Source organism: Sander lucioperca, chromosome 21, assembly GCF_008315115.2.
Source record: "Sander lucioperca isolate FBNREF2018 chromosome 21, SLUC_FBN_1.2, whole genome shotgun sequence".
Classification (NCBI taxonomy): Eukaryota; Metazoa; Chordata; class Actinopteri; order Perciformes; family Percidae; genus Sander; species Sander lucioperca.
The window spans coordinates 28,388,038-28,457,129 of record NC_050193.1 but is presented as its reverse complement, the minus strand read 5'-3'; the positions used below and the strand labels follow the sequence as shown (position 1 = coordinate 28,457,129).

The 69,092-nt window shown below is 42.1% G+C and overlaps 7 protein-coding genes across 15 annotated transcripts in view; 5 read left to right on the top strand and 2 right to left on the bottom strand.

Moving 5' to 3' along the window:
- The window catches only part of LOC116065473 (bone gamma-carboxyglutamate (gla) protein), a 4,139-nt gene extending 88 nt beyond the window's left edge, over nucleotides 1-4,051 (top strand). Inside the window, exons 2-5 of the mRNA XM_035996639.1 lie at nucleotides 3-78; nucleotides 695-739; nucleotides 2,389-2,473; nucleotides 3,679-4,051. Of these exons, the coding sequence (XP_035852532.1) occupies nucleotides 21-78; nucleotides 695-739; nucleotides 2,389-2,473; nucleotides 3,679-3,781 (291 nt within the window). The 5' untranslated portion in view covers nucleotides 3-20 and the 3' untranslated portion in view covers nucleotides 3,782-4,051. The remainder of the gene's footprint in view (nucleotides 1-2; nucleotides 79-694; nucleotides 740-2,388; nucleotides 2,474-3,678) is intronic.
- Nucleotides 4,052-10,026: 5,975 nt separating this feature from the next.
- On the bottom strand, nucleotides 10,027-28,511 carry LOC116065458 (THAP domain-containing protein 1-like). Of its 4 annotated transcripts, XR_004896178.1 has the most exons (5): nucleotides 28,334-28,511; nucleotides 26,315-26,447; nucleotides 20,848-21,016; nucleotides 20,462-20,463; nucleotides 10,027-10,037 (listed from the first exon to the last, which is right to left on the bottom strand). XR_004896178.1 is itself a non-coding variant. In XM_031321003.2 (4 exons), the coding sequence occupies exons 1-4, from the start codon at nucleotides 28,396-28,398 to the stop codon at nucleotides 16,613-16,615; spliced, it is 546 nt and encodes a 181-aa protein (XP_031176863.1). In that variant the 5' UTR covers nucleotides 28,399-28,511; the 3' UTR covers nucleotides 16,496-16,612. The 4 variants fall into 4 exon arrangements, 2 of the variants coding, with proteins under 2 accessions (XP_031176863.1, XP_031176862.1); XM_031321003.2 differs by lacking the exons at nucleotides 10,027-10,037; nucleotides 20,462-20,463 and adding an exon at nucleotides 16,496-16,641 and having other exon boundaries at nucleotides 20,698-21,016; XM_031321002.2 differs by lacking the exon at nucleotides 10,027-10,037 and adding an exon at nucleotides 19,618-19,838 and having other exon boundaries at nucleotides 19,936-21,016.
- On the top strand, nucleotides 11,124-14,366 carry LOC116065464 (pleckstrin homology domain-containing family F member 2-like). The gene is made up of 2 exons (XM_031321012.2): nucleotides 11,124-11,516; nucleotides 13,397-14,366. Exons 1-2 carry the CDS (start codon nucleotides 11,273-11,275, stop codon nucleotides 14,011-14,013), a joined length of 861 nt encoding a protein of 286 aa, XP_031176872.1. The 5' UTR covers nucleotides 11,124-11,272; the 3' UTR covers nucleotides 14,014-14,366.
- Nucleotides 28,512-34,278: 5,767 nt separating the features above from the next.
- Nucleotides 34,279-37,491, bottom strand: LOC116065457 (THAP domain-containing protein 5-like). Of its 2 annotated transcripts, none has more exons than XM_031320999.2 (3): nucleotides 37,109-37,491; nucleotides 35,748-35,895; nucleotides 34,279-35,622 (listed from the first exon to the last, which is right to left on the bottom strand). In XM_031320999.2, the coding sequence occupies exons 1-3, from the start codon at nucleotides 37,171-37,173 to the stop codon at nucleotides 34,435-34,437; spliced, it is 1,401 nt and encodes a 466-aa protein (XP_031176859.1). In that variant the 5' UTR covers nucleotides 37,174-37,491; the 3' UTR covers nucleotides 34,279-34,434. The 2 variants fall into 2 exon arrangements, with proteins under 2 accessions (XP_031176859.1, XP_031176860.1); XM_031321000.2 differs by having other exon boundaries at nucleotides 35,763-35,895; nucleotides 37,109-37,488.
- A 5-nt stretch (nucleotides 37,492-37,496) lies between these two features.
- Nucleotides 37,497-48,821, top strand: LOC116065445 (WW domain-binding protein 11). Its single transcript, XM_031320971.2, has 12 exons — nucleotides 37,497-37,704; nucleotides 38,537-38,623; nucleotides 39,305-39,336; nucleotides 39,449-39,542; nucleotides 42,600-42,796; nucleotides 43,158-43,291; nucleotides 44,007-44,173; nucleotides 44,301-44,537; nucleotides 44,947-45,072; nucleotides 45,178-45,459; nucleotides 45,607-45,792; nucleotides 47,596-48,821. Exons 2-12 carry the CDS (start codon nucleotides 38,560-38,562, stop codon nucleotides 48,276-48,278), a joined length of 2,202 nt encoding a protein of 733 aa, XP_031176831.1. The 5' UTR covers nucleotides 37,497-37,704; nucleotides 38,537-38,559; the 3' UTR covers nucleotides 48,279-48,821.
- Nucleotides 48,822-49,285: 464 nt separating this feature from the next.
- ddx47 (DEAD (Asp-Glu-Ala-Asp) box polypeptide 47) lies at nucleotides 49,286-59,598 on the top strand. Its single transcript, XM_031320989.2, has 12 exons — nucleotides 49,286-49,498; nucleotides 49,707-49,800; nucleotides 51,923-52,111; nucleotides 52,223-52,294; nucleotides 52,518-52,636; nucleotides 54,068-54,139; nucleotides 54,356-54,472; nucleotides 54,605-54,751; nucleotides 57,320-57,457; nucleotides 57,556-57,626; nucleotides 57,818-57,947; nucleotides 59,305-59,598. The coding sequence occupies exons 1-12, from the start codon at nucleotides 49,301-49,303 to the stop codon at nucleotides 59,494-59,496; spliced, it is 1,539 nt and encodes a 512-aa protein (XP_031176849.1). The 5' UTR covers nucleotides 49,286-49,300; the 3' UTR covers nucleotides 59,497-59,598.
- Nucleotides 59,599-61,702: 2,104 nt separating this feature from the next.
- Nucleotides 61,703-69,092, top strand: part of LOC116065439 (myosin-10) — a 91,920-nt gene continuing 84,530 nt past the window's right edge. For 2 of the 5 annotated variants that reach the window (XM_031320957.2, XM_031320954.2), the window contains exons 1-2: nucleotides 61,703-62,059; nucleotides 64,684-65,061. In XM_031320957.2, coding sequence (XP_031176817.1) covers nucleotides 64,717-65,061 — 345 coding nt within the window. In that variant the 5' untranslated portion in view covers nucleotides 61,703-62,059; nucleotides 64,684-64,716. Of the gene's footprint in view, nucleotides 62,060-62,144; nucleotides 62,244-64,683; nucleotides 65,062-69,092 lie in introns of those variants that run through there. The other 3 variants (XM_035996510.1, XM_031320955.2, XM_031320960.2) reach the window with 3 other exon arrangements.

Genomic DNA, 69,092 nt, shown 5'->3' with positions numbered 1-69,092 from the left:
AAGAAAAAAGAAGCTGAAAGATGAAGACTTTGGCCGTCCTGGTTCTCTGCTCCCTGGCTGTCGTCTGTCTGACTTCAGGTAGGAGCTGCACAACAGTATATGTTAGAAAAACTCTATTATAGTATGTTATTATATTATTTCAAGTATGCATTGCTCTGCAAAGAAAAGTTTAAAAACTGCTATTACTACTAAAGTTCTAGCCAACTGATTTGATGTTTTTTTACTGGCTTAAGTAAAGACAGATAGTTGCATTAAAAGAACTGAAAGAGTCACACTTCGTGTATTGAAAATAATGAACTAAATATTAGTTTGGAGCCATTTCATTGGCAATCAGCGTGTGACGCTGGGGGTGGAAAAGTTTATTTAAATGTGGCCTAATTGGTTCAGCTGTGTTGCGCACAGCAAGGTCACAGTTTTTTTTGACCGTGGTTACGTGTATGATAACGTGGTAAGATTAAAAGGATTATTATTTAGTTTTATAATTTTTCTGTTTACTTAAAATAAACGGATTTCCATATCCAACTTTAAGTTTGAACTCTTGGACAAGTAATTCATTGGCAATTGTTTGTTCAAAAACACGCATCTACACCGATGCCACACGTTAATTACCGAGCAAACAAAGGAACAACAGTGCGCCAACAGTATTATTTATATTTTTTCATTTCATTTTTTCATTCAAATTCATGTTTGACAGATGCCTCCACTGGCTCCCAGCCTGCTGACAACCCTGCTCAGGAGGGTAAGATCATGATTCAGCAATATTGTTTTTGACTGTATGATCATTATTACATTTCTATATACACTGTAAAAGAAAAAAAAAAAGAAGTAATTTTACGGAATTATTCCGTTTTATTTTACAGATTTTTCCTGTATTTTTTTTTTTTTTAAAACATGAAAATATCCAAAACATTACAAACATTGACCGTGAATTTGTATGTCTATGGTAAAAGAACATGAAAAACCTGTAACTGTGGAGGGGGGGGGGATCTAGTTTCAGTTTTCAGATTAAAAGACATACAAAATATTTATTTTTATTTAATAGATTGTTAGAACTGTTGAATTCAAGATTAATTAATACTGTAAATACATTTCTTTAATTAGATCAAATTAGTGAGGAAATTATTTTAACAGACGTAAAAAGTTTTCATGCAAAATTCAAGCTACAACCTGTATTTTAATTATGGACAGTTTATGTACAGTATTTTTTTACAAGAAAGCTATTTTCCAGTAGTTTTTAGAGTTGTTTTTGTTTTTACAGTGTAATATGTTGGAGTCAGTTTGACTCAAAGATGAATACTGAACTAGATGATTCCCACAGTCTGGCTTGAATGCATCTGAGGTTTCCAGAAAAAAAAAAACTATCATAATAAACACATTATTAGTTTAACATTTAGTTTAATACTAGTCGGATATCTTCAATAAATGTAGAATAAAGATAAAGACAGTTTAAAGTTATAGTGCGTAGTTTCTGTCTCCCCCCCATGAGGAATTCTAAGTAATGACAACAAAACTGTCGGCGCGTCCACATGATACAAGCCTTCCGTGATCGCACACCGCCCCCACCCCTCCTCCACACAGTTGCTAGTAGTCAAGGAGGACACGGAGGATTAAAAAACATGATGGACTCTTCAGAAGAGGTTATTATCTTCACTTGAGCTTCTGTGCGGGAAAGTCACCGGACGCCACAATCTTCTGAACATAATCACACTGAGAAATACAGAGAGAGTTGTGTGGAGCTGATAGTGGGTGGCAGTAGCTCAGTCCGTAGGGAGTTGGTTTGGGAACCGGAGTCCCAGTACGGACCAAAGTACAGAGTGTGGATTGGTAGCTGGAGAGATGCCAGTTCACCTCCTGGGCACTGCCAGGTGCTCTTGAGCAAGGCACAGTACCCCCCCAACCGCTCAGGGTGCTGGTCCAGCACTGGCAGCCCACTCACTCTGACATCTCTCCATTTGTGCATGAATAGGTCCTGAGAATGTGTGTGTATTTCAGGCCTGTGTGTAGTGATTTAAAAAAAAAAAAACGGAGTGTAAATTGTAATTTCCCCACTGGGGATCAATAAACAGTATAAATTAAATTAAATTAAAATTAAATTAGTCTTAATTAGCTTTGTAGCAACTCATTTTGCAGCGGCTTGAATGTAATGACGTTTATCAATGTCAAAAAGTTACGCACTAAAGCGTTAAACATATATTTCACTGCATGGATTCTAATTTACTTGCAGCCAGCCTCTGGATGTTTATTTTTTCAACACAAAACAGTTCTTGGTTTCTGCTGAGTTTCTATTAATGAGTTGGATCTTGCGCATGCATTTGATTTCGGTTGATCAATAGACATCTTGTGTATTTATGCTTTCATTTAAAAAGTGATGGTAACGATGATGTGCAGGTTTGTTTGTGGAGAGGGAGCAGGCCTCCACTGTGGTGAGGCAGAAGAGAGCTGCTGGAGAGTTAACCCTGACCCAGCTGGAGAGGTATTACATGTCACCTAATAGAACTATAATAACATGTACATGTACAGTATGCATGTTTATATCTAACGCAGTCCACTGATGTCCTAGTAGTAGGGATGTACCGATGCATTGTGAATCGGTTAAAAATGGAAATAAATGTGTAAAGATTCCAACCGGTTGACATAAAAAATGCATCGCGATGCAACTTTTAAGCATCCTAGGGCGTAATCTACTTTAGATTTCACTTGTTTGACTTCAGATGTCACTACATGATCTTAGTTTATTTATTTGAAGAGATTTTTTTCTATTAATTTAGTTATATTGATGTAGGATTTGTTTTAAAACTCTTATCATTCATTTTGTATTTAATTTTTGTTATGATAAAACACAATTTCAGTGTCACTTTTGAGACTCTCTCTCTCTCACTCTCTTTGTCACTCACTCTCTATGTTTGTCTCTCTCACTCTCTCTCTCACTTTCTCTCTACCTCTCTCTCTCTCACTCTCTCTCTCTTTGTCACTCACTCTATGTTTGTCTCTCTCTCTCACTCTCTCTCTCTCACTTTCTCTCTCCCTCTCTCTCTCTTTGTCATTCACTCTCTCTGTCTCTCTTTCTCTCTCTCTCTCTCTCTCTCTCCCTCTCTCTCTCTCTCTCTCTCTTTCTCACTCACTCACTCTCTCTCTCCCTCTCTCTCTCTCTTTCTCACGCTCTCTCTCTTTGTCACTCACTCACTCTCTCTCTCTCTCTCTCTTTGTCACGCTCTCTCTCTTTCTCTCACTTTCTCTCTCTCTCTCTCTCTCTCTCTCGCTCTCTCTCTCTCTCTCTCTTTCTCTCTCTCTCTCTCCCTCTCTCTCTCTCTCTTTCTCTCTCTCTCTCTCGCTCAATTTTTTCAATTTTTCAATTTACATTGCTTTATTGGCATGAGAAACATTGCTTATATTGCCAAAGCAGATAACACACATACTATAAATGAAAGGGAATTAACAATACCTGGCACAACATAACCTATAACATGAACACCAACTTAAACATAAAGTGATAAAGGCACGAGGAGTACAGTGGTACAGCCAAATCATTACACAACTTAGCACATTTTACAACTTTTCTCACAATCTAACTCTAACATATGTACATATTTACAGGAAGCTATTGATCTAGGTGGGTGTTTAGGTGTTACGAGTGGTGGTTTACTCCTGTGTGGTGTGTGTGTCTCTCTCTCTCCTCAGCCTGAGAGAAGTGTGTGAGACCAGCGAGCCTTGCGACGAAATGATGGACACGCAGGGAATCATCGCCGCCTACACCCACCACTACGGACCCATTCCCTATTAGAAGCCAAACCGCGACGACGGATTTTCTTTGCAGTTAAGCCACACACAAAATAAGCACGAGAAAACTTTTCCAAAAAAGTGTTTCAAAGTTTTGACAAACATTAAAAAGTGAGAGATGTGGGGTTACAGATGGAAGCAGATGTGTGAGAGGAATAATATGTGAATGTATTTTCCCATCCTGCATACAGACCTACACAATTCTCTCTATAATTCTATAATTGCTGTTTGCCTGTAGAGTAGTGCGATGAAATTAAAATACACATAAATCAAACTCTGCTGTGTGTGCTCTTTTATAACCTGTGACTCTGGATACATTATCATAACATTCACTTACTAATGCAACTGCTTTGACAAGTTGTGGTCACTAGATGTCCCTGTTGTTGAACAGAAGAATTAAATATAAAAGGTTTAGCTCAGAGATCTTCAACAGGGGGGGTCCTCAGAGTTACTGCAAGGGGGGGGGGCACTAAATTATTGTTTGATATTTGTTTTCTTTCAATACTTCAAATGTCTGAAACCATGCATCAGTATGAATCAAACACATTATAAGCAAAGATAATAAATAAATAAAAATAAAAAAAGTTGAGCGCCTGGGTAGCTCACCTGGTAGAGCGCGCGCCCATATGCAGAGGCTCAGTCCTTGCCACAGCAGCTGCAGTTTGGGTTCTGACCTGCGACCCTTTGCTGCATGTCGTTCCCCCTCTCTCTTCCCTTTCATTTCTAACCTGTCCTATCCAATAAAGGCCTAAAAATGCCACAACAAAATCTTTGAAAAATAAATAAATAATGTATTGCCAGAAAAAATAAAAAAATAACACACTAGCCCAACTGGAGCTCTTGTATTCTCCCAATGGCTCCACATAGAAGGCAGATACTGAAAGTGGCTGCTACGTTTGGCTTATTCATTGCCTTTAAATATGCAGCCCAACAACGAGCCCCCGCAGCACATTTTGTGTTGATTTATTTCTTGCCTGACACACTGCTTCTTGTGAAGTGTATATCTGTTTTGTTGCAGCTATCAGCGGTGCAGCGAGGCTCTGTGCCATCTTGGCCTCGATGTTTCCAGCTGGAGTTTCCAGTCTGACAAGTCTATCATGGACTCAATCACAGATGATGAAACTACTTTGCTATAGCCTACATTCCAGTCTCCATATCTGTCATTTTTGTTTTGTTTCTCTGCACAAGTGCAATAAGGAAATAACAGAGATAACCGGGAAAGAAAGAAGTCAACAGAAAACAAACAAACAAATGAAACCAATGAGACTACAAGATATATCATAACAATGTCTGCATATGTGTCAGCCTAGGTATTAGTGGCTGTGTGAGATAATATGAATATAAGCCATACAAATACATTTATATAATCAATATAAATCCATCCTAATATTGTGTTGATGTTCATATAACTGTTTATTGAGTTTTGTCCGAATATTTGGACTAATTGTATGTTGATGTTTGGCACCATTGTTAGTTTAACTTTCATGGCAATAAAGCCCCTTTAAATTGATTTGAGTAGTGGACAGATTTCAGCTATCTCAACCTTTTACACATTTTTTCTTCTCCTTTCTCGTGTTTTCTTCACAATTTACATATGATGTCAGTTATTCAGAATTCGAGAAGATTGACACCACTGTCATGTCTTTACAGCATGAATGTAAAGCTACAGCCAGCAGCCGGTTAGCTTAGCACAAATACTGGAAACAGCCAGGCTAGCCTGTTTTTACAGTATTTGAGCTAAGCTAAGCTAACTGGCTGCTGGCCTATTGCCATCATATATACAGATGACGGTGGTTTCATTCTTCTCCTCCAACTCTCAGCTAGAAAGTAATTAAGGGTATTTCCTAGCCTGACGCCGTCATACTCAGATTCTAGTCAGAATCTGAGTCTGATGCTGCTCCATTGGGCTGTGATTATGGAGCGTGTTTCAACCGAACCAGGAAAGAAAATGCCTCTGCACTCTATTGGATAGACCTACAACCAATCAGAGCAATGGAGACAGACGTCACAGAAGCTGAAAGTCAAAGGCAGGCTTCGAAAGAGAAAAGGCAGAGAAGAGGCGTTTCCGTGTCGTGCGGACGGGTGTGGCAGTGTGTATACATACGTGATCGCGGTTCTCTGTTCCTCTTTTAAAATGAACGCGCTCGATATCTTCTATAACAGACGCGATGGCAGCCATCTTTGTTGTAAACGAATTCAACCCAAGCGCTCTTTGGTGACGTGGTTGATTACATTACTGTTGATCATCTGTCCATCATTGTATAAAGCCTGCCCTGACAATTTGATTGGTCCAAACAGCTCTGGTGTGACAATAGTCCAGACCAAACTTCCCGACCTCAAATGTTGTGGGCGGGGCTAATTTCGGCTTGCATCCAGGCTTGGTATTTGCCAAAACATCAAACTATTCATTTAACCTTCTTGACATTGATTCTAGAGATGGTTTTGAGAAATATGCTTTATTTTATATCCTAAGCAATGATTTTTCATATATCGAACAATGAACTGACTAGCCAAGCTTTAGTTTGTCTACCACAGCGCCGTGGAGATAGGTCTGGCTTCACCGCAGATACATTCTGTGTTTACATTGGAATAGCATCACTTTTGGCAAAGAGCATGCTGTCTGTACCTGGCTTGTTACACACACAGGGAAGCACAGCAGCACACAAACATGCAATAGATTCAAAATAAAAAATATTAAGCAGCAAATCCTCCATCATAATAGCAATGCGCCAAAGTACAAACGCGCCTGGCTTTTAAAGGGAATGGGAGATGATCTCTGATTGGTTTATTGCATGTTACGCCCAAAACACACCTCTGATTAATGAAGACACTAAGTCCAACCCTTTAGAACCATGCGCCCGGCGCACGGACCCTTTTTTCCATCGTTAAACTAGCAAAAGTGGATTCGTACACGCCCTAAACGCACCTGCGCTAGGCGCTCTACGCTGTGTGCTTAGATCGTTAAAATAGGGCTCATTGTGCGTAGTTTCTGTCTCCCCCATGAGGGATTCTAAGTAATGACAACAAAACTGTTGTCCTGTCCACATTAGAGTGTGGATAGGGCCGCATTTTTCTGTCCGAGCCAGGCCCACGTCCGACAGAACAGTGACTGAGCCCAGCCCGAGACCGACAGGTATTAAGATATTTATGTCCGAGCCCGACTCATACTAATAACACATGTACGTTTGTATGGGCGGATCTACAGGGGGGCAAGGGGGGGCAAGGGGGAGCAGCCTTGCCCCCCAAGTTGCCCCCCTAACTTTGGTGTTAAAAAAACTGTGCTTGTAAAAATATTTTAATCGTAGATCATCTGCTTTCTGTGTCAGAGGAAGAGGCGTGGCTCAGGCATATTATTAAAGGTGCAGTAAGTAAGACTTATAAAACTAACTTTCTGTCATATTTGCTGAAACTGAAGCAGGTCATTTAAAAAGAAATCTGGCTCCTCTGGCATCACCTACAACCTGTAGTGCAATTTACAAAAATCCACCACTCCCTGTTCAGATGCACCAATCAGGGCCAGGGGGGGGGGAGTCTAACTGCGTGTCAATCACTGCTCATGCACACGCATTCATTCTCCCATTTGGGGGGAGGGGCTTAGGAGAACGTTTTGGGCTTTAGCAGAAAGGGGGGAGGGACTGAGAAGTTGTTGATGTTCACATTCTTTGGCTAAGTCCTGGATCTTCCAAGCTGTGTTTGAAAGGCTCTGTGACACTAAATAAACCTGTTTGGTCTTAAAGTCTAAAGCTACATGAGACTCGTAGTAAACCTGCAAAATGTCCCTGAAAAAAATGCTCCTGTGTTGTTAATTTAATTATTTTCTTTGGATGACCAACATATACCTCCAGACAAAAACCTATATTTAGTATATTATATTTAACATATAAAATAATTTGAGCCAACTTATATTTTGGGGGTTTAGGATGCAAATGAGCGTTTGTCCCCTGATTTATACATCAAACTATATTACACATGACTGTAGTGCAACTTAACATTTAAACAAAAATAGACAACTTAACCAAATTGCCTCAACAGCAACCAGCTAGGATTAACTAAAGAAAACCACAAACAAGGTCCTGGTTTTATACTCACGGCAAACGAGCCCCCAACTTGTTACGACCGGCTCACAGGCCACAACAAAAGAGGGAGATGCACAGCAATGTAAGAATAATAAAGTGACATTTATTAAATAATGATGCAAACAAGAGAACGATGAGGTGTGATTGTCAGTATCAGTGATGATGAATGAAGGTGTATGGATGTAATGGAGAATGTGAGGTGCATGTTGTCAGTAGTTAACAAAGGGAAAACTCAAACAGAGAGAAAACATGTTGGTGCGCAGTCGGGAGAATGCGGCCGCCTGGTCTCGGGGCGGGCGGGGTTAAATAGTCTGGGAGGACCAGCCAGGTGATCACAGTCATCTCATTATCTCCTCCGCTACACCTGCAAGTTAACAAGACACACCACAGTACACATGTACGACAGGCCTTGGGCCGTCACACCAACAGACATCATTTTTATGCATTTATTTTAAAAGATTATTTGTGTAGCTAGTGTTTGTGTGTATGCAGTAGTTATTATATAGTTGTGAGGAATAGTTTCAGTTTTCTCACATCGCCACAGGACTTTTTTGGGGGGTGGCGGCAAGAAGCTTGCGCATAGGTGAGGATTAAGGTGAGGGTGTGGGTGCGCAGACCTTATTACCACCCCCTTCACTCCTACCAGATGGACCTCCAGTGGCATGAGGGAACCCACGACGACCTTCGTCTGGCAGGAGCTGCAGGGGGCTGCCGGTGGTCCGGTCAGTTGGACTCCGCCTGTGCCTGTCCCCAGGTGCAGGTTTGTCTTTGGGGTTTGCTCCCCTAGCCACTGTACCCTCCCGAGTTAACCCACGTGGCTGTGGGGTTGCCTTCTTCCACCTTCCCAGCTGTTGTGGTGGTTCTCACGCCACCATCTTCTGCCTGCGCCACCGTTGGGGTCTTCACTATTTACCCATAGCTGGGACAGTGGTTGACGGGCATCAGGGCGTTTCCACTCACCGATGAGCCTACATGCCACGTCTCTGGGGCCCACTGCTGCTCCGAGATCCTGTACAACTTAGCCTGGAGCCACAAGGGACCAGTTACCATGTGTGCCACGGAGAGGCGTGTATGAGATCTTGGCAGTGGAGAGGCTATGGACCGGCTGAGGAGGCTTACACACTCGGCTCCTCTTTTCACCCCTGAGAACAACGGGCTATCCGGTGGCAGTAGCTGAAAGCAGAGAGTGGCAAGCAGAAGCAGCACGCACTAACTACAGGCACTACTAACTCTAACTAACACTACTGCACTGACGCATCACACGCCCTGCATGCAAACGCGTGCACACACACGCACACACACACACACACACACACACACACACACACACACACACACACACACACACACACACACACACAGACCCACGCACACACACACACACACACACACAGACCCACGCACACACACACACACACAGACACACACACACAGACCCCCCCCACACACACACACACACAGACCCACACACAGACCCACACACACACAGACAGAAAGACCCGCACACAGACAGACAGACAGACAGACCCACCCACACACAGACAGACAGACCCACACACAGACAGACAGACAGACAGACCCATACAGACAGACAGACAGACCCACACACACACACACACACACACACACACACACACACACACACACACACACACACACACACAGACAGACAGACAGACACTATACAAGTACAAATGCATTTTTGTTTCCTCAGCCAGGCAGAAGCTTTTTGTACCACTTCTTCTTCTTTGGCTTTGTCATGATCTGGCTCTGAAGATCTACCAGCTGGGACCTCATGGTGCTCTCGGTCCTCTCCCACTGCTGCTCTTTTTCCTGCTGAGTCAGCTTCATGCTTTCTGTGGCCTGAAGGAGGGATGCATTGTCCTCCTTCCACTGGTTGAGATTACTCTCCAACTGCTGCTCAGTCTTCTTCAGAGCAGCTAGGAGGCAGTCACTCACAAAGCTTTGCTCGTCATTCTGATCCACGTAGGAGGCTCTTGATTTCTCGCTCTCCTCCAGCAGGGAGGTTTTCTCCTGCTGCCATAGGACACGCTCACTCTCCAGCTGATGTTCACACTTTTTCTCAAGAGCAGCCATGAGGTTCTTGTTGCCTTTGTCCTGCATCTCCAGCAGGGCTCTATGGGAAGCCTGGGATCTTTCCAGTATCTCCTTTGCCTCCTCGTCCTGTTTTCGGAGAGCTTCCTCCATCTTGCTCAATTTATCCTTTAGCTCCTGAGCTTGAGCCCTCTCAATCTCCAGATAGCTCTCCAACATCACGTTGGTGGTCTTACCTACCGCGAGCATCTGTCTCTCTTTACGAAGCTCGATCTTCTGAGTCTCCACATTAATTTTAATCTCTTTCTCTCCCTTCATCTGCTCCAATTCGACTTTCAGGTCTTCAGTAATGAAGTACTGCAGGTCGAGATCTTTCTGGGCTTTTCGCAGCCTGTTGCTGAATTTTCCCAGCTGGGATTTCAGATACTCTGTTTCCCTGGGTGGGGAGTGGACACGTTCAGCCAGAGCCTCATCCAGCTGGGCTCTATGGGAAGCCTGGGATCTTTCCAGTATCTCCTTTGCCTCCTCTGCCTCCTCTGCCTGTTTTTGGAGAGCTTCCTCCATCTTGCTCAATGTATTCTTCAGCTCCTGAGCTTGAGCCCTCTCAATCTCCAGATAGCTCTCCAACATCACGTTGGTGGTCTTACCTAGCGCGAGCATCTGTCTCTCTTTACGAAGCTCGATCTTCTGAGTCTCCCCCCACCCCCTCCCCTCCACGCAGTTGCTAGTAGCCAAGGAGGACACGGAGGATTTAAAAAAAAATGACGTTCTTCACTTGAGTTTCTGTGCGGGAAAGTCGCCGGACGCCACAATCCTCTGAACATAGTCATACTGAGAAACACAGAGAGAGATGTGTGGAGCTGATAGTCTTAATTAACTTTGTAGCAACTCAGTTGGCAACGACTTGAATGTAACGGACGTTCATTAATATCAAAAAGTTACGCACTAAAGCTTTAAAAGCACCATTTCTGTGAGTGTGTTAACTGGCTCCCAACATGGAACAATCTAACATCTAATGTATCAACAATCCACTCAACTAACTTTCTGCACTCAAAGCAAAGTCTGTGAGGCCAAGGACATTTTGAACCTCATAATTAAATACAAAATGAGGGGGAAACTGCAAAAAGGTCAACTTTAAAAAAAAGAAGAAAAAAAAAGAACGCCCTCCCCTTCCACTAGGCTGGCTACGGGCCTATAAATAGAATTCTAAATAATATGCTTCAACATGCTGCCCCAAACCTCTCTAACGTGTTTGTCTTCAATCTCACCTCGGGGACTCCCACTGCGTCATCAGGAAACAAGCCTTTATAAGAGGCCTGCCGCCGTTGCGACCCGAGTGCTGCGACAGGTACTAGGTCACCAGCATGGACAAGTTAACGTTTGAGAGGGAGAACCGTGAGCGTATCCAGGCCGTGGAGAATTCGTTTGTTCCAGCAGGGACGCCCCTATCCATTCCGGGTCGGGTTTTGATGGGAGAGGGCCGTCTGATGAAGCAGGGGCGTCGGAAGCCCGAGCCTAAGGATTTCTTCCTCTTCAGCGACGTGCTGGTGTACGGAAGCGTCTTCCTCAACGGCCGCTGGCACAGAAAGCAGAGAGTCGTCCCTCTAGGTGAGAAACTCGTCTGCCTCACTTGATCCTTAGGATCTGGGAATCAGTGTTGGAATGTAACGAAGTACAAATACTTTGTTATTGTAGCCTACTTAAGTAGAATTTTCACGTATCTGTATTTTACTTCTTTATATATATTTCTGGAAATTTTCACTTTTACTCCACAAAATGTCACTTGAAAGAAATGTTTTTGTACGTTGGAGTGAACAATTCTTTCTGTTTCTGTTTTTCTCTTTATTGATGTCATACATTGAATTTTATGTTTAAGAAGGTGTGGTAACACGAAATATTAAAGGGAACCCACGATAACGTTCATAATCAAAGTATTATAACTTTTAGCCTATTCTGATAGTTACGTAGGCTACATGTAATATCATAAAATTACCTTTGATACTTAATTACCGTAGCCTAAATATCAGATACTTTTACTCAAGTAATGCTCCAAAAGGTGACTTCAACTCCTACCAAAGTCATTTTCTCTCAAGTATTGCTTTCAATTACTTTATACAAGACTTACTCCACTAATTTCCCCTAAGTATCTTCGTTACTCGTCACTTGCAAGAGATGTTTTTGTACGTTGGAGTGAACAAAAAAATTATATTCTGTTTGTTTTTTTCTCTTTATTATTATATTATATTATTATATATGTCATACATTGAATTTGATGTTTAAGGTGTGGTAACACTAAATATTAAAGGGAACCCACGATAAAGTTAACAATCAAAATTTTTTTTTTTTTTACTTTTACTTCTGTTAAGTACATGTAATAAAATTACTTTTGATACTTAAGTAGGCCTACAGTAGCCTAAATATCAGATACTTTTACTCAAGTAATGCTCCAAAAGGTGACGTCAACTCCTACCAAAGTCATTTTCTGGTAAGATACTTAGGTACTTTTACTCAAGTATTGCTTTCAATTACTTTATACAAGACTGCTGGGAAAGACTGAGCCCATGACTGATTAATTTCATCGCTGCAACTTTGCATGATTGTGAACAGAGTTCAAAATGATTTTTTTTCATCCACCAGCCAAATGGCTAGTAAATGTTCACATTTGACCAGCCACTCAATAGAGTAGGCTACCATTGGTGAGTGAAGCAAATCTTTGCATATTTTACCAGCATTTGGCTGGTAGATGGTGCTAATTTTGAACCCTGTTTGTGAATTATTGTAATAAGGTAAGAATGTGAATGCTAATGTCTGTAAAATTACGTGATCTGATGTTTTGTATTCCACTTGCATTTCATATTTACTGTTTTACCTACCAGCAGGACTACAGGCGGAAAATAGTAATTGTAATACAACCTGGTGCAATGCATCTTTTCTTGTTTTTATACAAGGTTAATGTTTAATTGTGCACTGCCCCTGTATCCAGTCAGACAGAAAATGTCCAATAAAGAGAAGGATCATGATCAAACTAAAATGTGTATCTATAGCTCTATACAAGCTATATAGAGACAAAGTATTTGTTATTGCTTTGGTGTTACCTTTTTACGACTTTGCATTCATGTACAGAAGTTTCAAGATATCTGCTACAGCATTACAATGGAGGTAAATGGAATTTCATATTCATATACCACTTAAACTATGTTCAACTGAGCAAACAGTTCTGTAGATTATTTTGAGTTTGTTCAATGTCATTTTTAATGCCTCAAACACTTCAAAAGGAAATTGCGTTCACCTTCATTTTATCGATGCAGCTGAAGAAGTTGGGATTTGTTGATTGTTGTTCATTTAACTGCATTCAACTCTAATGTGTGCTTATAATCTGGTTGTGCAGAAATGGCAAGTTCACGGGTAGGAAAGCACATAAAATTGACAAGCATTTTGACTATACCATATCGTTTATTGTTAATATGCCATTTTCACTGTCATTTCAGAGGACATCGAGTTAGAAGACATGGAGGATGGTGAGGGAATGAAAAACCAATGGCTGATGCGTACACCACGCAAGTCCTTTTATGTGTCCGCCCCTTCAGTCGAGGAGAAGCGGGCCTGGATGGAGCACATCCAAGACTGCCAGTCAAACCTGATGCAGGGCGGCAGCAGCCAACCTGGTTCCACCTTTGCTGTTACCTGGATCCCAGACAAGGCCGCCTATAAATGCATGCGTTGCTTAAACAAGTTCACTAGGACCAAGCGTCGACATCACTGCCGAAAATGTGGCTTTTTGGTCTGCAAAGCATGCTCCAAGCATCGAGCCGTGATAAACCATATTCACCCCACAAAGAGGCTGAGGGTCTGTGGCCTCTGCTACATTAGGAATGAGGAAGATAAGCAGTCTCACGTGAGGGGAGACGGCACTGAAAAGATTAGCTCAGAGGAGGACAATGAGGCAGCATCCAGCGATGAGGAGGAGGAAGAGGAGACGAAGCCAAGCTACACTTCTAGCAGCTGGCTGGACGGGATGGGAACCTATGTTTACCCGAGGCCAATGCATGAGCGGGCCCCAGTGAAACATAACCACAACAACACTGCCACAGTCTCTCAGACGTAGTCTCACAGTGCCAGACCTATCTCCACAGTAATGGAGAGTAGTCTGGCTGCACTGCCTATCTATTCTCAGATAGGGGGGGAGCGGGGTGCTTGTTTTTATTACTTTTTAACCAATCACAATCCCTGATAGCAAGAGAGGAGGGACATCCGGCGTGTGAAAGACGCACCCGATGTCAGCGCTGCAGTGGTAAAATCTTAAAACTCAGTGACATTATGACAGATTGTCTTAAGATGTGAGATGGTGTCAGACTGTAGTCTTTTCAAAGTATTGTCAGAGTCTTCTAGTGTATGATAGGCATTACTCACTAGCGACTTTATTTCTAAAAAGCAATTAGCAACAAATGATGTGACATATATTATATTGTATATTTCAATTTTCAATTTCAATTTTATTTGTAGTATCAAATCATAACAAGAGTTATCTCAAGACACTTTACAGATACAGTAAGTCTAGACCACACTATAATTTACAAAGACCCAACAATTTCCCACGAGCTAGCATTTGGTGCAACAGTGGCGAGGAAAAACTGCCGGTTTGGACACAGACACTAATACAGATATAGAGAAATACGATTCATAATAATTATAGGAGTTGGAGTGATGAACAGTGGCACTTACATTTATTATATTGTAATTCATTCCCATGCATGCAGTTCAGAGTAATCAAAGTCCACGGCTCTTCTGCCAGAAGCACAGGGTCTCTCTCACTCCTCTTGCAGTGTGAGCAACAGGCAGTCGGCCAACACAGCCACTAAACCTGCTAGCTACTTTCATTGGAAAAGAGTTGGCAACGCTGGACTACTCAGATGTAACTGATGTTTACCATCATTTAGCATCATTAAGCATTGTATTTAACAATGAATTGAGTATTGCCTTAAACAGTAGTTTAAAAGTTATCCTTAAAAATGTAACTGTGTATTGCCACCATGCACTTTTTACACTGAAAACTTCAAGTCAAAAAGCACCTTTATCTTCTCTGAATGTTATTGTTATTTGATGTCAGGGGATGTTGAGAACAGTTTATTTAGGGCCTTGGTACAATCGCTGTTGGCATATAAAAAAGCATTTGTTCATATGCGCTCTTTCATTTTGCTTTGAAACGATTTAAAAACAATAAAGCTCAAAACAGCTAAATGATTTGTGTCTGTTGTGTTGATTTGAGCAGTGAGAGTCATGTTGGGACGTTATTTTTTCTTCTTTTCAAAAGTCTTATTTTATTTTATGTCACTCTTCATGAGAGTGGTATCAATAGCATCCCATACCCTTTGCAGCTAGCAAGCTCAACAACTGCCATCACAGTTAGCTCCTGTTAGCTAGAGCAACAGCTATATGTCAAAGTCATTCTAAATCAACTGTGTAGCTGCTGCTGTAAATATACACTGTACACAGAAATAGAAACTAATATATGTGGTTGTTCAAGCTAACAAGAGCTAGCTATTAATGCTAACAAAGAGTCACTTCGATGCCGAGTAATATAATCTCACAAGCCGGCCTAGCTAGCTAGGTAGCATAAGTAGCCTTGTTAAGCTACGGCTAAATAGCTAGGTAAAGTTTAGTTACTATGTCTGTGTTTATTTACAGGTTGATTCAGAACAATGTTGGTGTTGATGTTGCTCTAGCTAACAGTAGTGGCTAAAGTCTTGTAGCAGTTTAGCTTAGTGGAAGAGACACAGGGGTCACAGTCGACAACATAACTGTCATGAAAAGTGACATAATGAAATAAAATGTGTCATTATGAAACATGGCATTATGGGAAAAAAACTAGCATCAAATGTGTTTTTGGGGAAGATGATATAAGAAAATAAAAACAGACTTGAAATAAAAGGTCTACAATTAAACAAAATTGATATCCAATCAAATTAAATTATAAAAATGAATGATGAAATAACATTTTGAGTTATGTAACCTTATGTAATTATGTAATTACACATCAGAGGCTTCTACATGCCAGTGCAAAGTTTATTAAAGACTTGAACCAGTGACCCTCCGGTTCCCAACCCAAGTCCCTCCGGACTGAGCTACTGCCACCCCAAATAAGATCATCACAATAAGATCATTTGTCAAACAACTACGGCAGAAATGTTGGCTTTTTCCATGGTGTATTTCCTCATGCTACTACTTGTAATGTTTACAGATCTGTGAGGGTGAATTTCTTATGTGGCAAACCTGTGTGATTTTGTGAGGTGGAGAGCTATTAAGTGTTTTCTGTTGGATTTGTCAGTAATAGAGAGGGGAGTGTGGTAGTTTCCTGTAAAAAAAGACGCTCGTTGAATGTTTTTAAACCAAACTGAGATTGCCTGAAGTCATGAAAGTGCATATCTGGCAAACATACCACATGGATGACATTTTATAGGAGGTATTATTTTACTTCAGAAACAATGCCAAATTCTGTCTCATCTTGGTGAGTCATTTCTTTGAAGGTAATGTCAAACAAGTTTGACTTCTCACACGGAACAAGGAAATTTGGCTTATTTTCTTGCAGGTGTTGTTTTTTGGAGTATGCCATGATAACATACTATCAACAGTAACAGTAAGCTGCTCACAATCAAGTCTTTGTCTCAGGTCTATGTACTGGCAACGTGTCACAATGCGGAAGCTTCTCAAAAGTTTCCACTGTTCTGCTTCATACCTGAAAAACAGACAGATTTGAGAAGTACAACTTTAAAGCATCACAACTGCAACACATCTTCACAATAATCTATCAAAAAGGGGGAGTAATAAGAAATATAAATAGGGAAAAAATATGTAGATTGAGTTTATGTCTACATACTTAATCCCTTTATTTGGTAAAAATAAAGTATGATGCTGGGCGCCTGGGTAGCTCACCTGGTAGAGCAGGCGCCCATATATAGAGGTTTCCTCCACGACGCAGCGGCTGCGGGTTTGACTCCGACCTGCGGCCCTTTGCTACATATCATTCCCTTTCTCTCTCCCCTTTCATGTCTTCATCTGTTCTATGAAAATAAAGGCCTAAAATGTCCCCCCAAAAATTATAACAAAACAAAAGTTGCAAAGTATGTTGCAAATAGGTAATATCACCTAAATCACCTCTGACTGCTGGTGCTGGAGATGGTCACTGGAGGGTAAAAACACATCTGTGTTTGCCTCTAGTGTTCATTGGAAAATGTAAAGGTTTGACAGTCAACGTAGTGACATCTGTTAAGTAAAAATAAAAATAGCATTACTAGTGATTAGTAAACATTATTATGATTTGTTTGTTAGCAGTTAAATAACTATTTACTTAAAAAAGGTAGGATTGGGAAGATCCAGGACTTGGCCAAAAATTTTAACATCAACAACTTCTCAGTCCCTCCCCCCTTTCTGCTAAAGCCCAAAACGGTCTCCTAAGCCCCTCCCCCAGGGTTTGAATTATGATTTCATCTTTGTGGGGGTCTCTTTAAAAAATAAAAATAAATAAAGTAGTCTATGTGCAGCGCGATAAGGATTGAACATTTTAATTTTAAAAAAGCTTATTGTGTAGGTAGCCAATGGGCCTGTTTCACTTGATGCAAAGGTTTGTTTTTGTGATTAAAATACATTTTAAATATTACCCTAACATCCGTCTTCCTGCGTGCGAAAATGTGTTTATGTAGCTGTGAAACACGTGCATATTAGGCTACATGTACATGTCATTAGTATGAGAAAAAAAATAAGATTTTAACTGTGTCGGGCTCGTAATGCCTGTCGGACTCGGGCCGGGCTCGGACAGAAAAATGCGTCGCGATCCGCACTCTAGTTCTAACGTCATCAGTGTAGTTGAAGCTGAATACTATGAATCCACTAAATGGAAATATGATTGTAATTATGTGTGACAGTCAGTGGTGGAAGAATAGATTAATTTTCTCATCCCATAAAGGAACATTTGATCCTTCGGTTGTGCAAAAGAAAAGAAAAGAAAAATTGATTATAAATCACAAATTTGGGGAGGTACTGAACAGGAAGGTCGAGAAAAACTCTAATCTGTAAAGTAACTAAAGCTGTCAGACCAATGTAGTTAAGTAAAAAAATACAATATTTGTGAGATGAACTGGAGTAGAAATATAAAGCTACATAAAATCAAAATACTCTTACCTTGAATTTGTACTTAAGTATAGCACTTGAGTAGAGATATTCTACTTTGTATCATAGCTTATTTGATTTGATAGAGAAAGAAGATTAGTACTTCATTTGCTCATGACAATATTTTCAAAGTTAACTTAAAACTAAATAAATACTACCATACTAGTGCTATGTGCGTTTTTCAGCGAGTGCCTGTTCGGAACGGGCCGACTCCTTGGTTCCCAGTCTTATTTTCTTTTCTGCACTGCTGAAATGATAGTTTTATAACCACGACATCTGACAAAATCACCAAACACATCAGTTAAAGACAACATAAGACATTTTATCGCACCATATTTATCTGAACACTTTCACATTATTTGTGAAACTGTGAAAGCTGTAATGAGTTTCCAGTCTGGCCTTCAACATTCGAACGAAATGGATCTTTGCATCACAATCCAGAGAAAATTGAAAATCCCCCAAAAAATAGTCTCACTAAACAAAACAAACGCTTGACTCAACAGATGAAAAAGAAAAAAAAGTCAACCACATTCAAGGGAACAGTGAAACACGTCAACAACTGGATGAAAAACAGATTTATTTGACCCTTTACAACAGTCTACCATTGTTTCAAAGAACTGTATTCAGACTTTGTTTTCCTGTGGGTTTTCCTAAAGAACTAAAAAACCAAGCATCATTGGATACTAAATATAAACACTGTACAAGAGAATGATCTGATATACCAACTGGGTTTATCGAACAACCTTTGAAAACTCATCAAATCTGGCCATGGATAAAGAATTATCTTTGGTGTGAACCCACACGTGTAGTGATGTCGACTTTGAACAAAGTGTCTCTAAACGTCACACAACTCGTACGCCTCGACTAGCCTTTTTATATGTCACAACGTTGAGTAGGGTCGGGCATCGTTTGGATTTTAACAATTTTGATTCCAATTCCGATTCTTCCTTTCGATTCCGGTTCTTATCGATTCTCGATTCCGATTCTTTGAGGGGTGGAGTTGAAACTGGTCACATGCCTATTGTTTGCAGTTCTACAGGGCTTTTTCAACGTAAAATAAAGCCACACTAGAGCGCTGCTTACTGTGCTCCAAGGCTGCAACACAACAAGCGCCTGGCTGCTTCGGAAACCAAAACTTGGGCATGTTAAATTGGGAAGCGATGATCGGATTTGGAATCGTAATTTTTTAAACGATTCCAAATAGGAATCGGTTCTCGATGCCCAATCCTAACGTTGAGCATATACAGTATGTCAACATAAAGCTGCTTCTGAACAATAAACAAATTAACAAACGCAAAAAAAAAAAAAAAAAAAGATCCATCGTCTGCAACTTGTGCTCTAAACTTCTGCATTAAACGGAAAATCTGCTGATGAGTGGAAGTCGGCTGCCCAATGCTTTCTGTGTTCGTCAGGAAAATTGTGACAGACATTACAACGGTTTCAACTCTGGGAAATAAATTCCTCTTCAACCAAAACTCATTCCCTTTAAATGTGACAGAGGAAGGACATGGTTCTTCTTTGACACCTTTGTTAGCCTGCACACGGCTAGCTTTACTTTATGGACCTTCCCTCTTAACTGATCACTTTGAAATCAGTGTCCAAACAGTGTCTCCCTCATAGTCTCAAACAGACTCTGCTACTGTTGTTGCTGTTAGTCTGACTGTTCCTTTACCCCAGCCTGATCTCTGTGCGCTTCGTGCTGACAGTCCAACGATCCCCATCATGTTGTTGTTCATTTTGTTCATCTAGGTCACTTTAAGTCCTGTTTCCCCTCCCCCCTGTGTGTTCTGTGTGCCGCAATGTGTCTATGAAGGCGGTAGAGTGGAAGTTGGCATGGGGGAAGGTGGCAGAATGAACGGCATCAGAGGGGAAGGTGGCACGGGGAAAGCGATTTCGATCAGGTCAGTAGGAAGCAGTTGCTGCTTAAGTGAATGCTTTGCTTCTTTCGGGAGTGCTTTTGCCTTCCTGCGTTTACCTCCATTATTTATGGACTGCTGCAATAGCGCAGCCATCTGCTTTTCAGCGTCATCCAACTTTGTCTGAAGAGCCTTTGTCTCCTCTTTCAAGGACAAGAGTTTTGATTTCATTCTCCTTGTCTGCTGACACTTCATCTTAAACTTTTTGCGGGCTACGACGAGCTTCTCGTGTAGTACCCTTACTTGATGTTTGAGTTTTGCGGGGGACTCGGAGAGCGCTAAACAAAGGTGATCATGTTCTGCATTTGCTTTACGTGCGAGTGTTGTGGGAGACTCAGAAACAGCTATAACAGGCTGATTGTGTGCCGCGTTTGCTTGACTTGTGAGCGATGTGGGAGACTCAGGAACAGCTAAAACAAGCTGACCATGTAATGCATTCGCTTGACTTGTGAGTGTTGTATGGGACTCCGAAACAGCTAAAACTAGCTGGCCACGTAATACATTTGCTTGACTTGTGAGTGTCGGGGGAGACTCAGAAACGGCTACAGCGGGCTGATCGTTTCCGGCATTTGCTTTATGTCCGAGTGTTGTGGGAGGCTCAGAAACGATGTAGGTGTGCTCAGAGCTCGCAGAGACTTCCTTCCTTCCTTGGCCGAAGTATACATGATCATGCATAACGGTTTTTAAATCTGCGCTTGTGGTATACTCACTCATGTCATCAGTGACGACCTCACCGACTGTGATCCTAATAATGTCGCCATATTCAACGACATTGGTGTCCTCAGCACTCTCTAGCTTCACAACGACATTGGTGTCCTCAGCACTCTCTTGCTTCACGACGACATTGGTGTCCTCAGTACTCTCTTGCTTCACAACAACATTGTAATGATCAGCAGTAGAAACCAAAGGGCCGTGTACCCCCCCAGTAGAGCTGTTCCGCGTGGGCCTGGGAGGCTGTTCCTTTTTCCTCAAATGTGGCGGAAAGTTGAAAATAGTCGGCACAGCGGTGTCTTTCAGCCTCCTTCTGCACTAAAGGTGAATATGGAAAACATCAGTAGGTAGATTGTGATGCATGAAATAGGATTTTCTTTCCTACACTTATGGTGTATTTTGTGATTTAGGGCGTTTTCACACCTATAGTTCTGTTTGCTCTGGTCCAAATCCGTTGATGAGTTTGTAAACTTGGAGCAGCTTCCCCTTAGCCTCCTGAGACCGTCCTGATCTCGCAAGCTCCAGTTTTCCACTCGCAGATCAGTCTGGCATCTTGAGACGGAGAAAATTTGGAGCCGTTCGCCAAACGACCGACCAATCAGCGTTGGTTTTGAGGCGGGTTTAGGTGTGACGCAACGTGAAGCGACTGTTCAGTCTAAACAACATGGCGGCTTCCACGGATGAGATGAGCGTAGCTATTGCGCAAGTTTTATCCAAATTAGAAAGTATTCCTTCATTGAAAGAAGAGCAAAAAACGGCACTGGAGGCTTTTCTCGGAGGAAAATATGTTTTTGCTCTTCTCCCGACTGGTTTCGGCAAGAGTTTGATATTAAGTTGATCTGATTGGTTGATTTAGCCGTCTATCACCAACATAGGTGGTGATAGACAGATGGTTTATCCAATCAGCTAACCAGTATTTTCGCCCCTTCCCAAAAGTTCTCCCAACGGAAAGTTCCCAGATGGATATGCCGAGCAAATGCCAAGCAATCCATCTGGCGGAGTCAGGTTAGCTTCCCCTTGGTTCGGTTTCGATTTACAAATCCAACCATACCAAAATGCGTCATTACAAACCACAGCAGCCATTTAGCTCAAACATAGTCTCGCTTTGCCAGACCTTCCTCCACAGCGCTGCGGAGGAGGGTCTGGCTAGTCCACACAGCATTCTGGGATGGGAGAAAAACGTGCTCTGGTTTATTGGCATTTCTGTAAACCAATCACAATGGTCTTGGGCGGTGCTAAGTGCCGGACGGAGCCACGGTGCCTCTGCAAAATAGCCTCGGGAAGGAACTTGTTTTGGTGGAACATGTGTACGTTCAGAAGTTGTTTTAGTCGTGCAACAGAAAACTCAGATTGGACAGATAGTCTAGCTAGCTGTCTGGATTTACCCTGCAGAGATCTGAGGAGCAGTTAACCATAGTCCTCAGAAATCCAGTTTAGAATTACAACACAAAGGAAGCGGAAGGTACCGGACAGGGCTCGACATAAGCAATGGCCCGATGGCCCGGGGCCAGTAAAAAAGTATGTTGGGCTAGTTGATTGGCCTGAGTGGCTCTGTCTGCTGCATCAGCAAACGTCATACAGAGTGGCGCGAAGCGTGTGAATGTTGGCTAACATTACCAACTCAGGTAATTTATAACCAATTCATTTGGATACAAGCGTTGCATTTTGGAAGATAGACGGGATTCTGAACAGCGATGCCTGCGCTACACACACACACACACACACACACACACACACACACACACACACACACACACAGCAGGGCCGATGTGTGTGCGTTACTTCACGCAGCACATGTAACTGACTGGAAACGATACCGAGGATCATTTTCCACCGATGGCGCAGATGAACTAACGCTACACTCGTTACTCTAAGTGGCCTACAATAAAACCTCCATGATTAAAAAGTCAATACTTATCAATACCCACCTACCTGTTCTACAGGCATAAACATGTAGAAACCCATATTTCAGTCCACGCTGTCCACCGCGCTGTGCCAACACAGCTCTACTCTGCAAATAGCGACTTTTTACAAACAAGCTACAATGAAAGATGTCAGTTTGTAGTCTAACTGTTCGTCTTAGTTTGCAACGAATCTTGAACTTTGGACAAACTCTTGTAAACGTAGCTGCTGTCTAAACGAACCATCCTCTCCGCTGGAGCGGTAAACCTATGGATGTATTATAAGACCAAAACAGATACATGTGGCTACTTAATATGCACGTGAATGACGCCGCGTTCTTCATTATTGTGGATGTTGCCGGTTGTATTATTTTGCAACAGCATTGTCTTATTTCAAATTAGGCATACAGGACAAATGCTAGCCTGCATAACAGTCCATTCATCATTAAAGCTGCCGTTTTCCACAACTTTTCGCTTCAGGCTCTTTGACAGTGACATTTTTACCTGACAACAGGCCTTTCTTTCTGCAAGCATTTTCCACCAATCAGGACACTGATTACGTTTCAGTAATCAAGACTTTAACCATCACTCCTCAGTGAGCTGCCCCCTAATCTGAGATCATTTTTTAGTTAAGTAGCCTATCTAGTTATCATTATGGATTTTCCATGTTTTTTAGGAGTTTGCTTACACTAACACATGTACAAAATATAGTATTAATTTAGTAAGAAAGTGAAAATATCAAACAAGAAGATGCGTATTAGGTATAATTTTATTTTTATTTATTTGAAAGTCCAGCCCCTGGAGTGTCTGCTTAAAACAAATTCTGGCCCTTGAAAAATGTAGTTGATGACCCCTGGTCTAGCTTTACTGCTAATGGCACAACATACAGTGGCAGTGGCTAGCTGGGTTATAACCATTTTCTGAAGCTTCATGGTGTGGCGTATATGTTCCTGCTTTTTTGTCCTTTGCCAATCACACTTATGATATTTCTTATAGGGCCAGTAAAAATGTAGAAGGGGCCAGCAAAATTCTGATCTTCTGGCCCCAGGGGCCAGTGGGGATTTTCTTTTTATGTTGAGCCCTGGAACCGGACATCCGGCCGAAAAGAGTGACATCCGGCGGAATTTCCGGCGGCACCGGAGCAATCCCGGAAGTGGAACGTCGTGGAGATAGACTAGCTCAAACTGAACTAAGTGAAGCAGGTGTGAAAGCCCCCTAAAGTACAGACCTTTTAAAAGTAGTTGTGCTAATACTCAAACATTTTAGACTTTATAACAGAAAGATATGACACACAAAATACATACAAAAAAAAGCATTTACATTCTACAGGAGCATTGGAATCATAATGACATTACACTTGCATGTGCACCAACTTTTGGCAGTTGTCATGAAACTCTTGATACTGGTAAAGATGATTAGGGTGGCATCATGATCACCAGTGTTGGGCAAGTTACTTCCAAAATGTAATACATTATTGATTACTAGTTACTGTCATTTGAGAGTAATTAGCTATATTACAATATTACTGTCTCTGAATTGTAATGATTTACACTACTTTTGCGTTACTTTTGAGTTACATTCACAAAAATAACAGCGGAAGTTTGACTTGGCAGGTAGCTTGTGAATTTCACCACGGGATCAACAAAGTCTAATCTGTATCCACTTGAATACATAATTTATTCATATTATTTTGTATTATTAATCTGAAGCTGCAAAGTAACTAAAGCTATAAAATAATTAGTTGTGTAAAACGTACAATAGCCTACTTGACTCTGAATTGTGGTGGACTAAGTAGCCTAATAAGCAGGATTAAATTAAAATACTCAATTAAAAGCACCTCACAATTGAATCGAAGTAGCATAGTTACTTTCCACCGCTGGTAAAATGTAATGATATTACGTGTAGCAGGACTAAACATTAATTCCTGTCATGTTATCTGTCAGTTGCTCGGTCACATTGTTGTTTGCACTGACGGGACACAGATGTCCCCAGCCTACCGTCTCTGGTTCTGGCGCTGACCACGGTAGAGGATGGATACCTGAAACGAGCCCGCTGGGCCGGGTTCGGACAGATATTTAGAAATGATGTTCGGGTTTGGGTCGGGCTCGGTCACATCAGCGCGATAAGGCACTGAACATTTTAAATTTAAAACAGCTTATTATGTAGGTGCGCGCCTGTGTTAACGTGCGCTTGTTGCGCTGATGACCTCATCTGTTGACATTTCCGAATGCCTTCCTACAGTTGCTTAATAAAAGCGAGCTTTCAACACAAACAAACGTACATGTGTCATTAGTATGAGAAAAAAAACGAGATTTTAACTGTGTCGGGCTCTGACATAAATATCTTAATGCCTGTCGGGCTCGGGCCGGGCTCGGTTACTGCTCTGTCGGACGCGGGCCGGGCTCAGACAGAAAAATGCGGCCCGATCCACACTCTAAACCACGGAGAGAGTGACGGGACGGCTCATTTACACTTCAAGGCGCGTAAATAACTCCTGAAAATAATGCCCACGTCGCAAATGTATCCGTCTCTGCAGTCATCTCAACCACCGAATACAGCAACAGGAAATAACACTCAGACTTTTTTCTCTGTGCCTAAATGTTTCGTGGTGTTGGTGAATTCTTTAAAAAAAAACAAAAACTAAAGGTCGGGTTAAATGCGTTGTAACTCGCGTTACTGAGATTGTAACGGGTATATTACTGAAATTGTATTATTAATGCGTTAGGAATACACTACATTACTGTAATTGCGTTACTTTTGTATCGTGTTACTCCCATCACTGATGATCACAGACATCATAAAGGGTGACTGATGACTTCATTAAAAGTGGCTACTATGACAGATGTTTTTTTTTTACTGAAAAGTCACCCAATGTTAAAGGCGCTGACACACCAACCAGATAATCGGCCGTCTGACAGTCTGGTGAGGTCGGTGACTCGAGTCTGTTCGGTGTGTTCCGTGCCGTCGTCAGTCGGAGGAGCCGTCGGCGTTCATTTTGGCCGACCTGACTTGCTGGGTCGGAGGGCGGGCAGTCGGACTCAATGACCAATCTGATTGGTGGAGTGCTAACCTGGAAATGACGAGCGGGATGAGCCTGACTAAGCCTCTCAAATCTGACGAAAATCTTTTGAACTGACCTTTGTCGATCTGAAATGAAGACAGATTCAGCAACTGCACGGCCTATTTCTCGCTTAAAATGTTTTCAGAAACACGTTTTGGTGAACTGTTTTAGTAAAATATGAGATCATATTCCGAACGAAGCTGCCATTATGCAAAAATCTATCCTGGAGCGGCCAGACCCACGTGACGCGTTCGTCCAATCAGCTGCCAGTTTTCATTTTTTGGCCGACAATACAGATTAGCGCCGCCTGCTGTTATGGAGACGTTTTACGTCTTGCGCATGCGCAGACCGTACTCTCACGTCGGCGTCACTTCGGTGTGTTCTGAGGCACTTTTTGGACCTCGGGGAGCCGAGTGATCAGTCCGACTGCCTTTTCTGCCGACGGTCGGCCGTCAGGTTGGCGTGTCAGGGGCTTTAGGTATTGTAGTCAGTTACTTTCCCCATCAGGTATTGGTACATTAAGAGAATGTACTGTATACTTAGCAGGGTCGGGTACCGAACTTGGTACTTTTAAGGGTACCGACCGAATTACATTTGTACTACCAAGTCCCGATTCACACTAAATCAATCTGTGCCAAATGTGTGTCTCGGTACCATGTTGTCTATGAAGAACTGATCCTCCTCAAAGTGCATACTGCACAGACGTGAGGCTGGAGTTGGGGTCCAGTTGTGTCTCCTCACGTTTATCACCCATTGTTTCAGCCTGCGGCGGTCACTTAAAGGAAATCTGTTCGGAGAAAAAAAAAGTGTTGACTGTTAAACATTCAGACTCCACAGCCCAGAATGCTGTTAACAATTTACACGTAACAAGGCCCCAAATCTGCAATGAAAATTAGAACTTTCATGAAGAAGTTTTATGTTTTGTGCCAGATATAGCCAGTCAGGCTGATTTTCATCTACAGTCCCTGGCAGGTTAATTGCTTATAAATAAATTAAAAAGCCCAAAATCACAGTTAAATAATGAAACTATGCAAGAATTAGCAGGCAACAAGCAGCCATTAGCAAAAACAAAAGACCCTTGGACTATTTATTGTATTTTCCTTATAAATCTAATTTTACTTCTCGCCAAATTCCACATTTACAAATATAAATTTATAAACATTTCCTTTTATTGATGAAGGAAATAGAACTCTACACGCCAACCATTTATTTCTCACAAAACAATGGATGTATGCAGTATCTTTACTGTTTCTAGGACAACTTTTTGTCATACGCTAATGTATTTATTTCAACGTTGCTTATTTTACGTTAAATTTGTTCCGTTTTTGTTGTCGTTTTATGTAGCACTGCTTTTTGTCTTATTTTCTCAATGCTTCATCTGTATGTGTGCGTAATTCTGATGACAGTTTAAAATAAAGATTGAAAAAGGAGGTGCAGCATGTGTATGTCGCGCCACTTGATGAAAGACTTCCTTGTAGGATGATACATGTGTAGGAAACACCAATGTTTTCTCTGTCCTCGCTCCTCCAGAAACCTCCTCTCTCCAGGCTGCATTTCATTTCATTTATTTTTATTTCGAACAAAACTAAAAATACATATACACATACAGCATGTACCTATATATACATATACATACATACATACATATACACATACATACATTGGCCGCCTAGCTGTGCACAACACTAAAAGTCAGTCACACTGTAATTACTGACACTTAAAGCAGATTTTGACAGACTGGGCGACTTTGAGCCTCAGAAATTCCCCCAGAACCAGAGAGTTTACATATTCAGGCTGTGAAACAGATTGCTGGGAGTCAGCTGTGTGGTAGCCTGCTTTTAAAAATGTAATCTTTGTTTTTCATGTTTTGCTAAATTGGCTAAGAAACTTTTTTGCCGACTTCTTTAGGGTTTTATGTCGACCAAACTGTACGTGAGAAAGCTATGAGACATGCAATCAACAGCCAAAGATATTTGACTTTTTCGGTTAAATAAAAGCATGTCAGTAAACTCTACATGTCTGGCCCTTATTGTGAGTCTCATTTTCCAGCGTGGCCCTTAGTGAAGTTGAGTTTGACACCCCTGTATTAAAGGATTGGAAGATCCTCCTCATAGTTTTTCTCTCTGTGATATGTGCAAAATATAGAGAACAAAAACCAAGGGCACATCTCTTGTATTGTGTTTACTGGTGAACTCTCTTTAAAATGTATCTGGTCCTTGTTGCCATACATTGCGTTTAAAAAAATAGATTGGAAGAAGATCCTTCATGGCGGAGGGGGAACGATAATTTCCAGGTCACGGGAGGAGAGCGCGAGCAAGCAAAGTGTCTGTGACAGAGACAACATTTAAGTTGCCAGCCTTTGATAACGTTTTCTGAGGAACGTTCGCTGCCAAGTGGTCTTTTCCAAGCACAGGCTACAACACAATAGACTCCAACCTGTTCATAAACGTAGCTTAACGTCGGTTAAATGTACCTTTTTATCAGGCTTTGACGCATTGCTACGTTAACCCCAGTGAAGCCAGGTACCGTTAGCATAGCTAACGCTAAAAGCGCTGAAAGCTAGCGCTACCTAGCTAGCTCGGTTAGCAAGATGCAGCCGTAGCCTAACTCACGTTAACTGTTGGGGTGCTAATTTTGGCTAGCGAAAAAAAGCTAAAAAAAAGTTGTACTTACCGGAAGAAACTAAGAGAACACCCCTGATACTGTCTTAGTTTGCAACCGAACGCTGAACAAGACATTTAGGCGACCAAAATGTTAAATTAACGTCCATGAACCGAAAACATAACGGGTCCTCCGGGTCTGAAAAGTGAAGCCAATGCGGAAACGGAAGTGCCTTAAACCTGCATTCTTTCTAACCAGCGGCAGCAGAGGGGCGACTCCACTGGTTGCAAAAAGAAGTCCGACTGTGCAGAAGTCTATGAGAAAATTACCCTATTTCTCACTTAATTCATGCCCCCAGTAAACATTTTCCTAATTAGTTTATGGTCCCAATCGCTAATTTCAAGTCTTCATTAATACAGCATGATATTCATTTGGTAAATTATGGTCCCATTTAGAGTATAATAGCTGATAAAGCAGAGTATGCTTTAGGGCGTGGATTGTGATTGGCAAGGGCTGAAGGATGGCTGAAGACGGTTCAAAGTACTTGACCTTATCCCAGACATAACACTTTTTCCTTCAGTTTTATAGGAATATTGACATTCAAAATCACCACATTTGGAGATGCATGGTTTCAACTGGACAGAAAAGGCTAGGAAAAAAATTGTTGTGATTTGTTAAGCACATTTGTATGAGAAAGTATAAAGCTGCATAAGATGTAACTCAGTTAAGTACATCAAAATTATACTTAACAGTACCTAAGTAAGTATATTCTACTTATTTGATTCGATAGAGAGAAAATTACAATTTTCAAAACCACTTTATTTGCTCATGACAATATTTTCAACGTTAACTCAAATAAACAAAATCAAATTAATTAAATTCAGCCATATTGTTCAACACAAAATAACTCCAAAGACTAACTCGTCTTTCACCACAGAGCATAACACATTTTAATGCACCATGTGTTTCTGTTTTACATCATTTGTCAAACTGTAAAAGCTGTGAGCAGTTTTCAGTCTATTCTTTAACATTCAAATCAAAAATGATCTTTGCATCACAGTCCAGAGAATCTTGCCTTTTATTTCTCCTACTGAGGTAAATGGCTGCCTTTGCTTGACCCGAGACAAAATTGAAAAGTTTAATTTATTTTTTTTTGGTTATCAATAACCCAAAATAAACCGCTGATCTGAAAAACAAAAAGATCTCACTAAACAAAAAAGATTTGACAGTGATTTAACTGTTGAAACAGAGAAAGACAGTCAACCACGTTTCCTTCGTGTGCAAAAAGGACAGTTGTCATTAACGTTTGCGTGAATAAAAGACACAAACATGTTAACTGCAAACATTCAATGAAAAACTCTCCACTGCACATCTCCGACCGTTTTTTATTCGTTAACGGTGGTTTGTAAAGTGCTCGCCACTCAGGGCTACATCAACCCTCCACAGGGTATAGCACTAGACCATCTAGTTAGTTTTTTCTCTAACACTTTTACTAATTATTGGTACATTCATAGAAATAGAATGAGAGTAGAATGGACATTGAACTGCTCAAACTGCTGTGATCACTTAACTAGTTTAACCCTCCTGTTGTCCTCCGGTCAAGTCTGACCCCCATTCCACGTTTTCTATATCAGAAATGTGGGTTTCTTTCAACAAAATTGCCCAAAAACAACATGGATGGTTCAACGCAGCGCTCTTCGCAATTAAAATGTTTAAAAAAACGTCAAAGAATGTTGACTAAAATGACATAAAAGCGGCAAAACCATTGAAAAAAAATCGACTAAAGGCATTGAAAGCCTAGAAAACAGCAGAATAAAGCTTTGAAAAAAGGCACTAACAATGTTTTAAAAAAATCGACAAAAAACATTAAAAAAACCCCGTCAAAAATGTGAAAAAAGCATCGAAAAATTTGCCAAAAAAGTGTTGATTTTCAGAGAGGACAACACAAGGGTTAAAATAAAATGTGCATATACGATAAAAGTACAGTAAGTAAGCCCGCTTCAACAGTCACAGTTCTTTGCAACGGTGTGTAGTCTCTGACCATCCTGCTATGTTGATTTAAGTGGGAATGTCCAATCTATTCTCGTTCTATTTTTCTAGGTACTGTACATTATTTTTACTCCCATAGTATTCAGTGTGTTTGACACACTTGTTATTTTTTAGCAAACAAACGGCATGCCATTTTAAAATGGAAAACATTTAACAGCAGGCAAATGATCGTTCTCGTCGGGTTGAATTAGTCGTCATAGTGTGCAGCAGTCAAAGAGAGTTCAGTGTGTGTTAGTTGCTGTTTCCAGTCACTGAGCATGTGGCTGATGGCCCAGGCCCGCAGGTCTGATGGGAAATCTTTGTATGATCTGGAGCCGGAAAACAGCGCCTCTGCTGCCCACTGCCCAGGTAGACGAGTCCATGTCCGCCCCTCCTTTGATAGGAAAAGCCGACTCTGTGGGACCCATTGCAGTTGGTCCCAGGAGAAGTTCACCATGACTGCACCTACACCCTGGCCCGCAGATTGGATGCATGCCAGCTGGTGCCACAGCATAGAGGACACAAGCTTGTTAATCACCAGGATGCGACATGTTAGGTAAAATCCATTTCCACTTTTTGAGTCTACCTTGTATTGTTGTATTGCATAATATATCCCCGGTTTTTACAGGCAAAGGTTTCATCCCCAAGACATACACCGAGATACTGTATACAGACGTGCCTCTTTTGTTCCATACCAGGCTAAAAAGGTAGACCAACTTTCAGCTCAGTCCTTCCCATTATTATTCCCCCAATTGACTTCTGCAAAAGGAGATTTTTTTTCCAAAATTGTAAACCGTTTTAGCTAGAACATTTAGGACAGAGACATCATTGGCATAAGTAGACAATTTAAACACTTTTTTTTTTTTTTTTTTTTTTTTTACAATCAGGAAGTTGTAAATCAGAGAGGTGCATTATCAATGTATGCAGGAGTTCTCTATGGCCAATAATTCCAACTGGACTTTAAAAAAGGAGCACTCAAACCACCGTTAATTTTTTTGTACACTCTCAATGTCACTGAACAACACCTGGATCTTGGCTAAGAGACCAGAGTACTGGTGTTCAGCTGGGTCAAAAGCTATAAAAACCAGACCAAGTTCACAGCCCAATAAACTGGAGAGGTCCTAAATGTCCCAAATCAAAACAAATGATGTCAGATATCAGCCTGCTGGGTAGGAATGATACGCTCCATCACTTTGCTCAGTCTTGTAGGAAACACCTTGGACAGAAGCTCATAGTCCGTACAGAGTCTGGCCGCCAGTTCTTCCAGCTCGGAGGCAGGCGGCCCTTACTCACCATCTCTGAGTGCACTTAATAGTCTTGACCAATCACAGGCCAGAAGGTCTTACAGAAGTCTGCAGGTAGGCCGTCTATCTCCGGAGCCTTGCCGCTCTCAAGGCTCTTCAGTGCCTCCTGCATCTCCTCAGCAGAGAGCAGCACCTCCAGCTCTGCGTTGGCCTCCACAGTGACCTCCGGTAGGCCCTCATAGAAAGACCTCTGGTCTCTCCTGGAACTCCTTTTAAAAAAAGAGCTTCTCATAGAAAGCAAATGCACATTGACGTACAGTATCTCAGCAGAGTCGTGCAGCAGCAGCCCAGTGTCGGACCACAGGGAATGCATGTGCCTCCTCAGCGCATATCTTCCAGACCGAAGGAAAGACAGAAGCTCATAGCCCATACAGAGTAAATCTACTGGCCGCCAGTTCTTGATCTCCTGCAGGTTCCTTTTCTTGAGGACCTCTCTCCTGCAGCTCGGAGGCAGACGCTTAGTAGTCTTGACCAATCACAGGCCAGAGAGTCTTACAGAACTCTGCAGGTGGGCGTCTATCCCCGGAGCCTTGCCCCTTTCCTCCGGTAGGCCCTCAGAGAAAGACCTCCGGAAAGCAACTGCAGAATGACGTATCTCAGCAGAGTCCTGCAGCAACCGCCCAGTGTCGGACCACAGGGAATGCATGAGTCTCTTCTGCCCATTGTTACGTTCCAGACCGAGGGTAAAATAAAAGGGGGCATCCCTTTTGGCAACATTTTTAAAAAAAACAGAGGGAACCAGAGCAGGAAAACCCTAGCAGGTCTGATAAAGCTGACATTTTTGTTTTTCTTTTGAGAACTTTAATATGTTCACTTTTTCCTATGGGGTCTAGTAAATTCTGCAGCTCCACCTCTCTCTCCAGAGCTCTCATAGACCTGGCCATGTCCCTTGTAACATTGAGAGTGTACTGTAGGCACCGCAGGCACAACCACCTAGAAACACATATTCCTCACTGCTGCAATTATTAACTTTATTCAACACATTCAAGAAAGCTAATCCCTCTGTGCCTACAGAATGCATTTATAAATACCATTTTTTACTTTTTCAAATTCAGCAATGATTTCCAACAGCCGAACTCTTAATAACTTCCCCAATAGCACAGGATGCAGGTAAAAAAATCCCCGGAAAACCAAATTTTCAGTTCTTCTCTTATGACTTAAAAAAAATTAAAAAAAACTCCCCACTCTATTCCCTCTTCCATTCAGTTTCACTGTCAGCAGTTCTGGGACTTTACTGAAGAAAACTAAACTAATCAAACTAAAGATGATCCTCTCTTGAACCATTTATGCTTAATGAACCCAGATGTATGTCAAACATTGTTGGTATATAAACAATAATGCTGGTTCTGAAAAAAATTAAAAATCAACACATTAGTCAACAAAAGAAACATTAGTGGTCTGCAATTTGTGCCCTAATCCTTCTGCAGTAGTTTTTTTTTTACCCATTTTCAGAAAGCTTCTATATCAGAAATTTGGGTTTCTTTCAACCAAATTTTCAAAAGAAATAACGTGGATGCTCCCTACAACGCTCTTAACAAGTTGTATTCAATTTCATAGCATTTGAAAATAGTTTTTATAAAAGAACGTTGAAAAAAGTGACAAAAATGTCAGGAAAAGCTTCAAAAATGTGGGGAAAAAAAACACACAAAAACGTCAAAAAGGTGCAGAAAAAAACATTGAAAAAAGTGACAAAAACATTGGTGGAAAAGCAACAAAAGTGTTGAAAAAGACGTCCAAAATGTTGAAAAAAAGTTAAAATTTTGACCCAGAAAAACAAAAAGTTGCATGGTCGACACCAGGGTCGGAAATGAAAGTGGGCTGCCTAATGCTTTCTGTGTTCTTCATTAGAAGTCTGACTGAGATATAAAAGAGACTTCAGATACAGTATTAGTGGTCCCCTAATACTGTATCTGAAGTCTCTTTTATATAGGCCTCAGTGGTCCCCTAATACTGTATCTGAAGTCTCTTTTATATAGACCTTAGTGGTCTCCTAATACTGTATCTGAAGTCTCTTTCCCGAAATTCAGCCTTGGTGCAGAATTACAGCCACTAGAGCCAGTCCCACAATGAGCTTTCCATTTCTGTGTCTGTAGCTTTAAATGCTATTGAGGAGGAGAGAGGGGGGGGGCAAGGTGGAGGGTGGGGGGGTGGCCTTAACCAACTGCCACTTTGCTCGTTTGCAAGCCATGATGTCTCTCTCTCTTTCTCATGGGCGGGCCAAATTCTCTGGGCGGGCAAAGCAGAGAAAGGAGAGGTAACCTTTCTCCTTATGACGTCATAAAGGGAAGATTCCAGATCGGCCCATCTGAGCTTTCATTTTCTCAAAGACAGAGCAGGATACCCAGGGCTCGGTTTATACCTATCACCATTTCTAGCCACTGGGGGACCATAGGCAGGCTGGGGGAACTCATATTAATGTTAAAAAACCTCATAAAGTGAAATTTTCATGCCATGGGACCTTTAAACAAACAAATGCTCTGATATTCATAAAATAATCTCCATATCCACCTGCATGCTTTCAGTCTCACTGTCACTTTCATGTGTGTGTGTTTCTTTTCTGACTGAGAGGAAGGACACACTAATTTTTCTGTTTTCGTAGAGTTGGACTCTGTGGAAAAACGAGGCCACCGCTGAGTAAAATGTGAAAAAAAAATAATTTAAAAATATGGCCCATAGTGATTAACGTTCTTTGGTTTGCTTTTTATGCTATTTTTTGCAGGTCCTGTTCATTCCATTGTTGATGACGGGCATCAAAAACATCTATTGGAATAATTCTCTCTCTCTTTTCCAGAAAAAGTAACATTACTGAGTGCTGGGAGCCATCCTGCCACAGAGAGCCTGCTACGTATAACCTCTCTCACACACACAAGGAACCCAGATGAAAAATGGCTCCTGGACATTTTGAACCATACCTCCGTTAGGTCTGCATTTCTGCAACGCATTCAACTTTTTCTGCAACAAATTCAACTTCTTCTGAAGACCCTTTGTCAGAATTTTTAAGGACATCAGTTTGGATTTCATTCTTCTTGTCTCCTGGCACTTCAACTTGAACTTTTTACGAGCTTCAACAAGCTTATCACATAGTTTGTTCACTCTACCTTTGAGTATTATGGGAGACTCCGAAATCCCGTACATGTGATCAGAGCACATGCGGATTGCCTTTTGTTTTTTGGAGAAGTAGTCATGATCAAGAATAACTGTTTTTGAATCACCGCTGGTGGTATACTCGGTTATGTCATCAGCAGCGACCTCATCAACGTCAGCATTGTCCTCAGCGGCAGCCTCATTACCATCAGCTTTGATAACAAGCTTAACAATGTAATCAGGAAGGACATTGTCAACGACATCGGTCTCCTCAGCAGGCTCTAGCTTCACAACGACATCGGTCTCCTCAGCAGGCTCTAGCTTCACGACGACATCGGTCTCCTCAGCAGGCTCTAGCTTCACGACGACATCGGTCTCCTCAGCAGGCTCTAGCTTCACAATGACGTCGCTATACAGGGGCGTAGCACAAAATTCTGGGCCCTGTAGAAAGGCATTCTCTATGGGCCCCTCCCCGTATCCACAGCTATTCATTCTAGCATCTTTTGGGGCCCTCCTCACATGGGGGCCCTGGGTACTCAGTCCCCTTTCCACCCCAAGTTCGACGCCCCTGTCGCTATAATCAGCAGAAGGAATGCTACCACTATCTTTTATGTCAATGTTGGTAACATCCTCACTATCCAACACAGAACACAAATGTGCAACCGCACAAGGCCCCCTGTGAAGCTCAGCAAGATAACTGGGTGAAGAACATACCATACTTTCACTTACCTCCATTTTTACACTTACCCACTCGGTCTGTGTGTCCATGGTCTGTGTGAAAATAGTCTGTGTGTCCATGGTCTGTGTGGCAATGGTCTGTGTGGCCCTGGTCTGTGTGGCCCTGGTCTGTATAGCCATGGTCTGTGTGGCCCTGGTCTGTGTGGCAAAATGTGGTGGCTGGATGAAAATAGTAGGCACAGCGGTGGTCTTCAGCCTCTTGTTGACCTAACGGTAAATACAGAAAACATCAGTATGTTGCTAGCCACACATTCAGATGAATTTATTTACTGAAAAGTTACCCCACTAAGTATTGGTACATTTAGAAAATGTACTGTGTAATTGGTGCATACCATGTGTTTGTGTACATTTCTGTCTGACAAGAACTGATCCTCCTCAAAGTGCATACTGCACAGATATGACGATGCAGATGGGGTCCATTTCTTTCTCCCCATGTTCTTCAGCCATTGTTTCAGCCGGCCTGGGTCACATAAAGGAAATCTGTTTGGCAAAAAAGAGAAGTGTTTACTGTTGAGCATTCAGACTCTCCATTTCAGAATTATGTCTGTTGACACAAACAAGGCCCCACATCTGCAATGAAAATAAGAATGGTTTATGTTTATAATTTAAGAGGGGACAATGCCCACTGGTAAACATGACCACTTGGGTCCATCATGTAAATGTCCCAGATATAGCCCGTACATGCTACTTTTCTTCTGGAGTCCCTTGCAAGTTGATGACTTATAAAAGAAACATTTAAAACATACATAAACACAGACAAATTGTAAAACTATGCAAAAATTAGTAGGGCTGCAACTAACGATTATTTTCATAGTCGATTAATCTGTCGATTATTGTATTGTATTATTATGTATTGTTGTTTGATCTATAAAAATGTCAAAACATGGTGAAAAATGTGGATCAGTGTTTCCCCAAAGCCTAAGACGACGTCCTCAAATGTCTTGTTTTGTCCAAAACTCAAAGATATTCAGTTTACTGTCCTGAGGAGAGAAGAAACTAGAAGATATTCACATTTAACAAGCTGGAATCAGAGAAATCTTATTTATTTTAATAAAAAATTTACTCAAACGATTAATCGATTATCAAAATAGTTGGCGGTTAATTTAATAGTTGACAACTAATCGATTAATCGATTCATCGTTGCACCTCTAAAAATTAGCATGCAACAAAAGCAGATAAAAAGTCCCTTGCAATAGAGCTGCAACGATTAATCGATTAGTTGTCAACTTTTAAATTAATCGCCAACTATTTTATATAATCGATTAGTCGGTTTGAGTAATTTTTTTTAAGACAAAAGTAAAAATTCTTTGATTCCAGCTTGTTAAATGTGAATATCTTCTAGTTTCTTCTCTCCTCTGTGACAGTAAACTGAATATCTTTGAGTTGTGGACAAAACAAGACATTTGAGGACGTTATCTTGGGCGTTTGGGGAAACACTGATCCACATGTTTCACTATTTTCTGACATTTTATAGACCAAACAACTAATCGATTAATCGAGAAAATAATCAACAGATTAATTGACTATGAAAATAATCGTTAGTTGCAGCCCTACCTTGCAACCAGCAATCCAATCATGCCTACATACAGTAGCCCACGTGTGTTAACTCAGCAGGGATAACATTACATGAGAAAAGTTAGGCTTAATCGTAATTTGGCTAGTCAAAAACAGTTTTAAAACAGTATGTACTTACCTAAAAAAAATAACAGTCGAGTCCTTGCTTTGTGTGTTATTACAACGGAACGCTGAACAGGCCATTGTGAGGCAACCGAAATGTTAAAATTAACTTTTATCAACTGAAAACACACGGTGAAAGGAGACGTATTGTCTATGGAAAGGACGCAACGAAAACACGGAATAAAAATAGTTCACGGCTATTTAAATGTACACAGTGCCATGGATAGGCATATTTATTTATTTTTACCGTAGATTGTATACTTTTCAATACACATAAAAACATTCAAGATGTAAAATCTATTATTAATGCTTTCCGGGAAAATCAAGATTTAAAACACCGCTTTTTATTCTCTTCAAAAAAAAGCTGCTTTGCCTCCCATCGGTGGATAGAACGCGTTCTGATGACGTCAAATTAGCCTCGTTCTCGCGTCCGCTCGTGCTCGCGGCAGTAAACATGGCGACCGGCTAACGAAGCCCTTTCTTGTATTCAGTCCTGAAGCCTTTTTATTTCTCTCCCAGAGCGTTCACAATACGTCTTACTTTATTTCTTTTTTGTTACGCAGAGGTGCGTTTGTAGAGCGTTACGCTCTGCGGGTTTTACTTGGATAAAAGGTAAAGTCAAGTTTTGCCTCCTTTGCTGCTCTCGATGCTAACGCGGCCCTAGCTACAAGTCCAAGCTAACCGTTAGCTAGCTAACGTAGCTGAACGTTGCCAGCCAAATGCTGCATAATCCGCTAAGATTTTGATATATATCACATGGAATTTTACTGGCTTTATAATGATGGCTATATCCACTTAAAACGTTGCGTTTGAATACGTTGCAGTGTTTTTAATTCATTTTTTCAGAATACAAATCTCATAAGCATAAAACATTTCTCACAGAGATACAGTTTGAAAACTGAGCAGAATAGTCAGTATTACAGTACAATAACAAAAAAGAATAAATAACTAAAATAAGAATGAAATAATGATTTCTGTCTGGGGGTTAGGTTAAATAAAAAGCCTGACAAACTCATAATGACGAAAAGTATTTTCTGATCGAATCGATTTTAAAGAATCTAAAAGAGGTAATTATTTTAGGAACGTTGAGGAACATGGGGTATCTTTAAGGAATTAACATTTGTGTATTAAATATTGGTTAAATGTCAAATTATCAAACAAAAACATGCAATCAATATCAAATTCAATATCAGATTTTTTTTGCCCTCAATACTTAAACCAAATGTATTATTACTTTAAATCAGGCCTGGCATACCCAGATTATTAATCAAAGTCACGTTGCAGGGCAGTTCCCATCTCAGTTTTTCATTTTTTGTTACTGTTGAGGGGTTTGAGGGGAGGAGAGTGTGATTTTACATGTAATCTGGAGAAAAGCCTTTCAGCAGACCCAGATGGTTGCTTTCATTTCACCTGTCATCTTTGTTGGGATTGTTATACTTGGCAGGGTGAAGGAGACGCACCGGCACAATGGGGCGACGTTCAACCTCCTCCACCAAGAGTGGGAAGTTTATGAACCCCACTGACCAGGCCAGTAAGTACCGACCGATTTATCAAGAGCTGGTTCCTCTGGGACAGGTGTTGTGCCAAAAAGTGATTGTCAAAATGCGGGAGGGAGCGCCCTGTGCCCTAGATTATAACCAATCCAATCCTTTTTCCACTTGCCCAAAATTGATTGCAGCTTCTACTTTGTCATTGCATTGTTTATGCCTTAAATGACTTGATTTCATTCATGAGGCTTATATCTGACAGATTATAGCCCACACAGTACTTGAAATGGCTCTTTAAATGGGTAATACAATCTATAAAATGCACTTTTGCATTTGCCTTAAAGTGATTACAGATCCTACCTTGTGTTTTGGAAGGTTGTTTATGCCTCAAAATGACTTGGTATAATTCATCTTTATTATATCTGACATAACTTAGCCCACCCACAACTTTTTACCTGTCAAAACACCTTTCTAAAGGGCCAATACATCCAGTAACACAGTTTTCCAAGTGAGCTGCTGTGGACATTTATACACTGGGCGATACAGCTTTAACAGGCTGCGCACGCTTCCACGGGCAGCAATCATTTTTTGGCGGCTGAACACTTTTTGGCATGACCCCTGCCTGCTGGATAGCACCTGAAGAATAGTCTACTGTCTTCTGAGTCTTTTGCCGTCAGATGTCAGAATGATAACTAGTGTATACTCGTTCTCTACCTCCCTCACAGGAAAGGAGGCCAGGAAAAGAGAGTTGAAAAAGGTACTCGTGGTCTTGGAACACAATCCCTTTTAATGTACTCTTTCATCTTAAATACACCAGTAATGTTATTGTGTTGATAACATGTTGCTTGGTTTGTTAACACTCCTGATAGAACAAGAAGCAGAGAATGATGGTGAGAGCAGCGGTGCTCAAGATGAAGGATCCCAGGCAGATCATCAAGGACATGGAGAAGCTGGATGAGATGGGTGAGAGCTGAATTTGTATGTTGCTGTTGAAATGGCTTTTGTGCATTTAAAAATTACCGTACACATGTTAGCTATCCATAGTTATTTTACTGTGAAATTAAAGTTACTATTTTTTCAAGACTTTTGAACTAGGCCTGCACGATTCGGGGAAAAATATGAATCACGATTTTTTTAGCTTAGAATTGATATCACGATTCTCTGCCACGATTTTCTTCTCACGAAGTGTAATGCTTATTGCACACATGAACCATGACAAAACAAAACAAATTGGCAGTACCAAACATAGATTTTTTGGCACCTATAGCACATTGCGCATCACCACAAGCCTGTAAACATAGAGGCTTCAATGAATAAAGAAGATAAAGGACACACTGGCCATTTAAGTACAGTAGGCTACCAAAAATAGTGACATATAGCACAGTGAACTAAATATGGCCCTGATACAGGCTCTATCTGAACTCCATGAACATGTCTTTACATAATTAAAACATGTTAATCAACATGCTGCAGCTACAGCTTCAGTCTCTACAGAAATGGAGTTTGTTAATTGCCAATTTAAGTACAGTATCCAGGGTTTCCCACAGAAAATTTGTTAGTTAAGGTGGTAGGGTTGCCATCCGACGGGGGGGGGTATACGGTACTACACTTAATATTAAATTTAAATAATAATATATAACTAACAAATAACCAGCTTTTTAACAGTTTTACTCGCCAACAGCTGTGAGATAACAGAGCTCAGCCCACAGCTTCACTCACTCCAGCAGATAGTATGCGTGAAATAAAAACAGGACACGTCATTTCACTGTGTGTAACTACGCTAACTAACCGTGTATTGTGAACCGCGTGTAGTGATTAAAACAAACCGACAGCGGCTGTGTCTCAAAGACCGGGCAACAGCCGGGACGTTGAGAATCCAGGCGCGAGAGGTGATGATAGTTCCAGTCACTTCGTCATGTATTCACTTCGTTGAAACAAGAGAAGAAAGCCTCACTGATGTGAAGAACAGGACAGAGAAACATGTATAAATGTTCTCTGCCTGCCATATGCCAACGCTCCGGTAAGTCCACTCACCCCGTCTCTGCCCGGGCATGCCCCGGCTAGGGGTGCACGATATTGAAAAAATGTGATATTGCGATATCGATAATGAATATTGCGATATCGATATTAATTTAAAAATTACCAAAGTTATGGGAAAACGCATCAAAATAGATTTATAACACAAGGTTTATTTCAACTGACAGTCATATTGGACTGGTCCAACATGTGTCTACAGAACAGGACATGTTTTACTGCTTGGACAGTATAAAATAAATAAATACAGAGCATGTCTATAGAACAGGACATGTTGTACTGGTTGTATATACACGACTACAGTATAAAAAACAATGCAATGCACATCTGTTGGCTTAAAACCAAAGTATTTCCAAGCTACCGAGGAGGAGGCATTACCCTACAGTCACATTAGCTACAAGAGACAGCTACCATTCATTTTCAATGGGAGTGGCCGTTTGGCCACGAGCGACTGCCAATCAGAGTGAAGGCAGCGTGACGTATGTCAGTGGCTCAAGTCGAAGAAAATAATTCAAGATGGCGGACAACGCTTCAGGACATCGTATTTATGTATATATCTGATATGTTTGGCATTTAATCTCATATATTTGTGATATTCATTCATTCATATACTTTTATCGAGAAATAAATACTTTTAAATCCAAAAACATCGTTCTTGTGACTTAACAATACCTCTGAAGTAACTTTTAAGACGTGGTTTAAGGTAGCACTGGAGAATTTCTGTTTACTGTTACTAAGCAACCAGGGGTAGGCTAGGCACGCCCAGGAGCGCCCACAAGCGAGTGCATGTCGCTCTCTTTTGCAGCTAATGTGACTGTAGGGTTACTTTTGGCCTCTAAACTTTCCTTTCAATCTGTTATTTCGTCGTCTCCCAGAGCAACACTCATTTTCTTACTTTTGTGTTCTTTTTGCTCCACTCTTCGCTCTCTCTTTAGCTCCTTTCTTTTCTTTCGCTTCGTTTTATGGTTCTGCGGAGGCTCCACGCAGTTGATGTTTATACGTGCTCTGGTGTGTGCGTCGAGCATGTGGGTGTGTGTGTGTGGTAGAGCGAAGAAAAGGTGAGAGAGTGACGGCGATTTTCTTCTGAGCGAATAGTGACCCTAGAGTGTTAGTGAGAGAAACTTAAGTGTCTCCTCTGTTCTTTCTGACCACGGTGGAAAATCTGTACTTGGACTGAATGTAACCCAACGTTGTGTTGAGTTTCTCCTCTTGTTGCTTCTATACTCTTTGGGTACATGTCGGGCGGGATGCAACGCAAACAAAATATCGCGGAATTATCGCGAGACTTTTCGATATTGAGTCGATATATTGTGCACCCCTAGCCCCAGCTGGCCGCACATTTGTTGACAAACTACGACGCGCACGCGACGGTGAAATGGCGATTTATCCCTTTAAATGTGAATAAATGACAGTTACACTCATCGCCAGCAAATGCTCTTTCCATTGTGATTGGTGATATCTTTACAACTCGCCATTACCTTGTTTCCTACAGACTGTGTTGATGCGACAGTACATTACAGCCACTCAAAGAGGACAGAGTAACACGGCGGATTTTCTTTTTTTGAAGACTTAGTTAAGGCGGTATGCGTGTGTTGTTAAGGCGGCCACCTTAACTGCAAAGTGCTGCGGGAAACCCTGGTATCAAAAACAGAATGATATCTTAGCACACTCTTTAACTGCTTGCCTTTCATGTCTTCAGCTGTTCTATCAAAATAAAGGCCAAAAATGCCTCAAAAATAAAATCGAAGTCATTTAAAAATTAAATCGCGAACAGGGGTGAATCCAGATCACGATTTTATAACGATTAATCGTGCAGGCCTATTCTGAACTATTCAAACTGGGGCTGCACATTATATCATTTTTGAATACACATTATCAACCTTATTTCGTGCGGCTCTAATTTCAACACTCATTATTTTATTTTATTTTTTTTTATAGCTTTTGCTTAACATAAATAAATAATCGTTTCTGTAACATCTTCAACAGAGTTTAACCCAGTTCAGCAGCCCTTGCTGAATGAGAAAGTGTTGCGGGACAAGAGGAAGAAGCTACGTGAGACATTTGAGCGCATTGTCCGTCTGTATGAGAGAGAGAATCCCGACACGTACAAGGAGCTACGCAAGCTGGAATTGGACTATGAGACCAAACGAGGGCAGCTGGCTCTATATTTTGACTCAGTCAAGGTGTGTTTATGTGTGTCTTTGTTTGGATTCATATGTATGTTTTTTTTATTTGCTGTATTACAAGTCAGAGATTTGTATAAACGTATGTATGCACACTTTGATAAAAGTGTGTTCACCTCTGGTTGGACTCAATGCAGCAATATGGAAATGATTTTGGTTGATTTAGATTTTGATCACTCTCGACCAATTGAGGTTGAATCATTGGCATGAAATCCAGGGAATTATTTATTGGGAAACACTCACTTGTTTTGTGTCTTTTCGTTTGTTTGCTGAGCTTCAACTCTCAATATTAGTTTATTTACATTGCTTATGCTTTGTGGTGACTCTATTTACTATCGTGTTTTTATGTCCTCTTTTTCAGAATGCAGAGTCTGTGGAGGTCGACAGTATCCCTTTACCAGATATGCCTCACGCCCCCTCCAACATCCACATCCAGGACATCCCACTCCCGGGAGCTCAGCCTCCCTCCATACTGAAGAAGAACACCTCTTTTGGGTAGGCATGAACCTGTGTCTGTTACATAGACCAGACGGCCGACCCTCGGCAGAAAAGGCAGTGGGACTGATCAGTCTCCCCGAGTTGGTCAAAAAAAGTGCCTCGGAACACACCGAAGAGACGAGACGTAATACGTCTCCATAACAGCAGGCGGCGCTAATCTGTATTGTCGCCCAAAAATGAAAACCGGCAGCTGATTGGACGAATGCGTCACGTGGGTCTTGTTTCTCCGGAAATACTTGTTCAGAATCCGATCTCATATTGTCTTAAAATAGTTCACCGAAACGTGTTACTGAAAACATTTTAAGAGAGAAATAGGCCGTGCAGTTGCTGAATCTGTCTTCGTTTCAGATCAACAAAGGTCAGTTTAAAAGATTTTCGTCAGATTTTGAGAGACTCTAGTCACGCTCATCCCGCTCCCGGGTTAGCTCTCCACCAATCAGATGGGTCATTTGAGTCCGACTGCCGGCAGTGCCCACCCCGCTGATTATACATGTCAAATCGGCCAAAATGAAGGACGACGGCCCCTCCGACTGACGACGGCACGGAACACACCGAACAGACTCGAGTCACCGACCTCGCCAGACTATCTGACGGCCGATTATCAGCTCTGTGTGTAGTAGGCTTTAGAGATTTGTGGATAAACTAAGTACATGATATGACTGAGTATAACTGTGCCACTGAGGTAATCCTTCTTTTTTTATGTATCTCTCAGTAAAGGACCTCTTTCGGCATCTTCTGGACCTGTTTTGCCGACAGTGCCAGCTGTGCCACGTTTACCTCCAGGGAAGAAGCCCCCTGGCCCCCCACCTGGGCCCCCCCCTCCACAGGTCCTGGCACTGTACGGCATTCCTGCTCGACGAGCTCACGGCATGGATACAGGTAACGCACAAACCCTTAATAACTACATTCTTAAATGCTTAATTTCCTTTTAATAATAACAACTACTTTTCTTTCATAATTGTGTTGCAAGTGGTTGCGCTTACTCTTTTTTTTCCAACCTGAACAGAGCCTTCCATTCCTGGTTTAGACAAGGACTCTGCAATGAAGTTGGGAAGAGATCGGGATAGCGGCAGTGAGAGTGACAGAGATCGGGATGATCTGGACGACGACGAAAGCGACTCTGAGGAGGACAGCGAAGAAGAAAGAGATGAAGGGGGAAACGGTGACCAGAGAATGAGTGTGGACAGGCAGGATGATGAGAGGGAAAGGGAGGAGGAGAGAGACCGAAATGAAAGAAATGCTGGTGAGTGTTTTCAGAAGTGATCAACATATTTTTGCTATACATTTTCTGATTAAAATGGTTAATTTAATTGTATTTATGTACTAGTGGTTTCTGTTCTCCTGTATTGTATTTATTATGTTATAGGTTTAGGTAAAATTAAGTGAAATTGCACTATTATCACAACAGTTTTAGGTGCATTTCCTAAACAATCAGTTGTAATCTGGGATATCACAGAGAATGGTTCTGTTATTTGATGAGAGATGATACAGGATACATTTTCTGGGAGGAAACAGTGATTTTTTTTTTATTATTTTTTTGGGATGTGTGTGCAATGCACAACAATTATCCATGAAAAATTATACCGTTTAGAATTTGTGTTCTACCACTAATATATTCTTTTGATGAATGTTTTGATGTCCCACTACTTCAGGTCGCAGTGTACGTTTCGCGGACATGCCTCCAGAGGCACCCCGTGATGGAAAGAGGAAGAAAAAGAGGGTGGTGAAGAAGACCAAGGCCATTACCCCTCTGCAGGCCATGATGTTAAGGATGGCAGGTACTGTAGTATACCACCGTCTTTGCTTCATACCTGCTAAGCTAGTGCATCCTAATTTCTATTTCTGATGACATGGTACGGTGCTTTTTTTGTTGTTGTCTTTAGGTCAGTCCATTCCTGAAGACGAGGAGGAAGAAGAAGTAGAGGAGGAATACACCGATGAATCAGACAACTCAGACATCGAGGACAGGGGACCACCAGGGGAAAACCAGCCCCACCTGATGGCTAATCAGCGTCTACCCCCTCCTGCTGGGCCAGGGGGACAGCAAGGGCCTCCACACTTGCAAGGTCCACCGATGACTGGCCCCCCACCACTGGGTCCTCCCCCTGCTCCTCCCATGAGACCTCCTGGCCCGCCCTCTGGCCCACCTCCTGGCCCACCACCAGGTTAGTTTACAACATTTATTAGCTGGAATACTTTGCTCCAGCTCTGAACAAATCCCTGGACCTTGTTGTTTTAAAGATGGGCTGGTTGCACTCATTATCCATACGTACACTGTGCATCATTTAGAGGATATATTCTGTCTTCTGTAGGTGCTCCTCCGTTCCTGAGGCCTCCTGGTATGCCGGGAGGCATGAGGGGTCCAATGCCTCGCCTTCTGCCTCCTGGACCTCCGCCAGGTCGGCCCCCAGGCCCCCCACCAGGCCCCCCTCCTGGCCTCCCGCCAGGCCCCCCACCACGAGGACCCCCTCCCAGACTTCCACCCCCGGCACCACCAGGTGTGTGTGTGTGACATGTGACCTGTGTGTGACATGTTCTTTGTCAAACATAGGGATGTCAACGATTAACCGCCGAAAATATTTTTTCACCGGCTATGCGGTGTCGGTCTATAGGTTAATTTGCTTACAAAGTCACACTCTGCTAATGGCTTGTAGCATGTATGTATAATTATTTTAAATGAAATTGATGCTCAGCTGCAGTGAAACTCAAACTTAGGGAGTTAAAATAAACCAATTTAGAGTGGACGTCACAGCTATCGCGCACGCATTGTGGTGGCAGAAAAACAGCCGAAACAATGGGGAATATACTGTTTATCACAATACATCCATGGTTTTTCATGGACGACTTTCTTATACTTTCATGGAGATAGCTGGCTAGTTTCTTAGCTAGCTTGTTTTTTCCACCATGTTTTAATGCTAGGTTGGTTACAGAAAATTAGCCAAACAGCAGACTGGTGAACAGCGGCAGTGCTAGCTCCAGAGACGGATAAGCTAGCTAACTAGCCAGCCCTGAGTAGCTCCCTCCGCTCTCCTATCAGCGAAGTAGTCTGCCAGCGGCGGGGAGGCCGCGGGGTTAGCTAGATAGGGACAGGTTTGGGCGATATTTTTACATTTTTTTCAACCGGCCACAGTCAGCCCAGCAACCAGCGCCAGCTGTGATCGTTAACGTTTAAATTAGCTAAATAAAGTCAGCCAACAAATCTCTCAGCTCTACTACTTCAGTCTAAATTTGAGTGTGATAAACAGTGAATTATTTAAACAAACGTAGCTACCTGTCAAGGCTTAAGTGGCCGTGTTTTCATCTAAACAGGGTTCATACGTTTTGAAAAAACCTGGAAAAGTTATGGAATTTGAAAAATGCAAATTCCAGGCCTGGAAAGGTTTTGGAAACATAAAAAGACCCAGAAAGTTTTGGAAAAGTCATGGAATTTTTTTTTTTTAACACAGCGTAATATGTGATTAATAAATGTATTTCACGTCGTCTTAACCTCACCGTTCTATTCGGGGCACGATATTACGACTCCCACTATGAACCACATAAATTGTCATTCATTTTATTGTTAAACCTCTAAGTGGAAACTTTAACACATATTTTTATTCTTTTGTATAATGTCGAATGACATTTTCAGGAAAACATAGTCATGGATATTTGCCGAAAAGTATTGGTTAAAATGCGTATGAACCCTGTCTAAAAGTGGATTGGGAAATCAATAGATCCCACTACAACTGTCACTTTTCTGCCACCAGTTAAAGGTGCTGTAGGTAGGATTGGGAAGATCCAGGACTTAGCCAAAGAATTTGAACATCAACAACTTCTCAGTCCCTCCCCCCCTTTCTGCTAAAGCCCAAAACGGTCTCCTAAGCCCCTCCCCCCAAATGGGAGAATGAATGCGTGTGCATGAGCAGTGATTGACACGCAGTTAGACTCCCCCCCCCCCCGGCCCTGATTGGTGCATCTGAACAGGGAGCGGTGGATTTTTGAAAATCTCACTACAGGCTGTAGGTGGAGCCAGAGGAGCTGGATTTCTTTTTAAATGACCTGCTTCATGTTGTTCTACTGGAACATAGGTTCAGTTTCAGCAGATATGACAGAAAGTTAGTTTTGTAAGTTTTACCTACTGCACCTCACACCCCCCGCACATAAAAACATCATCATTGTTTATAAACACCAAAATGGTCTATAGACTTTTATACCGCATTAAATATATGTTAGCATACTTTGTTTAAACCAAATGTATGGAGTGGTGAAGTAGGAATGTCTCATACATTTTTCATCAAAATACATCTTGTGTCTCTTTACAGGTATCCCCCCTCCTCCCCCAAGAGCAGGAGGGCCCCCGCGTCCACTTGCCCCACCACTTTCCCTCTTTCCTCCACCTCTCAACTCCAACGTGCTCAGTGCTCCTCCCAACATTGTCCAGCGACAAAAAGGCTCAGGATCCAACCAGGATGGTCCACAGAGCAACATGCCGCCCCCCGCCATGCCCATGTCCATGCGACAGGGTGTCATGCAGATGCCTCCGCCCCCGGGGACAGCTGGCGCCTCCTCGGGTGGCAACCCTCCCAGCCACCACCACGCAGCCACCATCGAAAAGCGACCCAACATCACCTCTGTCGCAGCAGCTGGAGGCGGCCTGGCAGCGGGCGCTGGCTCTGGTGGGGCCACCATCTCTGCCAAACCTCAGATTATCAATCCAAAGACGGAGGTCACCCGCTTTGTGCCCACAGCACTGAGGGTGCGAAGGGACAAAGGAGGAGCAATGCCCGGAGCAGCACCTGGGCCAATGGAGAAGGGACGGGGTGGTGTCGGAGGAAGGAGGGGAGATGAAGGCATGGGAGGTGGACAGGGGCAGAAACAGCAGTCAGCAGCTACCCCGATGGGTTTGGTCCACCAAACACAGATGGGTGCTGTGTCTCAGCCCAACATGAAGACTAAGGACCAGATGTATGAAGCCTTTATGAGGGAGATGGAAGGGCTCCTCTGAGACTCAAGAGGGTATTCAGTGGGGCGCTCTAAACAAAAGGAGTGTATTTGTTTTCTGTGTTTTCTGTGCAGAGTTCTAGGTAGCTGTGTTCAAGACAGTCGACTAGATCAGTTTCTCTTCAGTACGGAAAGGCTGCCACACTCAGCACTGGTCTCACCAGGGTCATTTTCATTTGATCTGGACTATTATTTGTTGTATCAAAGAGAATGTGAATTTGATGTACGTAAAGATTGGTTGCTATGAGGAGGCAACTTATTAAAAAAATAACGCTATAAAAAGTTTTTTGCCAGAGACAACCCAAGTTTTTTTTGTCCTCCAGTATGTTATTTTTTCCCTTTTTAACTGCGTTTTTCCTCCGGCCAACTATTTGTGATTTACCATGACCAAAAAAAGCATTTTGTATGATTATTTTATCGGTGATCTCCATCTCATCTCATCTCTAAACATGTTGGACATCAAAATAAAGTTGTGGCAAGTCAACCACTGACAATATACATGTCTCAAACTGTTTGATCTGCAGCTAAATAAATACTTTTTACCTCATATTTCAGTGTGATGTAATACAGGAGACAAGATAAGCAACACATGGCCAAAATAATTAGGTCCATATTGTAGCAATTTGTGTATGGATGCTTTTTGCCTGGAAAAATAATTTTCTAAATTCCACCAGTCTGCAATTTATATTTCGATTTTCTCCTCAAACATATTTTTTTAAGTAGGTGACTAAGAGATGAACTCAAGCATCTCTTGATTAACAAATTCAAATGTATTCATTTGAATTTATCATTAAATGGATATTATTCAACACTATTCACAATATGTTTCATACATTTTTTTTTACAATATTACCGTATTTTTCATACACTTTAAACTGTCCGTTGTTGAGGTTAACTTTATTTTGGCCAAGTTTGCATTTGAGCTACTACTTTTAGCTAACTAATTCAACGGCATATTCATTTCTTTTAGTTGGCGAACTATTTGAACTGTACATAAACAACAATTCCCGTCAACCATTGCGGCTTATGCTGGAACTCGTTACCGCATCTGCGCATTCCGGAGCTCAGCTGAAGACACGTTGGGGCGAAAACATGGCGGACGACGTTGTGGAAAGCGTGAAGCCAAACACAGATGAAACCCTCGAAGGTTTGAGCAGTGACTGTGATAACAGTCACCTAAGTAGCGGCGAAAACGAGGAGGCAGTAAAGACCTTTAAGGATTTGGTAGGTTTGTCTAACAGAGCGAAGAATAGACGGCATTTTAGCAACATAAACAAGCAGCGGCATAGCAGTTTAAGCTAGCTAGTCTAACGCTACGCTAAATTCATCTGTATTTTTTAATATGAAATACGCTGACGACGGTGTGACTTGGTAGCAAAACATGATCAGCAACTTACAAACCGTGTGTACCCGGTGTGTTTGCCGTTCACAGGGTGTTACTGAGGTTCTCTGTGAGGCTTGTGATCAGCTGGGATGGAAGAGTCCAACAAAGATCCAGATAGAAGCTGTTCCAGTAGCCCTGCAAGGTGAGTGATCACTGACACTGTGTCTAGAGCTGGGCAATGCATCGATATTATATCGATATCGTGATATGAGACTAGATATCGTCTTAGATTTTGGATATTGTAATATCGTGATATGACATAAGTGTGGTCTTTTCCTGGTTTTAAAGGCTGCATTACAGTAAAGTGATGTACTTTTCTGAACTTACCAGACTGTTCTAGTTGTTTCCTCACTTAGACATTATGTCCACATTGCTGATGATTATTAATCTAAAATCTAAGTGTGCAGATATTTTGTTAGAGCACCAATTGTCAACCCTAGAATATCGCAGCAATATTGATATCGAGGTATTAGGACAATAATCTCGTGATATCTGATTTTCTCCCTATCGCCCAGCCCTACACCAGATGTGAGGAGGTGATTTGTTATAGGGCTGCAACTAAGATATTATTTTCATTGTCGCTTTATCGGTCGATTACTTTCTCAATTAATTGATTAGTTGTTTGGTCAATACAAATTCAAATAAAGACAGAGGAGTGAAGAAACTAGAAAATATTCACATTTAAGAAGCTGCAATCAGAGAATTTTTATAGGATTTCCATTAAAAGGCGATAAACCGATGAATCGATTATCAAAATAGTTTGATTATCGATATTATAATCGATTAATCTTTGCAGCTCTAATGCCTTCTATTACACATAGTGATCTGTTTGTAATGATTGGTCATTCAGTTTTTAAATATGTGTAGTTACATAATGAAATAAGAATGAAGAGTGCTCAAAATATGACACTCTAAAAAGTGAAGGTTAAAAACTATTATCCCTCTGTACTGGTCACAGAGGGTGAGACGTAGTATTGTAATATCGTACATGGCTTAAGTGTTGTCTTTTCCTGGTTTTAAAGGCTGCATTACAGTAAAGTGATGTCATTCTCTGTGTTACCAGACTGTTCTACCTCTTCTATTATTTCCACCTTTACCCACTTAGTCATTATATCTACGTAACTGAAGATTATTTATCTTAAATCCCATTGTGAAGATATTTTGTTAGAGCACCAATAGTCAACCCTGTAATATCGCCACAATATCGACATCGAGGTATTAGGACAAGAATATCGCCAGATCTGATTTTCTCCATGTCGCCCAGCCCTAACTGTGTCTTTTGTGCAGCTTACTCTAAACAACTGTGGTGGAAGAAGCATTCAGATCTTTATTAATAAGAGAGCAAGCTTTTGGTGCAACAGTGGCGAGGAAAAACTGAAACCTCTGACAGACCGTGACTCTTAGTGTGCGGCCATCTGCTGCTGCCGGTTGGGACACAGAGACACTGCTACAGATATACAGATATGGAGAATATGATTCATGTTAGAGATGTACCGATTACAACTTTCCAGGCCGTTTCCGATTTTCTTTGAGTTAGGCCAGCTGATACCAATTTTAGCTGATTCTGATTTCATTTTTTCTAACCACTTTACAGCACACACAAATATTTATTTTCTATCTTTTCTTTAATAGAACATTTTGCACAGAACATAGAACATTTTTTTGAACAGATAATGGATCACTATAAAATACAACTATATAAATTACTCCTGGTGTGGGAAATTCACACACATCTAAAGTGCAATGTTAGAACCATTTCCTTCATTTCACATCCAATATCCAACTAAAAAAAATGTGATTTAGGTTTTTGGTGTCGTCCCTCCACGCCCTACTTTCTCCTTGCAGGTGTTGCATATTGCAAACTTGTTATCTTCTGCACACACGCTGAAGAATTTCCAAACAGCTGACATGTTGCAGGTTAATTCGCCAGGTTCCTACATGTGGGAGAATAGCGCCGACACGCGCTTCACACCGCGAAGTTGAGAGAAAGGAAAAAGAGACCGTGCTGTCGCGTCCATGTGTGCGTCCTTGAGAACTGTAACTGGTATAACTTATGTTGTCAGTTAATTGTAGCGTTGACCGGCATGAAATCACCATATGTCAGACTGACCTGCCGGTTGCCGGTCATGGCCGAGCACGTGAAAACCGGCCAATTCCGGTCACCGGCCGGTCTATCAGTGCATCTCTAATTCATGATATTCAAATCCCTACTTAATACACATAACTTCTGTAATGTCTGTCTGTACCTTCTTCTTGATCTGCAGGGAGGGATGTTATTGGCCTGGCAGAGACGGGTTCAGGAAAGACGGGTGCCTTTGCTCTGCCCATCCTGCAGTCGCTGCTGGCCTCGCCCCAGAGGCTCCACACTCTCATCCTCACCCCTACCAGGGAGTTGGCTTTTCAGATCTCTGAGCAGTTTGAGGCCCTGGGCTCCAGCATTGGCATTAAGTGTGGTACGTGTCAAGTAAAGGTTTACTGGTTTGCAGTGATGCAGATGACTTTTTTTTTTTTTTTTTTTTTTTTGTATGGTTCTGTTCCTAAAACTTGTCTCATCTCTTCTGCAGCTGTCATAGTTGGAGGAATCGATATGATGTCCCAGTCCTTGGTGTTGGCTAAAAAACCACACATTGTTATTGGTAAGACAAATACTGATATTATAGTATAATACTGATACTGATAAGTCAAACTATGATCAGTATTTGTTTATTTTTACACCGGTATCTTAAACTGTGGCACATTAGCAGTCAATTCATGGTCTTTTGCATGCGTATGTAAATTCGCTAGTGCTGAACCGGTGTGATCTTTGTTTCTTGTTTTTTTTTTAATTACTGTGATGAAGTGAATGAAATGTGTTTCCAGCCACACCTGGTCGGTTGATAGACCACATGGAGAACACAAAGGGCTTCTCCCTACGAGCTCTCAAGTTCCTGGTCATGGACGAAGCCGACAGAATCCTCAACATGGACTTTGAGACGGAGGTGGGTAGTTAGAAACTCTTAAATTATTGACGTCAGTTTACGCTTCTCTTTTGCTTCTCTTTGTAATGTACTTATAATGTATTTAGTATTAAGAAACTTGAGTGGAAATATTCCTTTATTTCAAGGTATAATATGTTAGCCTGGATGCCAGCCGAACTTCGCCCCGCCCACAACATTTCAGGTCGGGATGTTCGGTCTGGACTTGATCCGTTGTGGAGCTACTATGCTCCAACCAGAGCTGTTTGGACCAATCAGATTGTCAGGGCGGGCTTTATACGATGATGGACAGATGATCAACAGTAACCTAATCAACCACGTCACCAAAGAGCGCTTGGGTTGAATTCGTTTACAAGAAAGATGGCCGCCATCGCGTCTGTTATAGAAGATATCGACAGCGCATTCATTTCAAAAGAGGAACAGATAACCGCGATCAAGGCATTTGTTGATCAGAAAGATGTCTTTGCCGTCCTTCCTATGGGATTGGTCACGTCACATACTCCGTTGCTCTGATTGGTTGTAGGTCTATCCAATAGAGCGCAGAGGCATTTTCTTTCCTGGTTCGGTTGAAACACGCCCCATAATCACAGCCCAATGGAGCAGTATCAGACTCAGATTCTGACTAGAATCTGAATATGACGACGTCAGGCTAATACTAAGTATACTAGGGAGGATTTTTGTAAAAAAAAAACAGTGTATAGACTAATACAATCCCTCTCAATCACTTATGACCCATTAAGTGTATGGGGGGTGTCTGTATCTACAGAGACCCTCTGCCTGGATTCTCTTTTCTTCTTATTTTTAAGTGCGGGACGTTTATGGGCATCAGCAAAGAGCCTTTGGGCCCTCCGTGGGTGTGTAACCCCGAGCCAATGACTGCATTCTCATCCCTAATTTCCACCACGTGTGTCTGCGCTGCGTTCCGGAGGCGCCGCGGCCCCCGCGAGCAATCGCGGCCGTACAATTCCGCCACCCGCGGCAAGACAACACGCTCCGCGTCTGAGACGCTGCTGTTGTGGTACGGCGCGTGTCGGAGGACGGAACAAAACCGCGGCGCAGCAGAGACGCGCTTAGTGGTAAATCCAGGTCACGGCCAATCGCCGCTTTGCCCTCCGTGTCTCATACAGACGCAAAAGTTTAACTGACACAGACACACACACAGACAGACAAAGTTCTGCATTCCCTCATAATCTGACAATGGAGACCTTCCCGTGTGTGTGTGTGTGTGTGTGTGAGATTCACTGCGTTTTTCTCCAGCTTGCTCGACCACTGCTGCGCTCGCTCTCTCTCTCTCTCTCTCTCTCTCTCTCTCTCTCTCTCTCTCTGTGTCTCTCTCTCTCTCTACATATTCACTACCTATTATACCGTTAACTTGGAAAATTGCAACAAAAATAATTAAACGTCTGACAGTATGAGTTTTCTTTCTTTTGCCAGGTGGATAAAATCTTGAAGGTGATTCCCAGAGAGAGGCGCACCTTCTTGTTCTCTGCCACCATGACCAAAAAGGTAGAGAAACGCGTATCAATACTGAGAAGGCTTTTAACCAGGCATAGTTGTCGCAGTATGTGACCTGTCTTATAGTCTCACTTTGTTCGGTGTTACTGGTTGCTACTGCCGTACCTTTACCAGGAAAATGACTAAGCGGATGCCAGAGCATTCCACCACTTGTAGAGTCGACGCGCTTCTTTCTTTCACTGACTTTCACTTTTGTTTCGGTTACAGGTCCAGAAACTACAGAGAGCCGCTCTGAAAGATCCTGTCATGTGTGCGGTGTCCACCAAATACTCAACAGTTGACAAACTCCAGCAGTACTACGTCTTCATACCATCCAAGTACAAGGTAGGGCACATTCTCTTCATGTTTTAATGTCTGAAACCAGATGCATGTTCTCTGCTAACCACAATCACTTTGTGATGGCATGTTATTGGAGTTTTTCACACCGTTTTGTGCCCGTGTGTGTTTCCGTGGCAGGACTGTTACCTGGTGTCCATCCTCAACGAGCTGGCCGGCAACTCATTTATTATTTTCTGCAGCACGTGTAACAATGCCCAACGGGTGGCGCTGTTGTTAAGGAACCTTGGCATCACTGCTATCCCTCTTCATGGCCAGATGAGTCAGGTAAAGCTACAGACAGACAGACAGACAGACAGACTCACAGAGAGACAGACCCACAGATAGACAGACAGACAGACAGACAGACACACCCACACAAATCCACTTGATGTTAAATGTGTTAACAGCCGCTGAGCTCTTGGGCTGAGGCATTAGCATTGATGATAATGTTATACACTGAACTGTAATTTTTTTTGTTGCACACGTAACATGCTCTGCCTCTCTTTGTCCACACATACTATAAATGGTTGATAATGCGGAGTCTTGTCTTCTGCTAAACAATCATTCATACATTCATTCATTCATTATGAAAGAAATTCTCTGATTGCAGCTTGTTAAATGTGAATATCTTCTAGTTTCTTCTCTCCTCTGTGACAATAAACTGAATATCTTTGAGTTGTGGACAAAACAAGACATTTGAGGACATCATCTTGGGCTTTGGACATTTTATAGACTAAACAACTAATAGATTAATTGAGAAAATAATTGACAGATTAATCGACAATGAAAATAACCGTTAGTTGCAGCCCTAGCTGATGAATCATTTTTAATCAAAAATGACAAATTCACGTAATGGAATGTTTTGCTCTTTGCTGACATTCTGTAGATGATTAATAGAGAAAATAATTGGTTTGTTAATTGATAATGAAATTAATCATCAGTTGCAGCCCTACTTTAGCTGCTCCGCCGTTAGGAACAGCTTGCTTTGGTGCAGCCTGATGACATAGCGAAGTGAATTCATGTTGCCAAAATGGTAGAGTGTGTCTATTTTTCCAGGGGTTTTGCAATGAAAAGTCCTTTGTGTAACATTTACTAACAGCAGATAAGCCATATTTGAACCAATTGTTGGACTACCTTTACATTATCTGCAACAAGAGATCTTTACTGACGAGCATAAACGCCATCCCCGGCCTTTACTCATCCTTTTTCAGCCATTGTGTGACTGTTGAATAGTTATGGAAGAACAGCACCCTCTTCTGGTTTTGTGCCATACAGCAACTTGTTTTTAATGTAAATAAATAGACTCACATACTTTTATTAAAGTGCTCATATTATGCTCATCTTCAGGTTCATAATTGTATTTGGAGGTTGTACCAGAATAGGTTAACGTGGTTTAATTTTCAGAAAACACCATATATTTGTTGTACTGCACATTGCTGCAGCTCCTCTTTTCACCCTGTGTGTTGAGCTCTCTGTTTTAGCTACAGAGTGAGACCTCTCACTTCTGTTCTATCTTTGTTGGGAGTCACACATGCTCAGTACCTAGGTAAGGACTACTAGCCAGTCAGAAGCAGAGTATGAGGGCGTGCCCTGACAGTACCTAGGTAAGGACTACTAGCCAGTCAGAAGCAGAGTATGAGGGCGTGCCCTGACAGTACCTAGGTAAGGACTACTAGCCAGTCAGAAGCAGAGTATGAGGGCGTGCCATGCTAGCAGCTAGGTGAGCATTATAACGTGTGTTCCAAAGTGACCACGTTTGTCTCTGAAGTAAAGGCTGGACTACAATAGAGCTGTTTGGAGCAGTTTGTGAACAGTGTTTTCTGTTGGAGATGGTAAGTCCCTTTGTGGGGGACTTTGGGCTTTTTCACTTTGTAAACCTATAACGTGAAAAGATGTATAACCAGAGATGGCAAAAGTACTCACTTCCCGTACTCAAGTAGAAGTACAGATATCTATTGTATTAAAAAATACTCTGGTAAAAGTAGAAGTACTGATTTAACTTCTTTACTCAAGTAAAAGTAACAAAGTACAGGCTTGGAAATGTACTTAAAGTATAAAAGTAAAAGTAGCCTTGCGAATGACAACCATTTTTAATGCAAAGCTACCTGGACCACACAAATGTTACAAGAGTGCAAGCTGAGAAATGTCAGTGGACATGGAAAAAAGGCTCTTTATATGCCAATAGGCCTAAAACATCACATGTATGAGTTACAACTAACAACCACTAGATGGCAGCAGCGTATAAGAAATGAACTGACAGCAAGTAAATGTTTGAACATGGAGTGCTAATAATAATAAATGTAATATGTCAGGCTCACAATTTTCCATACTACTATGTGCTAACGTTACTGTCAATGATTTGCCGTGAATGAATGCCGCCGAATCTGTCGAGTCGTCTTGTAGTGGTGCGTCAAGTGCAACGTATATTCCCATCCAATTAGATTGAATTCAGTATTGTTGACGCGAATAAATACTAACGGTAACTCCACTGAAATTATTTGAAACTAAAGTAACGAGCCAATTTTGTAAAGTGTAAGGAGTAGAAAGTACCGATATTCGTGTTAAAATGTAAGGAGTAAAAGGAAGAAGTCGGCACAAAAATAAATAGTAAAGTAAAAATACCTGAAAAATCTACTTGAGTACAGTAACAAAGTATTTGTACTTCGACGTATTTGTACTTTGTTACTTCCCATCTCTGTATTCAACACAATAAAGGTAAGGGAAAAAGCATGATATGAGCACTTTAAGCTTTTGAGGAAGCATTTCCATCAGTGCCTAACCCTTCTCTGCAGCGTTTTACTGTGTATTTCATTCCTTTTTCACTCACTGGACCTACCGCTATGTGTTAATCAGAACAAGCGTCTCGGATCGCTGAACAAGTTCAAGTCCAAGTCTCGGTCGGTGCTGCTGGCGACCGACGTGGCGTCCAGAGGACTGGACATCCCTCACGTCGACTGCGTCATCAACTACGACATCCCCACTCACTCCAAGGTACCTCGATGCCGATGTTCAGCAATCGCTGCCACGTTCGATGATTTCATGTGTTTGATTTGATTTTAATGGATCTTTGGATGTGTCTGCCCTCGTAGGACTACATCCACAGAGTCGGACGGACAGCCAGAGCAGGGCGCTCTGGGAAATCCATCACTTTTGTCACTCAGTAAGAACCGCCTGTTTCTCACCCGTGGCCACACTTTTTTTTGATGTGATTTTTTATTTTTTTAACTTTTCTGGCTCATTCACTTATCTATGTATACGTTTATATGTAACACAGACGTGAGCTCCTCTTTCGCCGTTTTTCTAATGTTAGGGTAAATATAAAAATGAAACTGACGTAGTCTGTTATCTTAGATATGATGTGGAGCTCTTCCAGCGAATCGAAAGCCTGATTGGGAAGAAACTTCCGGCCTACCCAACCCAGGAAGATGAAGTGATGATGTTGGTGGAGAGGGTGAGCGAGGCCCAGAGATTTGCCAGGCTGGTAAGTCATCACATGACCTCACACATGGACAACCGTGTTGTTTGTCTATGGCTACGTTCACACCGCAAGTCTAAAAGTCTAATGTTTGGCTGTTCACATTACCTTTTTTAAAATGTGGCCTCTATCAGATTCCAGTGTGAACCGTTTGCGGTTTCGAACTGACCCGCATGCGCAAAAGAACAATAACGATGACATCAGACGCAGCACGCTGTTGCACTAAAGTTAGGGAGGTTATGGAGGAAGTAAGCATTTTGGCTTTTATTTCAAAATGTTTGTGTAATGGCAGCTGTAACATTAATGAGCAGGTGCTGAGGAGGAGGAGAATGAAGAGAAAGAGAGCTTGATCCTTCTAGTTGTGATTGAATTAATTAGGTCTAACACCTCACTCTCGCTCCATTGACTTGCTCCGTCACTGTTCTCCATTTTGTAGGCCTAGTGAAGTTTTTAATGTTACTGTCTGTGTCTAGCGCTAACTCCCACCGGCGCATAATTGGCCGGGTCAATTATGCGCATTGGCCGGGTCGGCCATTTTGGCCGGGTCGGCCAAAATGAAGGCCGACGGCTCCTCGGACGGACGACGACACGGAACACACCGACCAGACTCGCTAGCAGACATGCTCAGTCCGTCTTGGCAGATTTCGCGCCTAAGCTAGCTACTGTATACCATATCGTCTTGTCACAGTATATAATTTTATAGTAAGTATAGTATAGTATAGTAATAGTCATTTTCGTCAGATTTTGAGAGGCTCATCTGCTTGCCATTTCTGGGTGAGTCCCGACTGCCCTGTCTCCCACTGAGCATGTCGGGTCGGCCAAAATGAAGGCCGACGGCTCCTCGGACGGACGACGACACGGAACACACCGACCAGACTCGAGTCACCGACCTCGCCAGACTGTCCGACGGCCGATTATCGGGTTGGTGTGTCAGCGCCTTAAAGGGGAGAGAGAGTGGATGACAGTTTGCTTGAGTTCAGTAGAGCAGACGGCTCTGCAGAGTCGTGTAATTACGACTTTCTGACTTTTCATAAACAGCTGAAGGAGCGGCGGTGCGCGGTGTACATAGCGTAAACCCTGTTGTGCGTCTGTCCTATTTCTGATACCGTGGCGGCAGAAATTTTAACGTGGCGGGCCATAAAATCAACATAGAGGAAACACTGTTAAACTCAGTTCAATTTCAACACATTTGGAACATGACTGGCAGTGTTGATGGAGTACTTCATCTGATACTGCTGTGGGGTAACGTCTGGGCTGAAAAGGGTTGGGAGCAACTGCTTTTAAAGAAAGATGAATGTCATATCTGGATTGTTTATTGAAGAAGTCTACCCAAAAAGATTAAGACAAGTCTATATTTTCTCAGGAAATGAAGGAGCAAGGTGAGAAAAAGAAAAGGCCCAGAGGAGGAAATGGAGACGAGGATGACACGGAACAAGCAAGCGGAGTGAGGAAGAAAGTGAGAGGAGGAGGAGGAGGAGGAGGCGGAGGCGGCGGGGGAGGAGGAAGAGGGGGGATGAAGAAGAGGGGTGCAGCAGCCTGGAGGGGAGGACGCTGAAGCCTCCTACATTAACCGACTGTACATAACCATAACACATGCGTTTCTAGCCCCTCTATAAAATTTTTCCATTTGTAATAAAATGCCATTGTAAAAACCAAAGCTTGTGTTTGTGGTAGAGTGATGTGTGATTGGGCTCTAGTGCACGCTAGTTGCTACTTATGAAACACGCACACCGTTAGGTGTTGGGCTAGCAGACATGCTCAGTCCGTCTTGGCAGATTTCGCGCCTAAGCTAGCTACTGTATACCATATCGTCTTGTCACATGGTCAAATAGAGATTTGACATTGGACAACATCAACATATACCCTGGAAATCCAGAGTTCTCACAAGAGCACAATTTGAATTTGCTCAGCGAGTCACTGGCATTCAGTAGTGATGCTCATTAACTATGCCCTCGTAGCCGAGCTGCACCAATCACATCGGTGTATCCGATATAGGCGGGCCAGATGCGAGCTAAACAGATGACGACAGCGCTGCGACGTTGAAGTCATTAGTAAACATTGCAAGATGGCTACGGATGAACACCAGTTGTTTGAAACGGCTTTGGCTGCTACAATGAACGAGTTAGACTTGGCTTTTTATCTAAAAGAGGAACAGAAGACGGCGCTCAAATCATTCCTTTGCAAGAAGGACGTTTTTGCTGTTTTGCTGACCGGATACAGCAAGAGTATAATCTACCAGTTAGCTCCTCTGGTAGCTAAGAGTTTAATCTACCAGTTAGCTCCTCTGGTAGCTAAGAGTTTAATCTACCAGTTAGCTCCTCTGGTAGCTAAGAGTTTAATCTACCAGTTAGCTCCTCTGGTAGCTAAGAGTATAATCTACCAGTTAGCTCCTCTGGTAGCTAAGAGTTTAATCTACCAGTTAGCTCCTCTGGTAGCTAAGAGTTTAATCTACCAGTTAGCTCCTCTGGTAGCTAAGCATAGAGCTCAACAGTCCCGCCCACAGCGGGTTCCGGAAGTAAAAATACAATGCAATTTCATATGTCACCCCGTGTATTGTTGTGATTGGTCGTAGTGTTATCCAATTGCGTGCAGTGAGATTTTCAAATGCACGCTTGGTGCCGCCCCTCAAGTTGGGCCATTTTCATTACTCAATGTCAGACCCTTAATCTTTTGGATTTGGGTCTGGATTTCCAGGCTAATCAACATACATATTACCCAGCAATCATCATTGCACATCTGTATAAAACAAAAATACTAAAGAAAATAAATGATTAATTTCAAGAGTTCAAAATGATCACCTTTTAGTGAAAACTGCCATTTGGATGCCATCTAAAACGGGTCATTTGTGTCGATCCGATGAGTTTATTTATCAAGTGCCGTGAACTGATGTCACCCGCTGTCATTTTCAGCAATAACCATATACATTCTAGAGTTTTTCCAACAATATACTGTATATATGCTAAATCAACTGTAAATCCACATTTTAAAGCTAAAAAAAACCTTCCCAAGGCATCTTCGTCACCTTTTTCATCCGTAATGGGTTTGGACCCATGTGTATAGCAAATGGCACTTTTTAATTTTTTTATTTACCGTGAGTTCTTTGAAGGTGAGGTGTATTTCCGATGTGGCAGTCTGAATCACCCCGAAGTCATTCACTCTGCCCAACACACTGTTGGAGGGCTGCTCTGTTTATGGGCCCCCCACCCCACGGGCCCCAGTGCAACGGCACTGCCTGCACTGACTATATTTACACCCTTGGTGAGTTATGTTGAACATAAAATCCTGCTGTTGTGGCTTTCAGACACAAGAGGGGGGTGTTCAGTTTACAGCAGGAGAAGGGGAATGATGGCTTAATGTATGCCCTTTGAATGGCATAAAGCCACGTGTCTTTCTTTAAACTTTTAAAAAAAGTTTTTTTGTTTTTGTCTTAAAGGATTTTTTTTGTTTAGAATGAAGACCTTGTGAGCTATCAGATGGTATACCAGAATGTTCTGCAGTGATAATGCAACATATTTTTGGAGCGTCTCTGTATTGCAGGCAAGCAACAGTTGCAATATCGATCTTTTTTTTGCATACAATGTCATTGGTTTGCAAATTGGAGGGTTGGTTTCTGTCAGCCAATGATGGAGAGGGGGAGAGAAAGACCGCAAAGTGAAAGCCCAATTGTCTCCAGGCTGCATCTAGTGGGTGTGTGCAATGCATAGATATTTGGGGGGTAGATTTCAAAAAGCGTTAACTGCAGCATAATGTCATCATAAAATCCTTATCAATGTGTTTATATTCGTGACTTAAAGGCATCTAGCACACACGACCCACATTTCTGCTCGGGTGAATCACTCCAGAGGGTGTCACAGTGGTGTATTCATCTGCATGGTCACTCTCTATGTGAGCATAGTCCATCGTAGGCGGGCACAGCAGCGGTCAAGTCTGCTCGGTTTAGGAGGGGCCCCAGTATAGAGGTAGAACTGTGCCTGCTGTGGTGCATACCGAAGCCCCAATACATGCCTGCGGTTCAGTCGTGTGGAGCAGCTAGTTGCACACAGGCTCGCATCAGGGGGAGACATAACACGGACTGCTCGGTGAACAGGATCTGACTGCTGCTTCGCTGACTACTCCAGGTGAGTTCATTATTATTGTTCACCGCGAGGACGGGGGATGAGAGCGCGCGCGCGAGAGGACGGGGATGAGAGAGCGCGTGAGAAATAATAGTCACTGTGGGTAAACGGAGCAGAGTCCAGGATAGAGGATGCGTGGAGGTCTCTCTGGAAACTTAGTTTGACTGTGACGTTAGTCATCATTTAGGTAATTAACTCGTGAGTTAAGAACACACTTTTTTAATGTGAGGTAGCACAGCTTGCTGACCCCTTTCCCCGCTAGATAAAAGGTAATGAAATTAATAATAGAGAACAGAATAAGTGCTATTTTAGCTAAGCTGTTGTATAAGCTCCACCATCTGTATAGACAAATGCAGGTTGGCAGGTTGATATATTATCTGGACGACGCGGATATGTGTTATAGCAGGTTATTTGCTTTACCGCAAGATTTCTAGACGAAGGGGGACTATAGTATTAATGTGTCATTCACGACGTTTGATCTGCCGTGAAGCATACGCAGTATGCGCATTGCTATTGTGCAGACCCATCCAGTGAGAAGTCGTGCTGACCACCAGACCTCCACTAAAACCTGGGTTTTAAAATGTAGTCCAAGTTACCGTTCAGGGATACAGCACATAGGCTGCTGTATCCCTTCTTCAGTGTGTCCTGGGCATTACTTTGTTATTACACCAGATTATGGGGTAGGCAATATATCGATATTATATCGATATCGTGATATGAGACTAGATATCGTCTTAGATTTTGGATATTGTAATATCGTGATATGACATAAGTGTGGTCTTTTCCTGGTTTTAAAGGCTGCTTTACAGTAAAGTGATGTACTTTTCTGAACTTACCAGACTGTTCTAGTTGTTTCCTCACTTAGACATTATGTCCACATTACTGATGATTATTTATCTAAAATCTAAGTGTGAAGATATTTTGTTAGAGCACCAATTGTCAACCCTAGAATATCGCCGCAATATTGATATCGAGGTATTAGGACAATAATCTCGTGATATCTGATTTTCTCCCTATCGCCCAGCCCTACACCAGATATGAGGAGGTGATTTGTTATAGGGCTGCAACTAAGATATTATTTTCATTGTCGCTTTCTCAGTTAATTTTTTCTCGATTAGTTGTTTGGTCAATACAAATTCAAATAAAGACAGAGGAGTGAAGAAACTAGAAAATATTCACATTTAAGAAACTGCAATCAGATAATTTTTGTAGGATTTTTATAAAAAGGCGACAAACAGATGAATCGATTATCAAAATAGTTGGAAACTAATCGATTAATCTTTGCAGCTCTAATGCCTTCTATTACACATAGTGATCTGTTTGTAATGTGATTGGTCATTCAGTCTTTAAATATGTGTAGTTACATAATGAAATAAGAATTAAGATGCTCAAAATATGACACTCTAAAAAGTGAAGGTTAAAAACTATTATCCCTCTGTACTGGTCACAGAGGGTGAGACGTAGAGGGCTGTTAGAGAATTTTAAAGTGCACATGAGGTGTGTATTAGGGCTGTTGGAACGAATTCCGAAAGACGAATATAATTCGAATAGTAAAAAAATCGATACTATTCGAATGCTGAAATTACTATTTTTTTTATAAATAGGTTGGCTAACGTTAGCTAATCTCCCTCTTCTCTCATGTCATGTCTGAAGAACAGGCCGTTACGGGAGTGAGAAACACAATGCATTGTGAGCTAACGTTACGTACCGAGTAACGTGCAGTAGTACAGGGTACAAGTACAAGTACAGGGTGGAGTGACAGGCTGCGGCTGGAAATCGGAAGAAGGATGAGAAATAGTTTTAACATGACTTTAAAATCGACATCCACCGAGCCAAAATGCTTATGTTATCAATAGTTAGCTCGTTCTGGTTTCCATACTGCGTCGCGAGTTAGAAGAGCTTAGCTGGGAGCTTCATTGAGACAGCTAAAGTTAATGTTAACTGCCCTACAGCTGTCAGAGTTAGCTTCCACTTCATATATTACCTTCTAACAGCTCAGTAACGTGACAATCTGCAAGAAACAGGTTGCTTTTAAATCACTTAAATAGTAGGGACAGCACAGTTTGGCTTAGTTATCAATGCCGTTAGCATCGTGGCTAACACTATTGTTACTTAGTTTATGACAAATCGTTTCGACTGTGCTTTCTAACATGATGTCATTGTGCTAACCAAGCACCGTTAGCCTCTACAACAGCCGCTTCAATACACTTGTTAGATAATGTTACATTACAGAGTTCTCTGTTGATTTGAGTTGGTCGCTGTGTGCGTGGTGGAAAATAATGTAAACAGAGAGCAGCGTGCCAGAAATGCAATGCGCCATGACGTAGGTCCCCTTTAAGGCCAGGCTGATGTTGGAAGTCCCTCTAGTGGACAGAACGTGTAACAACAACCACATGCTTAGTGGCATTGACAATGCATAAGCCTGAGTAGTGTAGTACATATTATAACAGGCTGCATTTGAGCATTAAATATTCAAATATTATTTGAATATTTAAAGAAATTACAAATGAAATTTGAATGGTATTATAGAGGAAGATTGACAGCTCTAGTGTGTATTATGTTTCTGATATTTCATATCTTACACGTAATGTCTAAGGTGCCAATCCCTGCTCCTCTATCTGTTCTAGGTGGCCACGTTGCTCTGGTAAACCCCAGGTAAGATGTCTCATCGGAGTGGGCAAGAGGACCCAGAGCGGTACCTGTTTGTGGACCGGGCTGTGGTTTACAACCCAGCCACACAGGCTGACTGGACGGCCAAGAAGCTGGTGTGGATCCCCTCTGAGCGCCATGGCTTTGAGGCGGCCAGTATCCGGGAGGAGCGTGGCGAGGAGATGCTGTTGGAGCTGGCTGAGAACGGGAAGAAGGTAGTGATCAGCAAGGATGACATCCAGAAGATGAACCCGCCCAAGTTCAGCAAGGTGGAAGACATGGCCGAGCTCACGTGCCTGAATGAGGCATCTGTGCTGCACAACCTGAAGGACCGCTACTACTCGGGACTCATATACGTGAGTGACAGGCCTTCAAAGATGTCTGTGTTTTTGTAACAGTCTATACCTTCCACACACAGGGGAATGGTTAACGCACAGATCCCCCGGTTCTCACAGCTGTAGATTGAATTTCACTCCTAGTTGTTATAATTTAGAAATTATGGGCAGTTTTTCTGCTTGTGTGCACACTAGTCTTAACTTTTTAGCCATCTGTCTTTTATACTCTTGTGTGAACGTGAGATCTGATCTTTATCCGTCTTTGTTTGGGCACAGAGAGGACATTGAGCTTTTTGCTGTCCTGTATGAATCCTGACCACACACACACACACACACACACACACACACACACACACACACACACACACACACAGTATGAGTGGCAGATCTTTTAACCATTGCCAGACTTTTACCTCCGCTGGATCTTGTCTCCCTACTGCCCCTGGGTTACCTTCCCCCCATGGCCTCTCTCTCACCTCGGCCAATGGCAGGCCTCCTCCATAACACTACTGGTTTCAGTTTGTTTGTCCTGCTCTGTGCTCCTACTGGTTGCCTCGTTTGATCACAGCGATGGCTTGACCTCTCTCTCTAACATCCGTGACATTGCCACTGTGTAAGACTAAACTAATGTCATTTGGCCCAAAATGTAGGGTAACTGAATTACTTTTTCATCTCGTCTTTTAGCCTTGAAATCTTGTGCCATGTGCACACTAATATAGATCAGTTTGAAAGTGCTGCTTACATGGGGAAGCGTTCACCATCAACTTTTACCCTGAGCCAGTAGCTATAACCCATATCAAGAAAACCTTATATCAGTTTTAAAAAGCTCAGTTTTCCACATCCACATGGCAGCACAAGACAAATTAAATGTATTTGGCTTGTAAAGTAGTTTGGACAGGCTCTGATATCAATATATATATATGGTTAAAAATGTAATCTCATATGAATCTGTAAAACTAGGCAGCGCTGCATTAGCCTGGCTACGCCATCCTACGTACTTCCGCTCAATTTTCATTTCCCTTCAGTACTCCGTCTGGGTTTGCGGTATATTCTTGGGTTTTCTCCGACCAAATATTTGGCGGTCCAATCAGCGAACAGAGGGAGTGGCTGAGAACGATGACGTTGAGGTTGTGACGTGCGCTAGTTTGAGTTGTAGTTCCATAATGGCGGCGGAGAAATCTGCGGTCCTTTGTGGCAACGCTGCAGAATATCCAGAAGTTAAAGCCCGAGCGAGAACAATCTTTGCTGAGTTGTGTTGGTGGCCATGATGTTGTGGTCCTCCTCCCCACGGGGTTCAGGAACAGTTTGATTTTCCAGCTCGCTCCGTTAGTGGTGAAGGAGTTGGCTAAGGCTAACGCTAGCAATGCTAAGCTGATAGTTGTTGTCGTCTCCCCTCTTGTTAGCCTGGTCCTACCAGACAGTACGTAGGAGGGCAGAGCCAGGCTACCAGAGTGACTCTGGGCAGATCCAATAGTTTTAAACTTCAACAGAGTACCCGCCTTCAAGGAAGTTAACACTTGTCAATGGAGAGTGGCCAGACTCTCTGGACTAATGAAATGTACTAGAGTCTGGTAGGACCAGGCTAGCGCTGCATAAATATAAACCAAGATTCTGTTACTGTATTGCATATTTCTGCCCTAAAATGTTTTTAGAAATATATTTTAGCTTACCGTTTGACTGTAATACGAGATTGTTTGTTCCCAGTCATTGTCTGGTAGGCGCAGTGCATTCTGGTAGTTGTAGGTTCTCTACCTTTTGAGCGAATGTGAATACTGTACCACAGCCCCTTTTCTCGTTTTGTTTTTCTCTGGCCATGTAGCACCAATTAAAAAGAATGTTTGCACCATTCGACAGCCCAGTTTTATGAAAAGACCCAATACTTTAATAATAATAACGTTCGTAGTGGTCCGTGCCACTGCATTGCCACCGTCCCCATAATCCAGTTTCACTACAGATGGAGCTGCTGTGATGTTCTAGTAGTGATCTTGACCCATTTAGTGACATGTTTTCCAGGAATAGAATGTGGGTTGGTTATCACCTGAGACACTCTGGTTCAGGGACTGCAGGGGGAAATGGTTGCACTTATAATTCATCCTCCTCACAAGACATGATACAGCATCATCACTGACACTGACAGATGAAGTCTATCCATTTGTTAATGCATTACACGTGTACAGTATGGGCTTTACATACGACTTTAAGTCAAAAGGTGAGTTTCAGTTTAGTCACATAGTAAGAACTGAATGCCTAAGAGTGGTATTATTAATATCCCATATGTCTTGAATTGACATGCCAGTCCCTCTGTTCCCCCCTCTTAATTTTCTCTCTCATACCAAAGTGTCATGGTTTCCTCTTTTTCGTGGTTCAGAATTGGCTTTGGAGCCTTTAAATTTGCCCCTTGGCTAAGAGAAATTGAAAACATGTGTCTGACAGTGTTGGTTTTCTATCAGGAAGAGAATTTCGGAACGCTTTTCAGTGTATTTGACTTACCCCCCCAGAGCTCAGCTACATCTACTGCTGACATTATATAATGCCTCCCCCATGCTGTGTTCTTTGTCGACTTTTATAACTGAATCGTAGTGTGATCAGCATCTGTTAGAGTCTGCTAAAAGATGAGGCCAGTCCACACCAATTATTTATGTAAATCTTTACCTTTTTTTTTAAGGTTTGGTTTCACTAGGCATGCATGCTGTGCAGTCCATAGCTCACTTCACTTTCAGATATTAAAAGGGGCTCTCCATCCCTTTGTAATTAAAACAAATAATGGGCACAGTTGACATCTCTAGCGATGTTATGTTGTTTGCTTTTGTCCTCCATTGTTAAACATTTGAAAATGTAAGTGAATGTAGTGGAGTATGGCCCCCAAATTGAAATTTCAAAGTCAGACTCAGCACCTGCCAAACTAAATCAGTCATCTATCAAACCCCCTGACACACACACACACACACACACACACACACACACACACACATATTAAGGTAATTATCAACAAAAATCTTACTTATTGCCACTTAAACATACATCAACCCTAAATGCTGCTTTCACACCTGAGCAGGTTTGATCCGTTTTAAAGGTGCTCTAAGCGATGTCATGCATTTTTTAGGCTACAACATTTTTTGTCACATACAGCAAACATCTCCTCACCATCGGCTAGCTGCCTGTCCCCTGAATACACTGTAAAAAATATCTCCTCACTATCTGCTAGCTGCCTGTCCCCTGAATACACTGTAAAAATATCTCCTCACTATCTGCTAGCTGCCTGTCCCCTGAACACACTGTAAAAAAAATCTCCTCACTATCTGCCTGTCCCCTGAACACACTGTAAAAAAAATCTCCTCACTATCTGCTAGCTGCCTGTCCCCTGAACACACTGTAAAAAACATCTCCTCACTATCTGCTAGCTGCCTGTCCCCTGAACACACTGTAAAAAACATCTCCTCACTATCTGCTAGCTGCCTGTCCCCTGAACACACTGTAAAAAACATCTCCTCACTATCTGCTAGCTGCCTGTCCCCTGAATACACTGTAAAAAAAACGCGGTCTCTATAGACAGCCCAGGCTCCACAAACAGCAACAAAAACAACTTGCACCACCAAACATAACAAACAGCGTTCCAGCCAATAACCGTCAAGAAGGATTTGGGGGTGGGGGTTGGGGGGTTAGTGCGCGGAAGGGAGGGGGAGGGGACGGGATGAGTAGGAGGGAGGGGCGAGCTAGCCTCGTTTTGTTTGACAGTACTTCGAACGTAAACAAGAAGTGCCGTCACCCAACATCGCTTAGAGCACCTTTAAGTTCTGGAACTTGTCTCAAACCCTGAAACGTTTGGTTGGATAGTCTGGTTCGTTTAGGGCAGTGTGAAAGCTCATTTGATCTCTGGTGCAAACCAAACAACCGAACTGTGGTCCGCTTAAAAACAGGAGTCTTGTTTCGCTTCTAAGTGTACTTCAGTTCGTTTTAGGGATGTCACGAGAACCGGTACTTCGGTACCAACTCAGTTCCAAAATTCTGAAAAAAAAGTCACCATACTCATTTTTCTACAGTACCATAGGTAC

What these genes read in the sequence shown, in the direction of transcription:
- LOC116065464 (XM_031321012.2), top strand. Translation starts at nt 11,273, where the DNA reads ATGGACAAGTTAACGTTTGAGAGGGAGAACCGTGAGCGTATCCAGGCC. An exon ending in GCAGAGAGTCGTCCCTCTAG is followed by an intron (nt 11,517 to 13,396) that starts GTGAGAAACTCG and finishes CTGTCATTTCAG; the next exon opens with AGGACATCGAGTTAGAAGAC.
- LOC116065458 (XM_031321002.2), bottom strand. Translation starts at nt 28,398, where the DNA reads ATGTCTTGTTCAGCGTTCGGTTGCAAACTAAGACAGTATCAGGGGTGT. An exon ending in TGTTCTCTTAGTTTCTTCCG is followed by an intron (nt 26,448 to 28,333) that starts GTAAGTACAACT and finishes TTCTCCGAACAG; the next exon opens with ATTTCCTTTAAGTGACCGCC. An exon ending in AGTTCTTCATAGACAACATG is followed by an intron (nt 21,017 to 26,314) that starts GTACCGAGACAC and finishes ATTCACCTTTAG; the next exon opens with TGCAGAAGGAGGCTGAAAGA.
- LOC116065457 (XM_031320999.2), bottom strand. Translation starts at nt 37,173, where the DNA reads ATGGCCTGTTCAGCGTTCCGTTGTAATAACACACAAAGCAAGGACTCG. An exon ending in TCGACTGTTATTTTTTTTAG is followed by an intron (nt 35,896 to 37,108) that starts GTAAGTACATAC and finishes TTTGCCAAACAG; the next exon opens with ATTTCCTTTATGTGACCCAG. An exon ending in GAAATGTACACAAACACATG is followed by an intron (nt 35,623 to 35,747) that starts GTATGCACCAAT and finishes ATTTACCGTTAG; the next exon opens with GTCAACAAGAGGCTGAAGAC.
- LOC116065445 (XM_031320971.2), top strand. Translation starts at nt 38,560, where the DNA reads ATGGGGCGACGTTCAACCTCCTCCACCAAGAGTGGGAAGTTTATGAAC. An exon ending in GGAAAAGAGAGTTGAAAAAG is followed by an intron (nt 39,337 to 39,448) that starts GTACTCGTGGTC and finishes CACTCCTGATAG; the next exon opens with AACAAGAAGCAGAGAATGAT. An exon ending in ACCTCCTGGCCCACCACCAG is followed by an intron (nt 45,460 to 45,606) that starts GTTAGTTTACAA and finishes TGTCTTCTGTAG; the next exon opens with GTGCTCCTCCGTTCCTGAGG.
- ddx47 (XM_031320989.2), top strand. Translation starts at nt 49,301, where the DNA reads ATGCTGGAACTCGTTACCGCATCTGCGCATTCCGGAGCTCAGCTGAAG. An exon ending in ACATGGACTTTGAGACGGAG is followed by an intron (nt 52,637 to 54,067) that starts GTGGGTAGTTAG and finishes TTCTTTTGCCAG; the next exon opens with GTGGATAAAATCTTGAAGGT. An exon ending in CCCAGAGATTTGCCAGGCTG is followed by an intron (nt 57,948 to 59,304) that starts GTAAGTCATCAC and finishes ATATTTTCTCAG; the next exon opens with GAAATGAAGGAGCAAGGTGA.